Here is a 71,163-nt window from a genome sequence, read left to right on the forward strand (position 1 = left end):
TCTCTTCCCAGGGAAAATTCTGTATTCAGAACCCCGGGAAATTACTGCCATACTAACAGACTCCTAAAGAATATCACCGTTTCTTTTTGTAAATTTTTTCAGGAGTTCTAAAAATTCCTGTGCCATCTCTACTAACAACACTGCTCAGCACGAGTTCTAAAAATTCCTGTGCCATCTCTACTAACAACACTGCTCAGCACTCAACGTTTTCCACTGCCACAGCTCACAACTTTCCTGTGGAGGCGATAAGTATTGTCATCTCTGTTTGGCATGGGAAGAATAACAATGACAACAAGTAGATCCCATTTCCCCAAATGTTAAGTAAAGACTAATTTACTCAAGGCACAGATAGATCTTCTGTGCTTTACTAAGTGAAATCTGAAGACTAAATAATTTTCAGATCCCAGACCGAGTCACTGGCAGATTTGGGAACAAAATTCAGTCCTCCTGACTCCCTACAATAAACCATGGTTTTCCATGTTATGAGTTAACAATCATTAACTAAATGACAAAGGTTTTGCTATTCTTGGTGTAGTGCCCTTCTTTGCATTTCAGAGGAATTACTGGGCTCTTAAATTGGCTGTCAAATTTGCTGACTTGATACCTGGCTGGTTTTCAAAATATATATTAAAAGTCTTGCCTTTCCTGGCTATTTCTTCAATAAAACTTTTTTTTTTTAATAGAATAAATTTTGCGATCTCATTTATAAAATTAAAGTCAACAGAAAAAAAATTACAAATCTTATCAGTCACACTGTACCCACTACTAAGAAAATACATGCAAAGGCAGCAGGACCCAGCAGGAAGGGCACTGAACTAAGAAACCGATGCCAAAAATTCCCATTTCCTTAAAGAATGTCATGCTTTCAGCTTCTGGGAGCATTTTACTTCTAGGTCTTCCAGAACTCTGTAATCTCAGTTTCTCTCTCAGTCGGTTTCAAAATGTGTACATAATTATTACTTTGTGTCCTTATCTCCAGAAGGATTTTTAACGCCAATAAATTAAACTAATTACAGCTAGATTCCAAGGTCCTATCCATATGGAAGACTCTACAAGTGCACAGATTCTAAGCTCTAATTATCCTTTAAGTATTGCACACTGAATCACATGCCTTGATCCACCTCATGTAACAGAATTAACTTCCAGACAGACTCTGGGTTAGAGCAGCAATGACAAGATAATTGGCCTTTAAGTTAAATACACCCCATAGACTGCAGTTGTAGCTCATACTAGAAAGGCTGGATCACTTCTTATAATCAGCTGCTTATACAGTTTATTTTTTATCTTGGTCTTTATGCTTTTATTCCATTCCTTTATAGGTTTTTCACCTCCACAGGTGGCAGTGTGGACTCTCATGTCAGATCATACCAGAGGTGTGACTGTGGCAACAGTAACTATGCCGTCAACTTTCTTTTGTCCTGTTTAATCGACTGGTCATTTAGGGACCTACAAAAACCAGCTTGGCCAGAGGAACAGAGAAACTCGACAAACAAATATCTTCTATTCAAATATCAGATTCACAAAAGCTTTTTTTTTATTCCTAATTACGTGTAAAAAATCTGGAAGAAGCCTTCCAATTGGAATATCTTTACATGTCACAGACTTCTGTTATTAAACTGCACTCGTTGCTAAGGAAGAAGAGAGGAGATCAAAGGACTTCTAACAAGTAGAAACCCAAAGGTGAGGGAGTTTCAATTTCTTTCTCATTCTTTAAAGATTTATCTCTGAACTACAACAGTTGTTGTTCATAGTTCTGTGAAAAGAAAGAAACTACCTGAGCCTGCCTTGCTACTTCCTATTTACCTTCCCAATTCACTCTTGGATTAGCAGCATGATGGTGCAGTCAAGCACCCTGTTTGCAAACCCATATGCAATCCAAGTCCTGAGGACTAAAAAGGAAGAGCTGGTGGAAGGCATAAGGGACCCAGACCAGCTCCTGCACTCACAGACAATGGGATTTTTACTCCAGAAAAAGGTATTCCTAAGACTATAACAATTATTAACTATTTTTCTTTCTATCTTTCATCCTACCATTTGTCTAGATTTTGCTTTTTCAAGTCGAGATAACAAAAACCATCACATTTGCTCTTTATTAATTTCACTTACAAACTCACTCCAGCACAAAGAGGAAATGTTCAGAATAAAAAGGCTGCAACAGACTTTATTGACTTGAAATATTTGTATTGAGATGACAATACAAATATAAACAGAAACACTTTTTTGAGTGGACGGTAATGATAATCAACTCTTCCCTTCGGTATATGATTAAAAGCCCAGATACCACAAACACCAAAATATTTCTTGTGAAACGAAACACAGATTTAAGAATGAATGGGAACAAAACTGTGATTTTTTGGCATCCATAATACAACACCTTAACTTGACCCACACAACACCCTGTGCTGTCATCTCTAGATGAAGGAACAGACATGACCACATGCTTGAAGGACAAAGGGATGTATGGCCTGTGCAGGCCTCCAGAATCACAGAATTTATGTAGGGTGGAAAAGACCTCCAAGATCATTGAGTCCAACCTTTGATTACCATGTCAACCAGACCAGCACTCTGAATGCCACATCCAGTCGTCCCTTGAACACCTCCAGGGGCAGGGACTCCACCACCTCCCTGGGCAGCCTGTTCCAATGCCTGACCACCTTCTCCGTGAAGAATTTTCCCCTAATATACAATCTAAACCTTCCCTGGCACAACTTAAGGCCATTTTCTCTCATCCTATCCCTTGTTCCCTAGGAGCAGAGCCTCATCCCCCAGGTGGCTTCACCCTCCTGTCAGGGACTTGGAGAGAGCGAGAAGGTCCCCCCTGAGCCTCCTTTTCTCCATGCGGAGCCCCCCCCAGATGCTCCCGATGCTCCAGACCCTTCCCCAGCTCTGGACTCGCTCCAGCCCCTCCACGTCCTTCTCGCAGTGAGGTGCCCAGACCCACACCCAGCACTCGGGGTGCCCCTCACCAGGGTGGGCTCCGGTTCCAGGCTCCCGCTGTCGCATCCCGCGCTGCCCCTCAGCCCCTGCCTGACCGTCACCCCTTCACTCACAGCCCGGAGTGACCCTCAGAGCCCGGCCACGCTCCGTCAGTTCCCGGCCATGCCCCCTCACAGCCCGGCCTTGTCCCTCAGTTCTCGGCCATGCCCCCTCACACGCCGGCCATGTCCCCTCAGCTGGGCCATGTCCCCTCAGCCCGGCTATGTCCCCTCAGCTGGGTCATGTCCCCTCAGCCGGCCATGTCCCCTCAGCCCAGCTATGTCCCCTCACAGCCCGGCCATGTCCCTCAGCTAGGCCGTGTCCCCTCAGCGCATCCATGCCCCCTTACAGCCCGGTCCTGTCCCTCAGCTTCCCGCCCGCTCCAGCCGCCCCGCGCTCCGCCTACCCCAGCGCCATGTCCGGCTCCGCCCGGCCGCTCCTCATCGCTCCGTGCCCGCCCATCGCCGCCGTCGGGCCGCCCCTTCCCGCGATAGCGCCGTCCCGGTGTCATGGCGGCGGCGCGAGGAGCCCCGAGGTGGACATCGAGGGGACCCGGGGGCCCCCGCCGGGGTGAGTGGGGTCCCTTGCTGGGGCTCCGGGAGCGCTGGCCGTCGCCCTGCGCCGGCGGGGGTCGCGGGGTGGCGGCCGCTCCTGAGGGGGCGGCCCTGGCCGGGCGCTTCCCGCCGCTCCGGGGAGAGACCTTGGAGTGTCATGGAGTGCCTGTGGAGAGGGGGCAGCGCCGGTGTGGAGCATCGTCAGGCAGGGCAGAGGGAACGGGGCCGTGGGAGCACTGGTGTGAGGAGAACACGGAACTGCTGCCAACGGATCCCCCAGAGCTCGGAACAGCGCCCGGAGGCTGCTGGGAGAATCCTTAAAAATACACACGGAGAAGGTGCTTGGTTGTGTAACTGTGTTCGCGAACTGGCGGAGGCAGAGAGGGTCAGAGAGCTGAACGCCGGGAGGGAGGTGCAAAAAACAGTCATAGAATCATAGAACGTAAAGGGGTTGGAATGGACCTTAAAGATCATCCAGTTCTACTCCTGCCGTGGGCAGGGACACTTCCCACTAGACCAGGTTGCTCAAGGCTTTATCTAGGCTAGCTTTGAACACTGCCCGTAGTGGGGCATCCAAACCTTTTTTGGGCAAGCTGTGCCAGTGTCTCACCAACCTCACAGGAAAATATTTCTTCGTGATATCTAACGTAAATTTCCCCTCTTTCAGTCTGTACCCATTTCTCTCTGTGCTGTCACTACAGTTCCTGATGGAGAATCCCTCTCCAGCTTCCCTGTAGGCCTCTTCAGGTACTGTGAGACTGCTGTGAGGTGTCCACACAACCTTCTTTTCTCCAGGTCAAACAGCCCCAAGTTTCCCAGCCTATCTCCATAGGGCAGGTGCTCCAGTCTTCTCACCAACTTCACGGCCTCCTCCGGATTTGCTCCAACAGTTCCATATCCTCCTTATGTTGGGGACCCCAGAGCTGGATGCAGCACTCCAGGTGGGATCACAAGAGCAGAGCAGAGGGGCAGAATCACCTTCAACCTGCTGGCTGTGGTCCTTTGGATGCAGCCCAGGGTTGAGTTGGCTTTCTGGGCTTCAGCAAATTCATGGATAAGGGATGGTGAAGTGGGCAGAGACTGTAACACCTCAAATGGAGCACCTGCAGGTGCTGGAAGAGAACAAGAGGTTTGTAGCAGAGACTTGCTGTCCTAGAGCAGCACCTGCCACTGCTGCACACAGGCTGCTGGGCAAAGGGGATGTTGATCCCACCCTGTCCTTGGTGTGCTCCAAAAGAAGCAGGAATTGTGTAGGCTTCTGACTGTACATGGAGATTTATTCTTTATCCTGTAAAGAGATGTTTGAGATGCTGGCACAAAGCATTTCAGAATAGTAAATGAGTTTAAATTAGTAGCACTGCAGGGGATATAGGGCTAATTAGTCATTAGAACTGTCTGAATGCTCTGGAAGTAAAGATTTTTTTAAACAACTAATTACTTGCGTTACTAAGCAGATTTTATGCTGCATGAAAATGAAAGGAAGTTGATCAATGATGTTAATCAGTGACAGATCTCTAATAAGTAGTTATTTACAGAAAAGATCAAGCATAAACTGAATTAATTCTGTAAGAGTACTAGATTAGATAGTGGGAAGAAATTCTTCCCTGTGAGGGTGTTGAGGCCCTGGCACAGGTTGCCCGGAGAAGCTGTGGCTGCCCCATCCCTGGAAATGTCCAAGGCCAGGTTGGATGGGGCTTGGAGTAACCTGGTCTGGTGGAAGGTGTCCCTGCCAATGAGATAATCATTAAGGTCCCTTCCAACCCAAACCATTCCATGATACTAACAGCCCTGTACAATTAACCCTTGTGTAAGTATGAGCTTTCCTTGGCAGGAAAACAAGTTTGTCTTTACAAGAAGGTGGTTTTACCATATTGGGGGAAACATGTAGAAATGTTAAGTGGAGATAACAGAACTCAATGACACTTTTAATATTAAACTACAGTTGTCTTGCACAATGGAATCTCTTTCAGAGATCATGAAAACCCAGCATCAAGCCTGCTGCAGGATCACTATCTCGATTCATCTTGGAGAACTGGCAACAGTCTTGTAAGTATTTTTTAAATGAGTGGTGCTTTTAGGTTATCACAGCTGCTGTGTGCTCTTCCCTCCATGTACATGCTCTTTAGGTTTTTAACCAGGGCTTTTTCCTTACTTTTAGAAAGTGTTATATATTTATTCTGGGGAATTCAGATATTAAAACGCAGTTGTGTTGTTTGCAGCCCTGGACATTGGACAGCAGCATTAGTGAAGAAAACAGGGCTGTCATTGAGAAGATGTTGCTGGAAGAAGAGTATCCTTTTGCTGATTTGGTTTCATGTTTTCCTGTAGAAAAACAGAAAACTTCCTATTTCCAAAGGAACTGCACTAATCTTTTCCTGTTAAGATGACTGAAGCCCTGCCACCTTGTAGGTAGATTGAAGAAATACTGCTGCAGAAACTGCAGCGTTTGTTTCTACGACTGGGTAATTCTGAACCAGTATAATTTATATGATTTTTAGAATTCTCACATGTACAAATATCCCTGATGCTTTAAAAAGTTACTTAGCAATATTTCAGGTATTATTTATCTAATAAATCACTTTCTGAAAAAATATGGCTCAACCAAAAGGAAGTGGAGAAAAGATCTGTGAAAAGGTAAGATGTGCTTGGGAAAAATTAGATGAGAAGGAATGAAAAGTTCTCCTAAAGAAGGGTTTTTTACTGAGATATGCAACAGCATCACAATTGCTAATTTTTATTTTCACTCTGTTTTTTATTTGCAGCCCTCATAAGAAGACTGGAAAAGTCATGTACGTACATTTTAACGATTGAGTTGCATTTTTAAATGTGGTGTCTGATTTAAGTTCAGTTACTAGAAACTGTTTAAAAAAAAAAAAGAAGTTACAGTTCCTTAGTTCCTTTTGTTTGGCTGTGCAAAATTATGTAAGAGAACTTTCAACAGGAAGAAATGCTGTGTATGATAATAGCCTCATGGTAAAATAGGGGAGTGGGGTTTTTTTTTGTTGCCCAGTGGTCCTTATGAAAAAAAATTGTTAATTCTAGTTGGCTTTTTTGCCTGAACTTTTCTGTTTGCTGCTTTTATTTATTTCTGTACCGTTAGTCACTGATGAATATTGAGTTACCTTGAACCTTCCTTTGTGGTGGGGAAGCTGATTCTCAGTATTTTATTTATCATGTTTATAAACTCATGTTTAAAACAATACTTTGAGTTTTACCAAAGAAGGGGAGTAGTTCCCCTGTCAGAAGGTACTTGAGTTACTGGAGTTGGAGGATTAAATGTTTTTAGGAAAGCACCAACTTTTGCTTCCTGCTTTCCTAGGGTCCGGTCACCTGCAAAACCACCTGGCTGCTCCCTGAAGTGGACATTGGAGGAAAAAGAGCTGTTTGAACAAGGACTGGTGAGTTTGTTTATAGATGCAATATTTTTAATTGAATTAATTTATTTATTCTAAATAAGAGAATAGTTAATATGAATAAGCATGATATGGTTCTTCTAAGGCTTCTGCTTTTTTTTCTTCTAACATGTTAAAAGTAATTGCCATCTACCAAGAGTGTAATGATAACCCAAAATGGTTTTCTTTACCAGATTTTGTTCATGTGATGCTGATTACAATTTGAGAGCACAAAATACCTCAACTACTCAGCATTATGAGTTGCACAGTCACAATACTGTTCTTAACTATTGGAAGTGTGGTGTGTTTTTAAGGCAAATAAAGTGAAATCCTTTAACTACTGTTGTAAGGTCTTCAGAGATTATATGTAATATAATGTAATAGGGTTTGCTTGCCAAGCACAGTAGAATTCCTTGGGATAGCAGGCAGCATAATTTACAGAGTGCCTGAAGAGGGTGAAGAAGATGCTCTAGTTAAGGAGAATAACAATAGTTCTTACTGTTGGATGTCATTTTCTTTCTGGTAGGACATGAATAGTGAGGTTCTTTACCATAAGTTTGCTGTACTGTTTGTGCATTTGAGTGAACAATTGAGGTTTTAAACTCTCTTGGCATGTGAAGTGCAATGTCTGGAATGTCAGAGTTTGGGTGACTTCAGTGTGCTTTGTTGTGTCAGGTGAAATTTGGCCGCCGGTGGACGAAAATCGCCAAGTTGATCGGGAGTCGAACTGTCCTACAGGTCAAGAGCTATGCTCGGCAGTACTTCAGGAACAAGGTAAATGGAGGATCTCTGGAGCTGGCAAAAAGGCTGTTTGCCAAGTGTGGTGTTGCATGTACAGCTTGCTTTTAATCTGTCCTTTCAGGGCACTTGCTGGCAAAGCACATACTCTGTTTATTCCCATATTCAGAAAAGTGGAATATGCTTATTTGCAGATTTAAAATAATTCAGACCTGATTTCAAATTCCTAGAATAACCTGTATTTTTATTGCTGGTATAACTAAACAAAAAATGTAGTATAATTGTGGCCTCTTACACTGTTTGTCATTAGTATGAAAATTAGTTTCCACTACACAGCTGTCCTTGCTGTCTGTTGTAGTTTTAGCCTTAACCTCACTTGAGATTTCGGGGACATTTAGGGAAGAGATAACTATTCTCTAGGATTCTGTGACTGGAAATACATGTTAATTGACACTTGGGCTAAATTATACCTTTAATGCTGTGCCAAAGTCAGTTGCAGTGGATTAAACTATATTAAAAGGGTAAGATAAGGAAGAAACGCTTCAGAATATCTGCTGTTCAAATGAAATAGTTCTGATTATTTGGGAGGCAGATGGGATTGTTTTGTTTTTCTCTTCTTAAAGTATCTGATATTTTCCTAAGGCAAAAAATGGTGATTCTGAAAAAGAAGAGCAAAGTCAGCAAGGGAGCAGTGTTCCCATGGAAGATGGGATAAGGGTGGAAACTGGAAATTTGAGAGGCCGTGCAGACCCTAATCTGAATGCAGTGAAAATTGAAAAGCTGTCAGATGATGAAGAAGTAGACATAACTGATGACATGGATGAGCTACTCTCTCCTAGCTTCCAGCAAGAAACTGGAAAATGTGAATTATCTGTTATTCCAAAAAGTCCAGTTGAAGAAACAAAAGGAATGGAACACGGTTTGTCATCTGCTGGACACAGTTCTGCAATTGCTTTGCCTAAAGAAGATCCTCAGCAGACCAGGCAGGATACAGTGGATGCCTTGGTATTTCCTGCTGTGGCAGCAACGTGTTCCCAGCACCTGAATGGTGATAAATCTTTGAGTTTAGATTTCCAGCAGTACAATAATTATATTGAGAGAGCTGAACAAGGAGGAGCAGTAACATCTCTTGGTACTGGACAAGCGACTGCTCAGGAGCCCAGTGAGGAGCAAAGAAACCCGGCTGACAATGGATTGCTTTTTCCTTCCCCCTGCCAAGCGGATGAAGATCATCAAGAAGAAGCAGAGGAGCTGAAGCCCCCTGATCAAGAAGTGGAGGTTGACAGGAGCATCATTCTGGAGGAGGAAAAGCAGGCTATTCCCGAGTTCTTTGAAGGGCGCCAGGCCAAAACACCGGAGCGTTACTTGAAAATCAGGAATTATATTTTGGATCAATGGTAAGATGCATTGATTTCTTTTACTGAAATAAGTGATTAAGGTGTCCTGGTTTGTTGTAGTTAAAACACTACTTAGTACTAGCAGCTTCTGAAAAGAGTAAAATTATTGTATGGCAGCTTGCCAGTGAACAGCATTCATTATTAATGCTTCTTTTGCATCTTCCCATTTTTTTCCTGGCATTCTGGAAGCTAAGCAATGAACATACTTTGAAGCATTATGAAAATTAGTGTCCTGTATCAGAACAAGCTGCATGCATTTGAGTTATGTTATTTTCTTCCAACTTTTGCCATCCTATGTGTAAGAAGGGTTTTAATAAGTGGTTCCTTGAAATAAATAACTGGTGACATTAACTCTGTGATGAGGTCTGCAGCATTGGGGCACTGCCTTTACAGAAGGGCAGCAAGAAGTCTGTGCTGGAACAAATGATGCTGAGCAAAAGAATGCCTCTAAGTAAGTATCAATTTGGTGTAGTGCTTGCACACTTGAATATTTTTTATTCCATCTCTAAAGAGCTGGTGTAAGGAACCCCAGGGATTTGTGGCAGCAGGCTCAAGATACAGTTTGTCTTGTTTCCATTTTGGTTTGTGTGGTCACTCTGTTGCTTAGCTTGCTTTTAAGTAGAAATAATTACTGAGTTTAACTCAGACTCCACTCAGTTGTCTTGTGTACTGTCAGCTTGTTGTGGGTGAAAGAAAGACTAAAGTTCCATGTTCAGAGAAGTGTGGAACTGAAAAGGTTCAGTGTCAGTTTAAAAGGAAGCAATAAGTGCATAGAGAGTGAAAACAGGACCTCAGTTAAAGTCACACAATTCCTTCCTCCCCCCATGATTTGTTCTGCTGTCTGACAACGTGCTGGATTTGATTTTAGGGAGAGATGTAAACCCAAGTACCTGAACAAGACCTCGGTGCGTCCGGGCCTGAAGAACTGCGGTGACGTCAACTGCATTGGCCGGATCCACACCTACCTGGAACTCATAGGGGCCATTAACTTCGGCTGTGGTAGGGATATTTCTGTGGGGACCAAGAAATAGCCTCTTTTGGGGTAATGCCGAAGGACTACCTAATGTTAGGGTGCACTGCTCACCCAGGGGATACACAACTATCCTTGCTAGGAAGGACTTTCTGAGCAGATTGTCTCTCACAACCTTGGAAAATCTGGAGGAGTTTGTAACCTGCTTACAGGATTATGGATTTTTTGTTTTATACAAAACCTTTTTATTTTTTCTTTATTTTTTTTGCATTCCCTCATGTTTAACCATACATGAGCTGGTGGACTGGTTGTTTTGTTTTGTGCTTTTCTGTGTGTCTAGGGTTGGATTATTTTTTTTTTCCTGATAACCTACTGTATCTGAAATTCTACCCTCCTTCCTTATAAGACAAAATTCAAGTTATTGTTACTTTTCCCACACTGAATGATAACTGTTTCCTGAATAAACATCAGTGTCTTCATCCTCAGGGCTAGTTTTTAAACGATTCAAATGTTAAAATCAGGTGACATTTAAAGTGTATATACACGTGGAACTTGGTGTTGTTTTAGAGTCTCTGGATGGATTTTGGTCCAAAGCTGAACGACAGTCACCTGAGAGAGGACCAATGTCTTGCAAATACCTTTTGTCTGAAGTAAAGTTATGTAAAATAACAGAATTATAACCAACAAGAGATGTCTCTTTACTCTAGGGGTTTTTTTGTTGCCTTTTCCATGATGGCATTTGCCATTCCCACTCACCCCTGTCCTCCTGTCTGTGTAGCAGTGCTGAGTGTCTCCCACTCACCCCTGTCCTCCCTGTCTGTGTAGCAGTGCTGAGTGCCTCCGTGCTTTGCTGACGTGCAGTGTCTCCCTTGTGTCTCCTGCAGAGCAGGCCGTGTACAACCGGCCCCAGGCTGCCGACAGGACGCGCTCCCGGGAAGGCAAGGACACGGTGGAAGCCTATCACGATCCCGGGAAGGCAGGGACACGGTGGAAGCCTATCAGCTCGCACAGCGCCTGCAGTCCATGGTGCGGCCTGGGGGGGAGCCGGGGGGCAGCACGAATGGGGAGAGTCTGTCCAGCTTTCATAGTGAAGTGTTTTGCAGTGGGTGATTAAGTTGCTTGCATTTTAGCTGTTAAATAGAGTAGGATATGAGAGCCTTATGCACACAATTAAGTGCAGTAGTAACTACATGAATTACCAAGGGTTCCCAGAGTAAATTTTCGTATTCACTTGTAATACAGAGTTTTTAAGTACTTCACAGCAAAATACATCAGTTGATGAGAGGAAACACAAAATCAATCCCACTAAAAATATAATAAATTGAAATATAAAGAGCTGTAGCATCCACTGGATGTAAACATCCTTGTTTTATAGTTCTGTGCATTGTCTGAGCTAGAATTCAGGGCTGGATAACAGTGCCCTGTTGCTGTCAGGGGTGCTGAGCTTCCTCGGAACACCAACAGGCTTTACTGCCTTACAATGCGAAAACTCCACTGATGATATTTCGTGACAGTCTACAGAACTCCAGGGTGTTGGTAACATCCCTGTGGCAGTACCCTTTTGGACACTGTCCTTGGGGCTGCCCAGCTGAAGTAAATGCAGTTTTTGCAGGGTGAGAGCCCTGACTCTTGGTGATTTCTTGCCACAGCGCACAAGAAGGCGGCGAGTGCGAGACCCCTGGGGAAACTGGTGTGATGCCAAGGATTTGGAAGGACAGACATTCGAGGTGACCCTTCTGTGTTTTTAACTTTCCTTAGTTCTTGCTGATTGCTGGCAGGTGGTGTTGCATCAAACAGACAAGGGAACAGTTGTGTCATAGGGACTTAACCTCTCTGTGGAAGCAGTAATTTGAAAGTAATGCAGCAGCTGGTACATCTTTGTGCTGCTGATAATTAAAGTTGGTGTTTGCACAGGGGTTTTATGCCCCTAAAGCTCTTTGCCTTATCTTGTAGGAGATTTCATGATCCATTGCTTTTGAGTTAACTGCCTTAAAGCAAATGGTAAGGGATGGGAGAATACCATTTAAATGTTATTTTTTCAGTCCTGTATGGTTTCTTTGTGCTCATTATGCAGGTGATAATGAGTTCCTAATATTAATTCTGCTACTAGCAATATCCCCAGAAATTCTGTGGTTTATGAAGTGCTTTAAAAATTCATATGAGTTTAAATATTTTATGGGAGAATTGGAATGAAAATACTTGTCCATTCCTACAATTTCAGATTATGTGAAAAGGGAAGAACATCTATTTTTCTTGTATAGAAAACCTTCTTAATTTGCAACCTTTAGTAATTACCTGTAACAATTACTTCCATAATGCTATTTTTGATTAACTGAGATTAATAATTTGAACACTTCTTGCAAAATACGTATTTGGATGGAAAAAAAGGTTGAAAACACTCATCCCTAAAGAGGGGTTGTGATAAGTTCTGAGCATGGTTTGTACTGGCAGATTATCACACTTGGATTTACACCAGGTTTGTGATGTGATTTTACTGAATTTGATTGATTTCATATGAGAATTCTCTCATCAGACATCCTGTGGGCTTGGTCTCCGGTTGTCACTCCTTCCACACTGCCTGGTTCATGGCTATTGCCTCTGCCATCAGTAGTTCTGTAACACACAAATTATATCAAGAGGACAATGATATCAAGAATTGATTTTGGGCTGGTTTTGCAATCCCTGCTGAAGCAGCACTTCAGACATTAAGACATTTCATTTTTTGTTGAACCCTCTTAGCATCTCTCAGCTGAAGAATTAGCAAGAAGGAGAGAGGAAGAAAAACTGAAACCTGCAAAATCTTCCAAAGGTTCGAGACAACCCAAAAGGTATTACCAGATGTGCATCATGTTCAAACACAGCTCTGCCAGAGATGGAACAAATGTCTTGTGTCAGGCTGGAAAGGTGCAAAGCGTTAGCGCGTGTCACGGTCTGAAATAGCCTGGATGCGTTTCACATGTTGCCTGTTGCAATTCACGAGTGTGGGGAGTGATGTTTCTGTATTTGGTGGAAGTCATCCTAGTGTGGGATGAGAAAATCCAGTGAAGAACACAAGGTTATTCCTCCCCAGCTGAGGTGACAGTGGGAAAGTTGAAAAGTTTCCTGACTGTCCTACATCTTTAGAGAAATTTTCTTTCATTTTATAGTTCCTTTGATCCCTTTCAGCTGATACCCTGCTGTCTGTTCACGGAGGAGAAGCAGGTATGTACCTCTGAGGGAATTACCAAGAAGGCTTCATTACTTGGGTTACTTTTTTTATACTCATTATTATCTTTATCATTTCAGGAGCCTTTTAAGGTGAAAGTGTCTTCTGAAGCACTTCTAGTAATGGATTTGGTGAGGATTAAGTTTTGTCTTTCAAAAAGCTATGATGTCTGTGTTGTGGGTTTTTTTTTTTTTAAATGAAGTCTTCTCAGGAAGACTGAGAAATACAGAAATGTTTTCATTCACCTAGAAGTGAGAACCTAGTATTAAATAAAGCCCCTAAAGATGAATACTTTTTATCTTGTGCTTACTGTACAACTATTTACCTTCTAGAAAAATGAATTAGAGTTTTACTGCTTTACTGCTTACTACTCTCTGTCACACTTTAAATCTAATTTGCATAAAGCTACTTTCTGACAGTCTGTCCTTCTGAGATCTATGGCTTCATTTTCTACCAGTCTGGCAATTGATTTTGTTTTTACAAAGCAAAATGTGGGAATTTTTTTAGGAACAACACGTTGTACCAAAATTGTGCAGTTGTTCAGCAGTGCCCAGGCTGCATCTATGGATGTGTTACACCCTTGTACTACATCCCTGGTGTGTTTATAATAAGAAAATTTAATCTTTTCTGTTTGCTATAAATGGAAACAATGGGGTTTTGAGAGGTTTTAGTTGTTTTGAGTTTTCCTTCTAAATGTCACTGAGAAGTTACTGACTTGAGTGCAGGGCAAAACAAAGAGAAATTACACAACTTGGACTTCCATACTTGTTTAATCTCATTTCTTTCATACCTGTTTGATCTTCCAGCACTCTCATGTGTCTCTGGCAGAAGTGATAGGGCTGCTGGGTGGAAGGTACTCTGAAGCTGATAAAATTGTGGAAGTAAGTGTTTGTCTTTTTACATTTTCTCTAAAATATTACAACTGATATGATAATAGATATAATTTGAATAAATGTAACTGTTATTTCTGAAGGGCAACTAATTAAATACATGAAATCTAAGTTAATTACTGCAGTCTTGAAATGTTAGAGTTATGTTCAATTGTGAAGGAGAAAGATCTGGTAAATTATGAGGAAGATCTGGTAAATTATGAGGAAGATCTGGTAAATTATTCTTAAAATTCTGTTAATGAAGCCTTATGTAACTGATGGAGGTTTGTTACATTTATCCATCTGGAGGTTTCTTTACCAGGTGTGTGCAGCAGAGCCCTGCAACAGCCTCAGCACAGGCCTGCAGTGCGAGATGGATCCAGTGTCCCAGACACAGGCCTCGGAAACACTGGCTGCCAGAGGATTCCAGGTCATTGGATGGTACCATTCCCACCCAGCCTTCGATCCCAACCCCTCCATACGAGACATAGACACTCAAGCCAAATACCAGGTACAGCAAAAACATACAAAGAGCAAAAAAGACCCCCAGACCCAAAGCCTCCGTGGTATTTACAGTGGTAGTACATATTATTGCTCCAATTTTAAATCAGCCATAAATGACATAAATGCTGGGTTTTAGATTTCAGCATCCTCTTCTGAAAAAAGGTTGGATTTTTATATGTGAATTTTTTCTGTGGTTTTTTTTGGTTTTTTAGAGCTATTTCTCCCGGGGAGGTGCCATGTTCATCGGAATGATCATAAGCCCTTACAACCGGAATAATCCCCTGCCATATTCCCAGATCACCTGTCTGGTCATTAGTGATGAGATCAGTGCTGATGGTTCCTACCGTAAGTACATCTGGTTTATCCTTTTCCTTTTGGATACTGAGGGGAAAAATGTCTGCTTTTGAACTTGAGAAACAGGTATTTATGTATTTGTGTTGGTAAGGTGATGGTATTGTACAAACGGTATCATTTCTATTGGTAACGTGCTGGACAAACCCAGGAATTTCACTGAAAGAGTGATTCTGAAATTTGTCTCTGCTGTCATGACAAGAATATACAAATATAGATAGACAGAAGATTGTTCTTTTGCGTTAGTGTTTTTCACAATCTGTGGAAGAAGCGAAAGTTTTGGGACAAGAGTCACTGTTATTTACATGCAGAATCCTTACGAACAGCTGAGAAACTGTTTCACATGTACAGCATGGGCTTTACTGCATTGCAACATTCTGAACAGATCCTCTACCCGAGGAAACAGAGGTAAATAGCAAAGAATTGGCTGCTACAGTGGCCAAAAATCCTTAATTTTCGACTAATGTGCCATTCTGAAGGTCAAAGGATCAAATTTGCTAGGAAAGCTGAAAGGGTGTGCTGGCAGGAACCCCAACCTAAGGGGTTTGATTAAAAATGTCATTAGCATTTAATGAAAACGGGATCCTTTCCTTTCTTGAACAGTTAAGAACACACCATATAAAATTCATGGTATTTCCAGTGATGATCAGATCTTCTGCTCTTTCCCTGACATTCGTTTGAGGAAAATTCCCCTGATAACAGAAGATGGTTCTGGTAGCTGCCTGTTCTCTTTCCTCCTCCCTCCCTCTATTTATAAAGTTCTGATTTTTGCATCCCCACTCCAAGGTTTCCAGTTCTCTTGGCACAGCAGTAGCTGAGGCCATGTGAGCCAACAGTTCTCCCTGTTTTTTCCTGTGGAAGTAAGCAGGGGAGACCATCTGCCTGGAGACTCACTGCACAGTCCTGGGGGAAGTGGAGCAGTGGCCACATCTGTGCACTAATTCCTGTTTACCACACTGATTGTCCTGTGATTTTATCCTCATTTCCCACACATCCCGTCCTTGCTGAGGAATTAAATTACTGACAAACTTCATTGCCTTTAGAAGACTTTTTTGTAGTCACTCACTTTTTCTGTCTGAGAGGATTCCATATTTCTGTTTAGCTCCTGAAATCAAAGTTTTACTAAATGGCATCTCCTTGGGCTCTTTGGAAATGACTTACTGAAATTCACACTCTCTTTCTTTCTCCCTGATTTTCTATAACTGAATCGTTAACCTGCAAATAATTTTCTTGCTAAATTCCTCTTCCCCCACCTGCAATAAACCAGAAGATTTTCTTCCTTTCAGAGCCAAATTCCTCTGAAATAGCGAACAATACTCATCAGCAGCCCCTTCAGGCATAAAACCCAAACCTTTTTTTATTCACTTAATAATCACCTAAATCTTAGAGAGATTTGCCATTACAAAAGTGGTACTAAACACTCAATTCATTTTTCTCTTTCTCTGTTTTTTGTAGATTTCTTTGTCCTTCCTTATGGCCTGGGGAATTGGTGAGGGCAGGGAGGAAAACAGATTTGTTCCTACTCCCACCACAATTAAATTTGGAATCCAAAACACGTCATCCTTTTGCTTTAACCTCCTTAATGTTGTCAAGTAACAGAACCACAGGCTTCTGCAGTCAGTAATAAACAGGAACAGTTATGGGGAGGGAAGGGATTGCATCTAAAACTGAGAAGAGAAAGAAAACAGTGGAGTGCACTGGAAACACTGAATGATGATGTTCCATTGACTGCAGGCCTGCCCTACAAATTCGAAGTGCAGCAGATGCTGGAGGAACCTCAGTGGGAATTAGTATTTGAAAAAACAAGGTGGATAATTGAAAAGTACAGATTTTGCCACAGGTATGTGTTTACTGCTGCTACAAACGGCCAGTTAGGAATGGTTGTATGTTTGTTATTGTTTCAGTCAAGACCTGTGGCTCCTTTCTCCAGCATTCCTGTTTGTTTTTTTTCCAACAGCAGCGTCCCCATGGATAAAATTTTTCATAGGGATTCTGACCTGACTTGTTTGCAGAAAGTAAGTTTTCTTTTTAATGTTGAATGTTTTTTTTAAATGCAAATCTGTTTCATGTTAGCAGAGGTCACCTGAAGTTACATTTTTACAAATCAGAGATGGAAATTAATGGCAGTAAATTACTTCTGTGGCAAAACTTACACAGTGAAAATAAGGATCCTCCTTTGAGAGAGGTGGGAATGTGTTATGTGCAGACACCAAGTTTGACCCTCAGTTCGGAGAAGATTTAATGACAAATCACTTGTACACAATAATTGCCCACATTGAATTCTTTTGTTTCCTCTCATGACTTTGCTTATAAACAGTGCAAATCTAAAATTGAGTTGGTAAAACGCTCTGGAATTCAGCTGTTGTGTAGCTGGTTTTAAAAAATTGGATTTAAATCACCTGTGTTTTCCTGTGTCACCGTTCCTTTTAAAGTTGTATTGCACACTTGAACAATTTTTTAGTGTTAATTCTAAATAAAAATCCCTTTGTAATAAAAAATGAAAAAAATTTCAGGAAAAATTTCAGTTTTAACAAAATGTTCTTTTGTTTTGACCAGCTTTTGGAGTGCATGAGGAAGACTTTGGGCAAGGTAACAAACTGCCTCATTGCTGAAGAGTTCTTGACTCAGATAGAAAACTTATTCCTTTCCACATACAAGAGTGAGGAAAAGGGCAATGCTGAAGGAAGTGAGAAGGAATGTTCACACCAATTGCCACTGTGATGGCTTTGGCAAACCAAAGTGATGGAATTTGGATGTTATTTTTTGATTTCTCTCCTCCCTCCTCATTATGTCAACTCTTTCAGAACTGTTACCCACCTCAGTGGTGACTGTTACAGAATCCAGTGTCATCTTATCTTGGTGGTTTAAAGTACTTTGGAAGCTCTTTTTGTGTGTGACCCCAGTGCCCAAGGGAGGCTCAGGCTAACGAGGGACACAGCATTAATTGAGTGACTGCTCTGGGAAAAGGACACCTGTCAGGAATATTGTGCATCCATCTTCAAGGAGAGTTTGTCCTCTCTCAGGTCTTCCAGTTTGGGAATTTCTCTTAATGTTGTCTCCAGGTACCCATCTAACTCAGGATGAATTAATGCTTTAGAGGTTGTAAGTTTGAATGAATTCACAGAAGAGAAACTTAACTGAAATGAGATCTTTGTAGCTCCAACTCTCCTGGTATCGAGCCTGAAGTTTTATTCAGTTGTAGCAAAATACATCACCTGATTTCTTTGCTTTTATTACTGTTTTTCCCCATTCATCCTGATGGTCAAGTAGCTTTTTGGCACATTCTTTGCCATCTTGTTTCTGTATTGGGGAGGAAAAGCTGGCAAGTTTTCCTGACTTCTCAGTAGTGCCTGTGCTTGTTTCCAGTGGAAATGCAACCTTTCTGACCTTCCATTCTATGGGGAGGTTTTACCTTGTTCCCCAGATCCTTGCCATTTGTCCATTTGGAATTGCCACTGTTTCCTGTGGAAACACGAGCTCTGGGTTGATGGCAAACTGGGGGCAAGGAGAGGAAAAGTCTTTGTGTTTGTAAAGAAAAAAATCCCAACTTTTATATTCGGAGTCTTGTCTATAATGTACAGTTTAATAAGAAAACACTGGTTTATATCAGTTTCTCAGTTATGATTTCTTACAGGTGTATATTCAGATAAATCAGTCACAGATTGATCTTGATTGGAGAAGTTTCCTGATTGCAACTTGGAAATGTTTCGTGAGCTGTATCACTGTGACTCTTTATAGAAGAAATGTGTTTTAAATTTTACTTTCTAAAGAAACTTGACTTGTCTACAGGTATTTACACAGGTTTATCTTGGGTGAAGTTTCTCAGAGAGGTCTAAAATGTATTTGAAAACCTTAAACAAGACGTCAAGTTTATATCTAGAGGGGAGAGAGTGGGCTCAATTTTTATTTTAAGAAAAAATATGTGTGTGTATATATCTAGTTCTACATAACATGAATGGAACTTTAAGATTTTATATGTTTCAGCTTTTCATTTATATAGAATTTGAAAAGCTTTAAAATCATAGAGCTGCATCCCAAGGAGGGAAGCCCTTCACAGGAAGTTGATGTTACGGTTTTTACCATGAAATGTCAGACTCTTTCTGTCACTGAGGGGAAGGTGCAGAACCTGATCAAAGGAAAATGGGAGCTCTTGATACTCAGTGATTTTCCCACATTCAAGAGCCGTGGACTCAAAAGTACTGGTGGATGTTCTGTGCTCTCTTCTATGTCCAGATCTGCAGGTGCAGAGCTTTGGGTCCCACTGCTGTGTGTGATTTACCACTGGTGCACCCATCTGTGTCCAGTGTGTTGGCTCAGTCTGCACTTACTCTAAACTGTCCTCTTTGGGACTTCCTCACTCCCAATACTGCATGGATTTCTGTATTCCTAGTTAAACTACACTCTGAGTGGGAAGGCACTCCTGACAGCTCAGCTGTGGGTGCTGTGCAGTGCATGGTGTTGGGTTCAGTTTTCCATAGGTTCTCTAGGAGATCCCCCAGGATCAATGTACACGGACAGCTGTAATTTGTGCTGGTTGGTAGCAGGAGAATTTTGAACCCCTGTGTAGCATCAGTATGAAGTAGATCCTGTTCACTGTCCTCATAGGGTCTATTCCCAGCCCTTTAAGGATGGATTAGGATTACCCAAGCAGTGGTAACTGTGCTGGCTGCTTCTCTCTGTAGTGATTACAATGAATTAAAGTAACACAGTTGTATCAATTGGATTTAACAGAGATGTTATATAAGGAAGTTGTGAGTGACACACACTTTTGAAGTGGTTTGTCTCTGGGAAGAGGACATGGTGCAGGACCGAGCCTTTGGCATGCACAGAGACTGCAAATATTCTGAGTTTATGAGCAGGGTGGTGTGGAGAAAATACAATGCTGGTACCATTGGGATCCAGTCTTGCACACGGAATTGTATGGGAATTGGAAAGAGCACAGTTGTGATGCTGAGTAATGATTTTGTTGGCAGGAGCTGTGGTAAGAAAATAACTAATCTGCTTTTCAGCATTTAGTTGGTCTGAGTGGTTAATAAGGAGAGTTTGGAAGTTACAGGCTTCCCAGGAGGTAAAAATCTGTTTTACTGATGTGCCAGTTCTGCTACCAAACACATATCAGGCATGAAAATTCTTTATTACAAAGCTTTTTTTTCCCCATCCAGGCTTTGTTTCAGTGCACTTGTGAGGACTAATCCACTGTTCCTTTCTGTAGGTCCAGTGTTACACCCTGCCAAGGTGTTGCTCAGGAGATGAGGAATGGTTGAGCAGTGAGTAGAATGATACAGTTAAAACTGAAATTCGAGTTTAAAATAGGAAGAAATAAAATAAAAACAGGCAACCACAAAAAAACCCAAACAACCCCCCAAGATGTCACTTGTGCAAATATCCTTGAAGGGCATTTGTTGGCTGAATTATGTTTTGCTCTCTCAGTTTCCAGCAGTGCTGCTTCACAGGGCACAGATCTTGTGTACAAAGGGGAGGGAACATCTCTATTTTTATGTTTTTAAAATAAGTAATTTTCCAAGAACAATTCAGATGAGGAAAATGAACAAACCCCAAAACCAAACAGAAAGTTAACACTGTTGCCATTGATGTTAAGCACTGTTTTTCCTTTGCTTGCTTCTCTGCTATTCCTGACTGATGATAGAGAAGAGTCTGCTAATAAAGACTGTGTATGCAACGCCCTGAAAGATGTGTCCGTGTTTGTGATGGCTCCTTGCCTCCTGAGCACCAGCTCTGGAATTGCTTTATTCCTAGTCGGTGGCAATAACCAAGTGAGTGAACGACGTCCGGTTCCACCAGAGGGAGCTTTGTCACAGCTCATACAGGAAAGGTTTGGAGCTCAGAGCAAAGCTGTTCTGTCCAGTGCATGTAAACTGCTGGCCAGCGAGGACATCCCGGGGCAGGAGCTGTACCCGGAGGTGGAGTTGTCCCCTTCAGTTGTTCTTACACACCCTCTGCTTTAGTCTCCTTCAGAAATGATCCAGTGGTGCTCATGGCAGGGATGTGGGGATGGAGGCCAGTATTTTCCACACGCGTTTCAGAGAGTCCTGGCTGTAGGATGGATCACTGGGTACACAGTATAAGGGATTTGTTTGCATGGACAACCCCAGTGATCCTGGACATGCCCACAGATGCCTTTCACCAGCCGTGTTCCTACCCCAGATCTGATCCAAGTGTGTTGGTTCCAGCTCCATGAGCCAGGCTGATTCTGCTCTGCTGGAGAAACTGGCTCTGCTGTGCAGTGCTGAGCCCTGAGACGGGGTGTGGAGGGAGAAGAGACACCGTGGAGGTGGACAGTGCACCCCAAAAGTGTGGTGTGGCACAGCTGTGCACCCCAACATCTGCACAGGACTGTGCTCTGCACCCCTGAGGAGGTGAGAGATGGGGGGGGACTTTATCCTCACAGAGCCAGCACATGGGAAGGAGCTGGTGGTTTAACATCTCATAATCATGTTTGATGCTGGACAAAGTATTTAATGGCCCAGATTAAAGCATTGGGGTTGTTTAATTGGAAACGTCTTGCTGTTTTACACAGACCTAGTGCCCTATTTTTATGAGATTTAGAAATGTGCTGAGAAATTGTTTCCATGGAAGCAGAGATCACTAAAGAAATAATGCACATTTCCTACAGGATTATTCCCTTTGCAGCCTGCTGTTCTAAATAATTAACTCTTTTACTGCTATTACAGCTTAGCATGGACTAAAAGAAATAATACTTTTTAGTGTCATAGAAGCATTACATATCTATATAAATATATAGATATTTATATATAGGTATATAGATATTTCTAAAAACTCTTGTCTTTAAACCTGTTCCTTCCTTATTTACAGAGGAGAAAATTCACCTCAGTAAAAAAAACGTCAGTGGAAAAGTGCACTTTTATTCTGAAAAATATTTCACATTTGACATTTGAATAATGTGAAATAAAATAAAGATATGATGATACAGATGACCATTAAATGGATTTTGACTTAGAAGGAGGGATGTGAAATTAAAAAAATAAAAGGCAGATTATTGTAATGTAGGTAAATGAATGACTTAAAAATAGGAAAAGAGTTACTAAACTATTATAGCTACTATAGTTACTAAACTATTATCATCAATATGACAAACTGACTTAACCTGATAATTTTAATAATTTTAGCTATAGATCTCAGTTATTTTTTAAGAAAGGTAACTACTGTTATTTTTATGTGAAGGAATATCCAGGTTGTGTCCTTCTCCGGTGGCAGAGGGGATTTTCATTGTATTTACACCTGGAGCTCTGATTTTACACCTGTTCTGAGTTATAAACACTCTCTGGCAGGCAGGGCCCTTCCCAGGGTTCAGGCAGACCCAATCCATGAGTCCAAGGAGCCCAGCAGGCCTGGACTGGAAGTGGAGCAGCCTCAGGTCACCAGTCCATAGGTGGAAGGAGCTGCCTGCAGGTGGGTGTGAGAGCAGTGCACACACTGCTCTGTGGTCCCAAAATAATGATTTATAAAGAGGCTGACAGGGCCTGACAAATCAGATGAATGGGACTCAATGCAAACCGGAAAATGTGTTTCCACTGCTGCCAAAACACATGGAAATGGTAATTCAGGCTTTGTAGATCATTAAGACACTTGGGAGTTGCTGGAGTGTGTTGTGAAAGGCATTACTCAAAGTTCAGGCTGAAAATTTCTTAGAAAAGAGAAACAACTTTGTAAGGGTAACACAAGCAGGGAAATCAGCATCCCTACTGCTGCCTTGGGATGAGCATGTGCCAGAGGAAAGGGGGGAGAGAAGCTTTCTGTGCTGGAAGATGAGGCTGCGCCCCCGTGCCCTCCAAGCAGGAGAGCAGCCATCAACCTCCTGAATTGGCAGCTGCTCCAGGCAGCAAACATCAAACTCCAAAAGGCTTTAGTTTATAAATCTGTGGAAGTAGAAAGTCCATAAGTGGTAAGAGTTTAGACAGTAGAAGGATAGGGATGCTCTGTGATGAAAGATGCAGGAAAAACCACGACAGAAGTGGAGCAGTAGGATTTCTTCCAACAGAAATGGGAGAACCTCCTTAGACATCCATTTATATGTAGTCCATACAAAGTCTAAAGAAGGAAAAGGGGAAGCTGCTTGTCTTTAATCCATAACAGAAGACCAAAGTAGGAGCTTGTCTTTTGTCTGTTCCCTGTCGTTTGCTCATCAAGGAGGAGGGAGAGGAGGCAGCTGGAGGCAGGTGCCGCTCCCTGAGAAATAGGATTTGGAGCTTTTTTCCTTTCCACAGGAATTTATACAGTGACTGTTCTCAATTATTCTAGTTTAGTAAGAATGAATTTTTTGGTATAAGTGAATTTGGGAGTCAGTTACCTAAATATTTTAAATCAGTCCTACTTTAGAGGGTAAGAAAACTGTTGCAGTTGTCTATTTAATATAACACAGAATGCTTTCACTCCTGCTGCAGGCCTGGCTCAGCTTGCTTAAATACTTAAATACTCTGTGGGGTTCTTACTGAAATTCAAATAATTGCCTCGGCATATTTGGGTTATATTGCTGCTTTTCTGTTGGTAGACTTCTTTAAAAATTTGCTTTGCTTTTTGTTATTGGTAGGTTTTTTTAAGTTTCTGGAACTTTTTTAATCAACAAATAATTTCATAAATATTACTAAATAACCAAATAAGGTTGTGATAAGACACTCCACAGCACCAGAGGTTTTTATACAGAGTCATTTGTTAGGAAACATCCCAGGTGTTGTGTTGCTTCCAAGAGCAGAGATCCCAAGTTCCCGAGTTTGTATTCAGGCAGCACAGTGAGCTATTCCCACTTGTGCTCTTTAATAAGGGTCTGACACTCCTAGTCAGCAAAGATCCCTTGATCCCAATGCAAGTGTAAGTTAACCTTGGTGTTCTGCCCACATTCCAACTCTGGTAATAGCTTTCTGTCTACCTAAATTCCCTGGGCAATTTTAATGGGAGGAGATATTTTTCAGTGTTGTACAGCTTCACAGAAACGCTACACAATGCTCCAGGACAAACTGAAAAAGAGCTTTATTCCAACAGAGCTGTGGGGGGAATTTAAGAGCAGAGAGTAATTACTGAAGTTGGAACTTGGCCAAGGCACTACAACCGGACCCCTTTGCTACCTACTCATCTGCTGCATTCCTCATTCGGGAGGTCATATCCATGAGGAAAGACTTTTTAAAGAAAACAATGCTGGTTGTTAAATGTTGATACACTGGCTGTTCCATTCTCTGTGCTGGGTATGGATGTCTAAATCCCATCTCTCCAACCTGCTTCTGTGCCCACTCCACCCGGACACTGCAGCTGGGTCTGCTCTTCTCTTCCCTGCATTAGTTTCAGTGTTACAAGTTTGGAATTCTAGTAATAATCAGGGAATGTGCTACTACAATTGAATGGCAAACCATTAAGTATGCAGCCCTGGTTCTACTGAATGAATAGGACATCAAGGAAAAAGGGAAAGGTTTTGATTCTGTTCCTGCTGGGTAATATTTTTTGGCTCAGCATAAACTCTTTCCATTTCCTCACTCTTGTTCACTTACCTGTTGAAAACTTCGAGCTTTGGATACACAGAATGGGGCTGATGCATCCCATTTCCCCAAAATAAGCTTTTTATGCAATTGCAGCAGCAGTATTAATACATTCTCAAAGTTTTGGAGCAGGGTCTATAATTTATCAGGTGCCTTATGACAACACATCCCAGCTGGTTGGTTGTCAGTCAGGAATATTCACTTGTACTCATAGAAGATGAAGTGAGAATTTTCCCATGTCATAAGAAAATACAGAACTTAGCCTGACTCCACAAAGTTTTGCAATCAGCCATTTATAAAACAGATTAAATTAAAAATCTAGAGCTGAGCAGCCCTCAGTGCTGAAGAAATGTGGGATGAGAATAAAAAGTTTTGGAGTGCATTGCTTAACCATTTCTTAACTTATGCAGAGCTGATCAAAGCCACGTGTTTGAGAGGCTGGAGCTGTCCTTCCATCAGGGATCATGGGATGTGCAGGGGATCTACTGTGGCTTTCAACAGTCTTTTAAAATCACTGCATCTTTCTCTTTTCTGTCATGAGAAAAGAAATATTAATTTTAAAAGTGAATGATGAGATTTTATATTAGAATATAAACATGTAGGCATAATTTTCATTAGGAGAGGCAAAAGTGACTGATTGTTGAAAACATCATAACAGGTAACAGTGTCTGCATCTTTTTTTGGGTCCTGCTTTTCTCTTTAGAAGCTGAGATTGAGAAGAGAGGCTGTTGTGGTGCCATTCATGTTCTTATTAATCATGAAAGGACTGCCCCATGCAAGCCATGTGTTGTGGTCAGGTATTTCCTTGCTAGTCCTGAGCCTGCTGCTCGGGGACTGGCAATGCACCAGGGTCATTTAATAGGAGGGGGAAGGTGTCTGCAATTAATCATAGAATGGGAAGATTAATTGCAGCACTGAGCTCAGAGAACCTCTCCTTGGACTAGATCATTCTCTTGACTAAGGCTTTGTAAAGCTACTGTAGGATCTGGACTTGAATAAACCAAACAGACCCGTTGCTCCTGCTGAGCACTCACTTCTCTCCTCCTTGTCATGCCACCTCCCACGTGACATCTCTTTTGCTCATGGTAGATGTTGTACTTTACTGTAACAGTCCATCATGTTCAGCCTGTTTGAATTTCTGACCTCTCTTGATGTTCTCATTGAAAAGGAGACAATGAACACCTTGGGAGCTTTCAATTTGAAAAATCAAAAAGTTTTTTATTATTCAAATGTAGAGATTTTTAACTCTGAAATTTCTAGTTCTCCTTTTCCTGATTACATCATCATCATGTTCTAATTGCATGTTTTCTCACTGTATTTAAGTGATCAGGCTCTGTTCCCTTTGCAGTGGGTTCTGTGAGTGGTAGGAGAGGGTGCCCTTGTGCTATTACCTCCCTGGGTTATTTAATGGAGGATATGCTTGCTGTAACCATGCTAGAGCTGGCTGTTGCCTAAATTATGTTCTGCAATTCCAACTGCTGAAGGGCTGCCTTGAAAAGCTCAAATTAAACATAGGTAGAGAAAAAAAATCCTGTTTCTGTGCTACAGCTCTGAGGAGGCCAGTGCTGCCCTTCCTGTACAGCCCTGCTGCCCTTGTGCAACTGCACAAAGGGACTTCTGGCCTTCGCTTTTAACTCAAACTTCTTTAACCACTCCAGATCTGAGGACAGTGCCAGAAGCAATGCCAGCACTACAGCAAGGAAATGAAAGATAAGGATTAAAACCCTCTTAAACTCTGTTCTCTCTACTCCCCCTGGTAAATATATTCCTGCTTGTATATCCAGATATGTATTCTCAGATTCTTTGACACAAAATCCCTGCGTTAGTTTGTGACTGGTGTGAGTTGACAACTGTCTGCTCCACACCCACATTTAAAAGCACACCCATTACTCTGGGTTGGAGCAGGGAAGCCCCAGGGGAAGCTTTGTGGCAGCAGATCCTCCACTACTCTCACCAGCCTGCAGCTTCCAGCTCTTATCAGTGGTAAAATAGCCAAACCTGCCACTGTTTTGGAACAACAAAGAATCCTCTTCTTGTCTCATCTTCCCCCGCTTAAAGATAATCTCTTAGGGATGTTTAGACTGGAATTATGGCCAGATTAGGTTGATGATGGGAATTGTAATGCCTTCCTTGTAAACACTCCCGAGGCCACTCTTGTTTGGATGGTAAAACACTGCATGTCTGTGATGTTACTGACAACTGGAGACAAGATCCCCCCAATAGTCCTTAAAATGTTTAAACCTTGGAGGATCACCTTAGAGAAAGCCAAACCAATTTCTATTGCTTGCATATCAAAGCCAGTTTTTCAGAGAACAGTTAAAGAAATCACAGATTGGCCCTTCCTCCACTTCTCCTTAATTGGGCCAGTTAATGCCATTAAACAGATGTCTTCCTCGTGCAGGTATAATTATCCTTTCCAAAGCATTTTCACTGATTTGCCTCAAGCTTTTAAGCACTGCAATTACTCTCTCTTTTTTTTTTTTAATGCTAAAATTAATCTTAAGCCATTACAATTGCTATCAAAGCAGGAAAAATCAACTTCCTGAACTTTTACAATTATTACTCAGCAGTTCTAACAAAATTCCTTGTACCAGGCCCTATCTAGTTAAAATTTCATCCATGCCAGGCAGCCTGACAAGATCCACATCTCATTTTCCTGATGATCCCTAGTTAGTCCCCGAGGGATAACACTCCAGCCCTACTCCAGTACCAATCAAGCACCACAGAACAATTAGGGAGAGTTTGTATTATCTAAATGAAAATGTGAATTGCTAATTTTCCACTGAGGTTTTTCCATATGGGCCCAACGGTACTGGTGGCACCCAACCAGTCCGGTCTGTTGGGTTTTCTTTTTCCCCTCCCATCTTCACGTGCTCTTTTGCTGTTGTTGGAAATAAGATGCTTTATAACTGTCTCAATTCTGAAGGACTTAAGCAAAATCTCTCAAGTATAGACAGTTAATTCATGCTCCCTTTTTTTCTGTCACTCCAGATACATTTGGCATTTTAGACAGCAAGTAGAAGAATTCTGTGTTATTTACTATTTTCACTGATGTTTTATGCAGGTCAGCTGCTTTAAAAGCAGTTTACAAATTATTTGCAGAATAAGAAGCGAGGAGAATAAAAATTAAGTGACAGATTCTCAGAATTTCTGCCAGTTTTGCAACTATTAAGCATCCAAGCTTTTCCTGAGTCTTGCATTAAAATGTTGTGAAACAGCAAGCAAAGAAAAGAGCACTCCTTATTTACAACCTCTTCACACATGTTTTGAAATTAAATTTGGTACTGAATTTTATAACAAGTTTTAGACAGTTTTGCAGTAAACTTCTGGTTGGGTCAGTAACTTCATCTTCTGGATTTTAAATCTACTTTTTTTTTTTTAACATCAACAACATAGATAACGAGCAGAAATAGTTATTACCTGTTCAATTCTTAAATAGGAATTGGTGTCTTAGTGGGGAAGGGGAGGGCAAGGGACAGTTAGTACACAATACAACAGGGGGATCAAGACAGGAACTTCTAGTGAACAATATTTGGAAAAATCTTGGCATTTATAAGAAGTGTTGCCTGGGTGAGGTCCTGAGATTTCAAATGGCCAAACAGGTTAAGTGGCATTAACTCCAATTTCTGACTTGCAGAAGATGATGGAGTGCATTGTTTCTGCCAAGGTTTTAGCTCAGTACCTGTGAGCAGAAATGAATTACACTGAAACTTGAATGACAAAGGCATCAATTAATACTTAGTTTTTCCTTGGATTTTTATAGAATTCAAATATTTTATTATTTTATATTAAGTTTTTTCATTTGCAGTTGAAAACGATATATTTTAACTGACATCTTTTCATAGTGATGAACAAAACTGGTAGCAGGGAGACTTCAGTACCTAATATCCAAATATACAGAAAAATAGCCTTTATTTTTAATTTAAACTAGTTTTCATTGCTTTTATTTGTTTGACATTTGCTTGTCTGAATAATTTCATATATAAACAAAATCTCATTCAGTTCAGCACAACTACTTACATAGAGAGATAAAGAAATACTAATGGACACAACTACACAGGAAAATTGTACCTGGTAAAGTGTTAATTGTTTAACTGTACTCAGGAAATCATTTATGACCTCTAAGTAGGTCTTATGAAGTCTTAAGGATTGAAAACTTGCTTTCTGGTCTTCTTCAGAAATGGGAACCAGAGTCTTTTTTTCTAGGAGAGATGAGGTTTGTAAGTAAAATCTCAGCTACAAAACAAATCTTAACCTACTCTCTTTATCACAGAATACTCTATTTTATTTTCTCAGGGGAAAAAAATGGTTATATGCATATAAATTCATTAAAATTCAAGAGAAGCCACGGTATAAATTACTAGTTAGAATGGTTTTTTTTCACAACATGTCTATTTAGAGAAAAACACTTTATAACTCCCCAGTTGCTCAACTGTTTACCAGATTTTCATCTAAGATATATTTAGTGTTGGTATTTGATAGAGATATCCAATAATTACCTGTGCTGTATTTGCTGCTTGTCTCTTTGAAGTTTTAATTGTAAGCAATGCCACTTTAGAAAAGCAGAATGCAGAACACAACTTTTATCCCCATCCTTGCAGACTCAAAACATCCATTGTGTTTAACAGGAATTCAGGCGAGTCAGGAATGCAGAAATAGCTCTTGTACCCTCTATGCAGACAGTTAAACAATGCAGTTGGAGAAACAAGTAATAGGAAAAAGAAATATGCCCAGAAATAATACATAACAATATGTTTTCAGCAGATTTGATATAAAGTGGAGACTCTAAGGTGGAAAAATTACATTTGCTCCACAGAAGAAATGGTAGAAAGCCCTAATGCTTGGCTTAGGAACTGAGAATTCTAGATAAAGAAGACAAGAAGAGCAAGCAAATACAAAGTCTAATAAGGATATTAATGAGGGTTTCCATCTCAGTTCTTTATTTCTTGACAGCTGGGACACACACAAGCCTTAGGTTAGACAAAATGCTTTTCTGCTGCTACAGCTCAGCTGTTTTTGTGATTGGAGCTGACAGTCACAAAAATGAATGCCGTGTTATTGACTGACAGATTTTACTCTTCATGCCTCTTATGACAATGGAGGCTGGGCAGGTCTTAAAGGAATTGTGTCTGATGAAAACAGATTTTCTACTTACTATTTAATGAAGTTTCTTTCTGGCCTGGACTCCAGTATCTGTTCACTACATATTTTCATAGGCAGTGCTTAAGAACTGTCACAGCAGAGGGTTCTGCAGATAAAAAGGGATGGACTAATGAGTCTCAGCAAACACTGAACAATACTTCACTGTGTTCACAGAGAGGACGTGACTGTGAAAGGCAAAGATTTGTGTTTCTTTACTTTTCACAACCACAGGGCCTCTGTTTACATGCAAAGCACTAAGACTTGTGTGTAGCCTGGGCTGCCCTGCCATTACCATACATCCCAGTACATCACTCTGGCTCCGGATGCTTAACCAGTCAGGACTCAGGGCTGGGAGGTTGTTGCCCTCAAAATCGGATTCGTAACCAGGTGTGCAACAAGCCAATAATGACACTCTAGAGAGAGATGCCGATTATTTATCTCAGAGCTGCACAAGGCTGGGTGCTCAGTGGTGTTCCATGAATCAAGCACGGCCACTGGACTTTTCACGCTATTATTTACAGGCAGAAATTCAGAGTTACTAACTTTCCAAGCACAGCCCCTGTATTATGATTGATTAGGAATTTCCATACAAGTTACATAACCCCAGTGATCTTCTACATATGCTCAGGAGAAGGGTCTTGACCTGGGCAGGGGTCTTTTTGACCTGTAGGCGTGATTTTTAGTACTATAATGAGCACAGTTCAGCTGTAGGATACATGAACTGTATTTTGCCAAGTTAGCAATGTGTGCATAGATATACATCATCATCTTTGATTTACTGCATCCTTGTAGCTTGTTAGTTCCTGGATGTCCTTAACTAGGGGATGCTGGCTGCTGCCTGTTCCGCTGATTCAGGCTCGAAAGCACACGAAGATCCTACATCAAAGAACACCCTGATTTATGGCAATTTTGATATACTAAATTTTTTGCAGCAAGGTGACACCGCAACACCGCGGGCAAAGCCAGGGTTAAGGCGCTCAGCAGAGCGGGCTCCGCGCCTCACGAGGGGCAGCCCTGCTGCCCGCGCCACACAAAATGGCGGCCGCCCCTGAAGGAAGCGGCGGCGGCGGCCCCGCCTGAAGGAAGGGACGCGGAGCCCGTCTCGCTTCCCGCCCTCCGTCCCGGTATCGACATCGTCTCCGCCGTCCGCCCCCTCCTCCTCCGCCTCCCGCGGTGGTGAGTAGGGGAGCCCGGTGCAGGAGGTCCTTCCCGGTCCCCGGGACGTGCAGCTAAGAGCCGGCCAAAGGTCCCCCCATCCCGCCCGCCATTAGGCCGGCGGGCGCCTCCGAGTGACGCGTCTCCTTCTCCCCCCTCCCCTCTCACGTCAGCCCCTGTCACGATAGTCGCGGTTCCTCTCGGGGGGTCAGGGAGGGAGCCAAGGCCGCGGTCGGAGCCGGGGGGGGTGAAAATGAGCGAGAGGGTGGCTGGGGCTTGTCCGTCCCAAGGCATTCCCATGTCCATGCCCGTGAGTCAGAGGATCCCGGCTGGCAGACACTCGGTTTCGCTGTGTTGAGTCATTTTGTTACTAGGCCCGGAGCAAAGTAGCAGTAACATGCTCATAGATCCTGGTTTTCCTCACGGATAGGAATGACACCCGAGGGCAGCAGGGAAAGGTGACACGTGTCTTCCCCAAGGGTCACCTGCGGTCACTCTGGACTGGTGGTACTAAAAGTGAAAGAGAAAAATAAATCGCACCTTGTTTTATTTTCAGTGATACTCGACAGGGATTTCCTTCACTGTCAGAAGGATTGGTATCTTGAAACTGCAACCGGGTGCACTTGTGACTGTGACCACTTTGTGCAATGCAGCTGTTGGCAAACAAATACACAGTATCTGTTCAGGAGCAATGAAATAATGATTCATAGTTTCGTGTTCAGGGGGGTTTCTTAATGCCTTTCTGCTACTTTTTTTCTTTGTTTCAGGGTAACCAGCCAAAGAAGTTATGAATATCATCTGTGGTCTAAAGCTGCCGGGCAGAAACTGTGTTTTCTCTCATTTGGCGTCTTTGAGCAAGCAGGGGAAGTGCAATAACCTCTCTAGGTCTTACACAGGATGGTGCCGAACTCACATCAACAGATTTAGATGCCAAAGGCTGGATTTGAGTGGAAATACTAGAAACTGTTTTTTGACTGGAAACCCTGTCTGCCACAGAAACTTCATCAGTAAAGGACTGAAGTGTGTTTTGAATGTGCCAAATACAGGAGTATACAGGAATGCACAGCACAGTTCGGGAAGGTTTTGCGTTCAGTCCTCTCGGCCACAGGGGGAGAAGACCACATCCCTCCAGATCTGTTCCATAGGGGAACTCCCACATCACTGTTCTGCTTGGAACGTTCACATCATCAGGTCTCTTCGCACATCACCAGCATTTCAGGCTGCGCCAGTTCCTCTTTTCTGGATCATTGTTAAGCCAGCTCAGAAATTACTTGCCATCATTCTTGGCAGGTAAAATACTGTTACTTCGCTCTCAGTGCAAGACCCCATCATGCAAAGTGTGAGTTTGTGGAGGATGGCAGGTGTGTTTGTGGTATTGTTTGACTGACAGTTTGCTCAACAAGAAGGTTTTTTTCCATTTTCAGAGGTGTTGGGTGCATCTTTTGCTCTTTTCCTTCTCATTTACATGTGGTAGAGGAAGGTGAACCAACACACTGAGGGGCATTCCTTCTTCTCATGTTCGAGGGAAGAAATGGAGTGGAGTAGAAGCCAATTATAATATAACCTTCCATAAGCTGCTACATGAGATGAAACTATAACAGAGAATACAGCAAGGGCAGACACTAACAAATTTCTTTTTAACTATGTCCTAAGTTAACACTATTTGTATCTTACAGGAGCATAAGAAATTGGTGGAAGGCACTTCCTCCTAATAAACGGGAACTGTTTAAAGAAAGTGCAAGAAAAAATAAATGGAAGATCCTCCTGGGTGTCAGTAGCTTAGGAGTTGTATTTATCATGTTTTATTTTACTCACTTGGAGGAGACACCCATCACTGGGCGTGCTCGACTGCTGGTGTTTGGGAAGGAGCATTTTAGGGAACTGTCACAGATGGAATATGAAATGGTAAGATTTTAAAGAAAAAAAATTAAAATACTCTAGAACTGTTAATGCTTTTTTTTTTAAGTGATGAGATAACCCTATTAACGAGATGGGCAAACAAACCTTGTGGTGTCCTTGATAAGTCTTGAAGTTCACACTCAAAACCCTGCTGAGCCCCCCCATCTGTTACCCTCTCCTCTTGTTCCCATCCTTTTTAAGAGTTCCCTTTCCATCAGGGGCACATTAAAGGCCACATGACATGCATGTAACAAACATTTCTGTGTTACTGTGATTGAAGAGGATTTTGTAAAAGAAATACGGAAATCTGGTAGGATCTTAGAAGAACAGGTGTATGCTGAGATTTGTCTCAGTTTCTGAGCTGATTGCAGCATTCTTTGGCACTTGTCCTCTCTTTGAAGCTGTCACTTTGTAAGGCAGTACTCTCTACCTGCATTCTGTTCTTTTTTGTGTGTGTGTATTTGATTAGCTTGTTATTCTTTAACTGGCTTCTTTTAAACTGCCTATTTAAACTGTCCAGAACTAGTTTCTGTAGCTTTGAGTTCTGTGTCTTCTTGTTCTAAAGTCAGTGAAACTTGATAAACCATATCCAAATGTCACTATAGTCCCTCCTCTCAGATATGAGTTAAGAACAGAACAAGTACAAGGATATTTTCAAAATACATAATTTGTATAAATTTGCCCACCTTACAAATTACAACAGGACTATTCAGATAGACAAAAATTACAAATTCAGATGGAAATTCAAGAGGGGATACCAAGGTTGTCTGAATTGTGATGCCAAGCTTAACTGTGTTTAGGAAAATTCGAGATACAGGAGGCTATAGCACCAAGTTTATACTATCTTATTTTTGATCTGTGATCAGTTTACTTTCTTTCAAGTTTATTATTCTTTTGCTTGTGGGTCTCAAAGCCTGAACTCTAAGGTATTGACGTTGGCTATATGAAAGAAAAATGTATCGAAACTTAGTTTTATCTAAGTTGTGTGTAGCCACTAAATTAGTTTACTAATTAGTCATTCACTGTGTGTTTGTTCTGCATGGCAATCAGTGAATTTTTTTTTTCAGTGGATGGAGGAGTTCAAAAATCAAATGTTGCCTGAGACAGATGCAAGATACCAGGTTGTGGAGAGAGTTGTTGGGCATTTGTCTGAAAGCAATAAGGACATCCCAGAGGTCTCAGCACTCAAGTGGGTGATTCACGTGGTGGATGAACCAGGTGTAAATGCTTTTGTGCTTCCAGTAAGTTGAACACAATGCAAACATTATTAATAATATTGAAACAGCATTTTATTTATGTGTCTTCCACTTAATTTTTATTCACTTTTTGTTTACAGAATGGGCAAGTGTTTGTTTTCACTGGATTGCTCGATGCAGTTTCTGATATTCATCAGCTGTCATTTATTTTGGGACATGAAATAGCTCATGCTGTGCTGGAACATGCAGTAAGTTTTTAAAGAAAGTCATCTGATATTCTTAAATTATTCTAATTACTTTAATTTTGATCATATTATACCAACCAAGTTTTCAATGTGACTCTAATTAATGAAAAATGGAATTTGAAATGTCTGGTCCACTACAGTAGATCCTTATTATTGGTATAATACTTAATAACTGTCAGAAGGCCTCTACTGGTCCCTGTTAGCACAAAGTCTGCCAGTGTTTTTTTTTCACAGCTGCACAGGTAGATTATGGTTCACTTTTAACAGTCATATAGAACTTGGTCTGCAGATGCCTCTCTTATAGCTCAGATATAAAGAACTGGAGGTACTCAGCAACTCAGTTTGTTACTCCTATACTTGTTAATACCTTCAGAAGTGGATATACTTAAAAAATTATCCTAAAACCCATAGTATTTTTATTATAGTTACACACTGGTTTAGAATGTCAAACTCTGGAATGCCTGGAGCTTGATTCTTGTGATTTTGGGTGAGCAACAGTTCACAATGTTGTTTCTTGGGCCCAGTTGAGCCAACTACCCCTTTGAACTTCTAAAAAATGCATTTCTCATAGTAAAAAGAACTTACCTTGTTTATGTGGAACCCGTGTCACCCAGCTGGCATAAAGAGAACTATTGCATGATCCCACTTGTAAGTGCTCAGATCAATTTGTTCCATGTCAAATAGAGCTCTGGAAAACAGAATAATTTCAATTTATTTCTTCAGGATCTCTCAGATTCTGAAATGAAAGCAGTGCAGCAGGAAACAAAAGATAAATACATTATGTCTACTGTCCCCTATTCTCATTAGGGATCCTGTCTCAGTGATGTCTGTCTCTTCTCAAATTAATGTAAAGAACAGTCTTTGAGGTCTCTTTATAGATTTTTCATTCCAACTGAGGTGTTTCTTGGACTTTTTACTGAAGAACTCTCTGTATGTCATCCCCATCTTACCTCCAGCTTTGTGTCTCTCAAATAGGGTGATGGCCAGATGTGTTTGCTCCAGCTGTATTCCACAGCTGCTGTGGGTTCCAGACTGAAAGTACCTTGTATCCAACTGGATTTTTTTATTTGTTCAAGCAGGGAATCTTGTGCCCTGTTCCTGTGGCTGCATAGAAAAAAACCAAATCTGTGATTTTTAAAGTGTTTCCAAATTCTGTTGTGTTCTAAAGAAATGTCAGACTGTAAGGAATGAAAATGGGACAATCTCTGTTTGCAGGCAGAGAAAGCCAGCCTGGTGCACATCCTGGATTTTCTCTCCCTCATCTTTCTCACCATGATTTGGGCCATCTGTCCTCGGGATAGTTTGGCAGTTGTTGGCCAGTGGATTCAGAGCAAGTTGCAGGAGGTAAGATTGGCATTTTGTATTATCCTCCCTGACTTCCTTGGAAAGACATTTTTAATCTTAATTTTAACGATAAGTTTGAATCTTTCACTACAGTAAATAGTATGTTTGGGGAAAAAGGCAAGAGGAGAAATATAAGCAAAAATTAATATTTGAGTATGTTATTGAAGGAAATACATTTTTAAAAATCTGATTCTGCTGTGGTTGGTGCTGATTTTCATTTGTCATCATGAAGAACTTTAGATCTCCCTACATGACTTGGTTGAGCTGCACAGGCTCCAGGTACCAGCTGCCAATTAAGGCAGATGATTATCTTTTAGAAATGTAACTTGCCCCTTAAAGTTATGTATGTTAAAATGCCATGTTTTTCTTTTACCTAGTTGTTAAATTGTTCCTATAGCAAATAAAATATATGGAATTGTTTAGATGTATTGTTAGTGGTAAGAATGGTTTCCAAGATTAAAAATTTGAGAATCTAAACACTCCTTAAGAGTGTTTAAATCATACTATAGTAAAGCTTACTGAAATAATCTTTTCAGCCAGCATATATTCCAACAGAGTAAAATTTAGAGGCTCTGTGGTGCCAATTTTCTTCCACAGTCTAATTTTCTCTCTGCCTTTGGACAGTTACTGAGTCATTTATTTTTTATAAAAGTGTGTTTTTTAAAAATAAATTTTGCTTAGATCATAAAACTTGAATCTGAATTTAAGTGAAAGAACTCTTTGATTACTTGGACTTGATACTTTTCCTGAGATTTCCCTCAGTTCCTCAAAAACATGAAATTAAACAGAATCAATCTGTTTTGGTAGTTCTTATGCTAATGAGGAGATATGTGGATTCTGAGCATAAATTATCTCTAAGGAGCTGGGATATTTCGTACAAGTAGCTGAGAAACCAATACATTGATGAACACTGGCCAGCATTTTGAAGAGCTGAATTTGGCAAAGAACGAGTGTGAATCAATCCTGAGACTGCTCATAATTCAGACAGCAAGATTCCACTCCCTGTCAGCATCTCTTCTCCTGTCCTAGGCTAACTGCATGGATATTTGGGAATCATGGACTGGAGTTGTGCTTTAGGTTGCAAATGGAATCGGGGTTTAAGCTCATAGTCCTGGTGTGCTGTAAGAAACATGTCTCATGCTGTACAGCAATGTCCTGGGTTAAAAGGCTGCTCAAACTCACCTTCATTAATATTGAAGTGATTGATACCTGCAGACCTTTCACCCCAGATGAAAAAGATGCTGAATGGAAAATTTCATTTCTTTCAGTCACCCGGGAGTGCAGCATCTGTTTGTTTTCTCCATTCGACATTTGCCTCTTGTGCTTCCATGAAAGTGAACCTTTCTGCAAACTTTCTCAGGATACTTCTTGTCCTCTTCTTCCATAACTGTATTTTGCTTTTTGAAGCCTTAGCCTCCTACTCTGTGAAAGGGTTATTTAAGCCACATTGCAGTACTTGCTTCCCTCTGTATATTTGTTTTTCTCTTATGTCCTAGAGGCTTAACTTTTTGACCTACTGACTATTGTGTATTTTTTATTATTGACTCTAAGTAGTTCTTAGTGATTCTTTGTAGGTCTTTGGGCATGTGAGCTCCAGCTCTGCCTTTTCCCCAGAGGCTGGTGGGTTTACTTTCCTTAATAAATTGTTAAGTTTCCTTATGCTGTTCATCTATGGTTGTTCTTTTGTCATATATTTCTGAACTGAAGCATGTTGGCTTTGTTATACAGTAGCAGTTATTTTAGATGGGAACTAAAGCTAGGAATTATTCTTGGAATAGCTCAAAGCATAGCTTTGAGTTTTGCTCATGTCCTGCACATAGATATGTATAGCTGCAGTACTCCACACTCCTTTCCTTGTCCACCTCACAGATTTGTATTCCACACAGCTCTGGTAACTGATTTGAAAACTCAAATCCCTCTTATTATGTCCAATTTCAGACAAGGATTTGAGATCAGAGTTTGTGGTTCTAATTTTTCATTCCAGCACATTCACAGTAGGTTTTTTAAACCATTTCATTTTTTCAGTAGCAGATGAATAGTAAGTACTGTGTGTGAGATGACTCTGGACTCTTTTTTATGTAACCCATTTAATTTCCTTGTCCAAAAAAATATTTAATAATTAAACAAATAGTTTATTTGGCTAAGTGGGAAATGCTTCAGGAATACATGACAGACCAGCCAGGGGCATCTTTGCTGTTTAGTGAACATATGTGCACCAGCAGCCCTGGATTTTTGAGGCAGTAGAGGTATGTGTTCCCCTTCCAGGAATGACTTTATCATCAGAGGATTTAAAAAATATATTTATAATTGCAATATTTAAGGTTTGTATGGAAACCAAGAATTTAGAAAGTGACCTCATATAAGTGCTTATTTATCAACCAGAGTATTTGGCTTAAAAAAAAACTTTAGAGGATCAGCTTTGGTTGGCTTCTATTTTTGACCTAGTAAAGAAAAACTATCACTGCTACTTTGGAAAGAAGCAAAAAGTTGCAGTTACCTTTCTGTACTCAAGGGATTGCTCCCCTTCTTTGGTGCTTCTCTTTTCAAACTGGTTTGTGTTGTTTGGGTTTTGGTGGGTTTTTTTCCCCCTGAAACTTATAAGGATTTCTGCATGGAAAGACTAGTGGCTACATTCCACACTGTGCACTGTTTGCCATGCAGAATAGATGATACCAGGCTTAAAGGCAGTCAGCAGAAAAGTTTAGGGAACCACTGGAATTTTTACCTACAGTTGCTACAACAAAAATCTTGGTGTCAATAAAAGAGTGAAGTGAAAAAATTCTAGTGTAAAGTTGGTATTGAGCCTTCAGTTGCTGTGAAGTGGGACTGGCTGATGAGAGTGGCCATGAAAATAAGTGTAATTTGAATTGATTTCCACTAAATACAGGATCAATGAGTTACATAGAATGGAATTAAAGATTACATTAAGAAAATTAATACTGATCACGTACAATGTGAACAAGATAGATAAACCCCTTTTCTTATGGGAAGGTTAGAAAGGCAGTTACAATGCTCCAGCTTTGTGCACATTCAAACCCAAAAATAGAGCTTTGATGTGCTTCTTTCCAGTTCATGTTTGACAGACCCTACAGCAGAACACTGGAGGCTGAGGCTGATAAAGTGGGACTTCAGTTTGCAGCAAAGGTAACTGGAAATGGTTGGTTTTCTTAACAGTGTTTTCAGTTTCTGTTTAAATTGAAGGGAGTTTCACACTTCATACAGAGGTAAGCTGTGAATTTTTGAAGACCTGTAGATTTATGAAGTGGTGGGAAATAAAACAATTTTTAGGGAAAGACAAATTGCAGGTCAAATTGCCTAATTGCAGGTCATAAAATGGGAGTTTGTAAAGTTGCACATTAACTGCACAGTGTATTTTCTGTGTAGTTTATTACTATTAGAAGAAAAACCCACATATTTGTAACAAGGAGAATGCTAAACCATAAGTTGGTTTTAATTGTGTGTAAAGATTTAAACATTTAGCCTAAATGCAGCCATAGGAACAGTGTAACTTGGCTAAAGTAAGACAAAAATTTGGCCAGAAGCTACTCAACATTTTTCTCAGAATTTTTTTTTCAGTTACTTTTTTTCACCTCCCTCTGGATTTTAATTTGATAGTAAAGAAACTAAACAAACTTTTTGGTTTCTAGCAAAGTGCAGTATAGAGCAAGGTGTCAGATAACAGTGTGAGCAGCACCATCTAGTGTTAATATTTCATAAGGAAAACTTCCTTTTCTTAATAATTATTTATGTTTCTTCAAGGAAGAGTTTTAAAATTAACTTTGATTTTGAGATTGAAACTGCATTTTTAATTTAAAGTCATTTAAGGGAGTAATACAATCTATAAAAAACCCATAATTGCTGTGTTTGTGCTCAGGGTTTTGTGATACCAAAGATTTAGGGCCATACCAGAAAGAAATAAGCACAGCATTTCTCTACTTGTGCAGGTAATCTTTTTTTTAATAATAATTTTAAGAAATAAATTCAAAGAATAAAGCACCACTACTGTATTTTGGGGTGGGGGGGAAGAAGTAATTTTCTTACCTTCTGACAACTTGTAGTCTTTTATTTTCTTAACAAATAGAAGTCAGTGTAAGAAATCATCTTATTTTTTTCTCCTTCACTTAAATGCAAAAATAAAGGAGTCTGTTAGTGATACACAAAAGCTATTCTAAAAGTTACTGTTCCATGACTTTCTGTGGTTAAATATATACTTCTGTGGAGAGAGTAAGAATTCTGCAGAATTACTGTTTTAATCTGTTATGGGTTACAGAGATCACCCCTGAAAAAAGCATGTAATCACTTACAGAAATGCCTTTGCAGCTCATTTTTAGAGCTATTTAAGGATGAATTATTATCACTTACTATTTTTGACTCTAAACTTCTTCCTGTAAATTTGCCTATATCTGTGGAGATGATTAATTTCTTCTGCTGCTGTACTTTATGTAGCAAATGTAACTTAGAATTCACAGCTGAGGGTTTTTTTGAAGAAATTTCATAATTCAGTATCTATTAGAGTGTGTATTTATTAGCTTAAAAATTCAGTGGTGCCCACATTTGCTCTCTGTTTTCAGGCCTGTGTGGATGTCAGAGCGAGCAGCGTGTTCTGGCAGCAGATGGAACTGGCAGAAACCATCCAAGGGCAGCCCAAGATCCCAGAGTGGCTTTCCACACACCCTTCCCATGAGAACAGAGCAGAGCATTTGGACCGCCTGATCCCACAGGTGAGCAGAGCTGATCCCACAGCTGAGCAGAGCTGCAGGGAGCGTCCTTCCCTCTTAGGAAGGTTTGATATTGGTTCTGGAGCTACTTTGGGATTGATTCACAATCTACACTTTTATCTTTCTCTTCATCCTCCCACAAATTCTCTGCTACAAAGCTCCCAACCTTAAAGGTTTTTTTAAATGAGGAAAATTACGATAGCACAGATAAAATGTAATTACATTCCAGGTTTGTTTTTTTTTTTTTCTGATTTCTGATCAAAGTATAGTCTTTGCTTTTGAATGGCCTTCTCCTATAGATGTGTCAGTGTCAGGATCTCAGCCACTCTTTCCTCTTTTTTTTTCCACTTTGGAAGCCAATTTTTAAGTTGGATCCCTAAACTGTGGTGAGTTCTCTTGCTTTTGTAGCTTTGCCTAGGCTGTCAAATAGAGAGTGCTCCATCCTGCCCCCTCACTGCTGTGACACTGAACACACCTCGAGTAGCTGAGCTTCAGAAGGATGTCAGATCCCCAGGAGAAGATTTCCTGAGAGCACATTAGGGAGCAAATTTTACTTCACTCCAAGAAACTTGAACTAATTCACACAATTGCCCATCAATCTGCAGCCTTTTCCCTGTGCTTTCTTTTGGATTTCCTCTCAGAGGAATGCCAAGTGGAAAGCTACTATCTTAGTTTGATGTGCTACTTGCTGATAGCTTAAGGACAGAGAACTTTTGAGGTTTAGTAATCTTAGTTTGCTTACTATTTCTTTAAATGTGGGTGTTTTAACTACAGAAAAATAAAATGGATTTTTTTGCCTAGTTTTTTTCGTTTTGAAATAGAATGTTAAAGCACCTCAAAAGCACCTCAAAATGACACTGTTTTTCAGCAGCTAAACTATGTTTGGAAATACTCTTTTTTTATACCAACTAGTGATTTCTTCTTTTTTTTTTTTTTTTTTAAAATTCTCAATCACCTAAAGCCTTTCTCAGTTCCAAACTGTAAAGACAGTTGAAGATGTATTGGCAGAGAGAGCACTAAAATGTTGAGGTGTTTGCTGACTTCAAAGGAGAAAGAAAGGTTTTCACAAATCCTTTGATGAGGATGAATACAGTAAATATTCTAAATGGTGGCAAATCAAAGTCAGCATTAGGGGTAGGAGGCTGGAGACTGGCTAGACTGAATATTTTAAATTAATATACACAAAGTCTGTACTTTGCAAAAGCAGGTTATGACTTTTTTAGATGGATTTTTAACACATTAGAGCAGCTGAATGGAAAATGATACTTGTGGAGCCTTAGTTTTAGGTAGATTGAACATTAAGGGTTCAGGATTGCTTATTTTCATATAGTTGCTGACTGGCTTATAAAGAGGTAACGAAATAAATTAGTTCTTGTGTTCTACACCTGGCCTGTTAAATAGCTGAGCAACTGTGTACAACTGTTATTTCTGCCTTATCTCTAATAGTTTAGCAAGTGGAGCAACTTCATCTTTTTATAGGTACTCTCTCTTCCAAGAGCAAGGGAGGCTGGGAAGTTTTCTTCCAAAAGATAATTGAGGGGGATATGTTTTTGTGTGCCTTTTACCTTAAACATTCTTTGGAGTAGGATGAGAAAAAAGACTTCCTGTCTTTAACAAGTTGACTAAGTAAGTGAAGTTGGCACTACAAATGTGGAATAAAGATGAAAGGAAGTGTGTAGAGGTGTTGTTGGAGGCTTCTTGTCTGAGACATTGACTCCCTTCCTCTGGGAGCTGCTGCCTGGAGGCTGCACCTCAGGCATTTAAAGGGAATCCCAGGGCATTATTGTTCAATATCAGCATCTTTTTGTTCAGTTGTTCACATACTTAAAGCTTTTAGAACAGTATTTTTACCATATGTTAATAGCCATTAGATGTTCAGAGCCCAGGGAGAGAAGCCAGATTTCAAAAAAGGCTTTTTAATCTCTAGTATCATTCTGTGAAGAAACTGGTACTTCTTAAGACTCAGTATCAGATCCATGGTGAGCACTGTTGTGTTCATGTGCTGCTGGTTTTGAAGCTGAACTGGTTTTGGGGACAATACAATATCTACTATTAGACCAGCTACTGTAGCTGGGACAAATTGGGACAAGTTTTTGGACTTCTCAGGCCACACTGATCTTTCTCTACAGACTTTAAGCAAGTTCACAATAAAATGTGACCATATAAAGTGGGAGTTTTTCTTCAGGTAAGGAAATGTCACATCTCAGTGAGTTGACTGAACAGTCCCAGGAAATGTAAATTAAAGCAGGAGCATCACAGGGATTCTCTTTATATGTAATTAGAAGACAGGGAACAAAGCAAATGACCACTGAAGAACTTGCATCTGGTTTTGTGAGCAAGTTGGAACCTACAGCCAAGCTGAGGCATCGGTAAATAGTGAGCTATGAGCAGTTACAGAGTCCTGGAAATGAAATAAAGCAAATGAAAAAGATTTACCAAGTTTTTAAAGCAGTTCCCCCTCAGGGAGAGCTTTGGATTTTAAACTGGGAAAACAGAGTATACTCTTAAATAGGAAACTGAAATCTCTCAGAATTCCTGCCTGGAAGGTGGTGAGATACTCGATGAAGGCCTGTGCATTTGATTTTCAGAAAGAGAAATCTTAAAATGATTTTGTAATAGTGGGGAGGGTGCTTAGTGTTGCTCTGGAGAGAAAAATCACAGAATTGTAGTGCCAGAGAGAAGTTCCTGGATAACAGCACACTGAATAAAGCAGAAGGTTATCTACTGAGCCTTTCCTGTGACACAAAAATTCATCTTGACATGACATTTGATTTTTTTTGGCATCGTGTTGTTGGCTCAGATTCCATTTTTGATTCCCTGTAACTCACATTTCCCACTCTTCCTTGTAGAAATGCCATAGTGAGATCATTTAGAGACTAATATTAAGTTGGGATACATCAACTCCACTGCTTGTCTTGTTTGCTAGGTCAATTAACTTGTCAAAGAAAATGTAATTAATTTACTCTGGCAACACCTGTTCTTGTCAAATCCACCCTGGCTGTTTGTTACTTCTATTATTTTTTTGTGTAGCTTTTGATTATTGCTCAATCTGCTGCCTTGTGGATATGGAAGATACATTTATTTTGCCTTCTTTTCAAAATTGGGTTGGTATATTTGCCCTTTGCTTGTGATATGGAGATTACTTCAGATAGTTCTAGTAGTAGAATATGTTAATTAAGCCCTATCAATGTGAAAACAAGAATAAAAACCACTGACCTGCATTTCTATCCTCCCCATAAAATTGTTAAATATTTTGTCACAATTTTTCCTTTCTGTGCCAATGGCAGTGAAAGATTGGAAGTATTAGCATTATATATAAGCTGCCTTTCTTCTCTATCAAGTAAAGTCTATCAATTCTTTTAATCATCTTTTACTGCTCTTTCATTAATACTGTGAGGGCTCAAGATGCAGCAGGTAGCCTGGTGTCTGTGACAGTGTGAAGGATTAATGCTGGGAACTAAAAATTCCTTATTTCTGTATTTGTCTCCTGGCAGGCTTTACATGAAAGTGAGGATGAGGCACATACCCCTAATTCTTATGCTTTCCCAGCTCCCAGCATGTTGCAGGAGGTGACTGTATTGTATTGATAAGAAAAACAGCTTCACCTGAGATACTTCACAAGCAATAGTTTGGATATTTGATCTGGGATCTCCTGAACCAGTGAGCAGGCAGGGGGTCTCTGTTGTGAGCAGCAGTGCTGTGCTCTTGAGGTTAACCTGGAAAGAACAGCATTAAAATCCCCTCTCTTCCCAGGTGAATCTTCATCCTCACTCCATCTAGTTAACCTTGGCTCATCCTGCCTCATTTACTGAGAAAGCTCTTCAGTAAAAACAGTCAATAAAACATGTTCTTATTATAATATCAATATGCATGTGCTTCACTGGCAATGCTTTTACCTGGTTACCCAGACTGTCAAAACCCAATCTACTTGAGCAATATTAAATTACCAGATTTGAAGTTACCAGTGATTTTGGAAATGCAGACACCTGACCACGTTGGGCTGGTTTATCTTTCGGGAGAAATGATGTTTTAAGCTCCTCAGCCTGTAATTGGCATTTTAATGATGTAAAAATGTTAACTCTGAAGTGCTGTTTTTTGCCTTTGCTGTCGTGACTTTACTATTTTAGTTAAGTGAAGCCATGGAAATAGGCCAGGCACTGTATAGCCAGGAAAACAGAGATACAAAATTGCCAAATTAGCTTAAAAAAGGATTAGTTTGTCCTTCCAGGATGCAGCCTAAATCTTTGTATTTCCATTTGCCTTGAATAACACTGCTTGACATTAATGCAGTCTTGCAGCTCCTTATGTTGTAGGAGAGAACAAGAGAAAACTCTTGGTTTGTCATAAATGTCAGTTTAGAAATTAATTGGTCACTGAAGCAGAAGAGTGTTCACAGTATAGTTACATTTGGTGACTATGTAGAAGATCATGCTGTAGAAAAACAAGCTGTGAAAGCTTTATTCATATTTTTTAAAAGTTAGACAAGAGCAATATTTCATGCCTAATCCAGACTTGTGTATCCAGTAATTTAAATGTTACATTTCACCAAGAAATGGCTGGAGAGACTCTTCCTACATTCCTGGAATGTGTCTTTTTCCAAAACCAGTTGTAAATTTAAAATATATTTGGTTCTAGGCATTTACAGCAAACTCTATCAGTTTACTGTAGTAAAGTTAGGGAGAAATAGGTTTTGAAACCTCTTTATCCAAAGAAATGAGTTAAGAAGCTCTGCTCTTCTATTTTAAAATCTGCTGTAGCGAGATGTTTCCAGTGTCTCCTGTGGAAGAATAGCAGAGTGTTTCAAAATGATGGGCAAATGCTTATGCATACCTGTGCTGGAATATTTGATTTGTTACTTCAGCCAAAGCTAATGATTATAAAACAGATTAAAAATTTCTGCTCTGTTCAAAGTACAATTCTAAGAGTGCTGGGAAAACTGTTACTTTCTTCCTCCTCTTTAATCCATCTGGAAGGAATGACTTGACCCTCACTTTCTGCTGACAGTCCTGAGTCCTGGCCAGGATGCACCTGGATACAACTCAGGCCAGGTCTGACCATTACTTTTCAAGAATCCATGCTTATAAAGTGAAGTGGAATAAAATGTACATTTGAATTTGTTTTCCCATGAAAGGATTAAAACCAGAGCAGGATGTAAATCTGCCCATGGTTTTATGCTGTTAATTGAGGCCAAGATAAAGGTCTGTGTACAACCCCTGCATCAGTTAGTTATGTGCCACACACACCAGGAGCTGCCTGTTTGTGTGGTCTAATTAATGCATGTTCAGGTTTATTACAATGAACACCAACTTCAGCATCCTTTAAACCAACTGACTTTTTACAAGTTGATACCAGTTTCTCCACAGTGCCTTTGAGCCATGAGATTCATCCATTGTCACACCTTCATTCCCCACAGCACAGGATGATCTGGGGGGAATGTGCCTGTGCTAATGAATTTTGTCTCTCTGGGGAATTCTTTGCCTCCCTCGTGCCTCTGCTTTCTTATCTGTAAAATGGAAGCAATGGCACTTACTCAGTGAGCTTAAAGTTTGGTCTCTTAGTACTAATCTTTTTATTCAGGTAAATTTTTACATTCCAGAGACATTATTTTCTCCTAATACTTGGAAGCTGTGTATCCAAATAGTTCTTAGAGATGAGATCACTTGTGTAGCTGGACCTTAACTATACTGATGAACTGTCTCTGTGCCAAACACTTAAATGTCCATTATGTTATTGGAGATTTTTCCCTCCTTTTTTGAGTCAGGCAGCTATATATAGTTACATCAATAATAGAACATACCTGATGAAGTAAATAATTCAGAGACCTTTTTTTCCTGATGCAGTCATTTTCATTTACATGGAAATATAAATATAAAAATTTTAAGCTGAGAAGCAATAATAGCTATGGGCTAGATACACCCTCACTTAATTAGGTGGATTTCCTGCTGGGATTCTTCTTCTTTTGGAAGCATTTTAGAATATGGATTGATTCAACATTTTTCTTCAAAGTAACCTGAAAGGGTTACACAAAGTTCAATTTACCTGTGAATGTAAATTAAAAGGTAAAAGGTACTGATGTGCACAAGTATCACACAAAACAGTTAGAGAGCTTCCTATCTATTTATGCTGTGCCTTTTACAGTATCCATCCTTGGAGACCCTGTGAGAAAATCATTTCATTCTTCATTCTTCATTTCCCCCATTGTTTTACCACATTACTGCATTTCTTCACAGGAGCTCTTGGTTTCTGTTGGAAAGTTGTTCAGTAACAACTCAGGCTCAGCATTACACTCACTAAGCTTTATGTGCAAATGCAAACCTTGTGGAAAGCCAAGTCACTGACTGAAACCTTTTTTGTTTTTCCTGTTTAAATGAGCTTGATTTGTTTTCCTATGTGTTCACAGGCTCTTAAAATAAGAGAGAGCTGCAATTGCCCATCTCTTTCTGGACCAGATCCTCGCCTTATTTTCAAACTTAACATGCAACATCTCCTGGAATCGTCTAAAGATCGAGAAGCCCCAAATTCTACAAAGCAAGATCCCTCAAAGCCAAAACCAGACTTTGCTCACACTCAAAAAGTGGAAGATATGCCTGTAACTTTTGCAGTTAAACCTACAAACTAATGACAATGATTTTCCCTTTTTATGGAACTGGTGGTCCCTGAAGGTCTGTCTTATAACATAAATTTGTCTTTGAACCATAAAGGAGATGTAGCCACTCAGATTCTCCATCCTTTTTATGTGATTCCCTCACTCAAAGCAATAAGGAACCATGCCCACACAAGAAGAGCAGTGTGTTGGAGCAGAAAGTTTCTTATTCATTAAGAGTTACTAAAATAAATCACTTCTCAGGGGAAAGATAATCTCATACAATCCAGTGACACAGTGTAATTTTCAGCTTTATCAGGCTCACCTTGATCAGAGGACAGATGAGCCAGAAGCGTCCCTAAAGCAGAGGGAAAAGTACAATTTTCATCACTTAAGTTGTCTGGTTTATCTTGCCATAATTTGGGTTAGATCTACTCAGCTTCATTTGAGAAATAATGAAGAGAGCTCACTGCCTGCTCCACATACAGGCTGTTTAAAAATATTAAGCTGAGAAGTGATAATAGCTGTGGGCTAGATACACCCCCACTTAATTAGGTGGATTTACTGCTGGGATTTTTCTTCTTTCTGAGGCATTTTAGAATGTGGATTGATTCAACATTTTTCTTCAAAGTAACCTGAAAGGATTGCATGAAGTTCAGTTTAAAAAAAAAAGGAGTTAAATAATTTTCAGGAGAGTCTTTCTTTTGAAAGAAGCACTGAAAGAACCACAGTTTGTAGCACTAGGATGCTTTGCCAGGATGGCTGTTGTCTTTTTTCAAATGATCAGGGTGCCTCATCAAAGAGCAGTTTTGCTGCAACAACATTTAATTTGGATATATCCATTTGGATAGAAACAATTGCTGGTGTGGAATATATTATGTAGTAAGACAAATATAAGATTTTTTGACTGCACAGCTTTTGCAGCTGTGTCTTGTAAAAGGTGACTTCTCTTCAGGAAGCTGGCATCTAATGCTGAGCATCCCTCCCTCCCATTCCCCCTGAAGCCCCACTTTTTATGCCCTGGAGGCCAATATGCAGTGTAGGTAAAGCTCTGCCTTTCAGGATGGACCACTGTGACCCAGTGTGGTCATCTCTGTTTGAGTTGGTTGATTTGTCCTTGCTTTGCAGTTGGTGAAAATACTAAAATGTCCGTCTTGCAGGAAGCTGTAGAAAGAGGTGACAGTGAATGAAAATAAAAAAGGGAAATCCTGTTCCTCCAGTTCTTAAGATCTGTTGTTTACTTGGATTGAAACTTGTTACTTGCTTGGATCAAAACAAAAATCTCATTCATATATGATAGGGTCTTACATGAAGGAAACATTAAAAATATTTTCCGGTATATCCTATTTTGAAACATTCTTTTTCTATATGGAGAAGGGAAGACTTTATCATATTTCTTCAATTAAATTAGAATGCAAGCTTTTAAAAAGGAACACCACCCCCCCCCCCCCCCGTTCAGTGCTATCAGTGAATATAGTTGGGAGAACAGATTGTGAAAGAAGTAATTCTTTCTCTGACTTCAGTCCATGAAGCTGGGTCCTCTGAGAAACACCAGCAACTCCCTTATCTCTATTCAGAGGTAAGTTGATGTCTCTGTAATGTTGATGATTCTAGGGCTGATTGTATAGGTTTAGATTGGCTGCATATTGCTTACAAGCTGGTTTTAAATCTCTGCTCAGCCCTGCTGGCAGGAGGCAGAAGGTCCAGCCTGACCATTATTCATCCATCCATTCTTATTCTTCATGACAGGACTTTTTGTAGCAGACGTTCAGTGATGTGTTGCAGCATTTGGACATTGTCACCTGAAGGTAAACAGAAAAATACACCATTTAGATTTCCCTGTGGACCTCAGAGTTTATCCTGCAGCACCAAAACCCCAACGCTGCTGCCTCTCTCTCGCTCCAGTGTCAGAGCTTGTTTTGTTATCCAGGGCTCCTGCTTGACATGCAACTGGATGCTTGTGTCTGTTAGGAATGAGGAGAACATACTAGAGTTTTACAGCGTTCAAGATGAAGTGTGAAACTACACAAATTTAATATTTCTCCTCTCTGCTTTAAGTGACTGAAGTACAGCAGTGGAATGCTCGAGATACAGAGAGATTTTAAAAACTTTGGAAGTAGATAGTTTTGTAACCATGATCATGGTGATGTGAGAGAAAAGGTTCCAAGGGAAGGGTAATTGCTTATACTAGACTGACAAAAGGATTATGTACTTTTTCGAGTTATAGTGGTCTAATAAAACATATTTCTCTCCTTACAAACACACACACAGGAGTTAGGCCTCTAAACTAGAACCCTGTAGTTTTAAATACAGTTTAAATGGTTTTAAATGTATAATTTTAAATCCAGTATGTGATGTTGAAAATTTCAGGTTTTACTTTACATTCTGAATTTTCCTTAATACTTTTCTCAAGTGCTTTTGAAGGGTTTATTCTTCCTGCTTCTCTCATGTCCAACACAGAAAATGCCTTAAATTCATCTGCCTCTTGGAGGACACTTTGTTTAAAATTCTTACTGAATATTTTATTGCATCTGCCTATATTACTAAAGTATTTTCTTTCTTGAACAGAGAAACTACAAAAATATTGCTTTCCAAAGGTTTGGGAAGTCATAGTAAAAATTGCACTTTTAAGTGATCATTTTCTGTGTGCATATGTAATTATGTAATATGTTAATATATAAGCTATAATCTATTATCAGATTATTAATCATAAAAATTATACTTTCAAAATATATCCCTTAGGAAAATGCTCTGGTTGCAAGCTTCTGATGATCTGTAGAAACTTTTAATTACGATTGTGTAACTTAGGATGTCACTGGAAAAGTAGATCTAGAAGTGTTGTTGAAGGAACTCAGTACTTGAAAGTCACATGTCATAGAAGAGGGAGAATAGTGGCTAAAGTGGAAAAAGGTAAGAAAGACCAGTAAAAACACATCTGCATTTCCAGCTCCAGTACTTGGTGCTGTACTTTGCAGCTTCCTGCTGAAAGAGTAAATATATGGTACAAATTCCACTCAACCTCTTGATTGCTGTTGAGAGTGTTGAGAGATTTTGTAAGCCAGGAATGTGCATTCAAGGCAGTCCTGCAATAAAAATGGCTCCTTATAACTTTTGGGTTGTCATGTTTACTCTTTTCTTTCTTTATTTTTTTTTTTTTTTAAACTTGAAATACCTGAGTGCCAGGAAAGCAAAGCAAACAGCTGTTAGAATGCTCTTTGTTCTTGAATTCTGTTTGTAGTCACTAAGAGAGAACAATCCTGCAAGCTTGATGCTTTTTTCATATATTATGAAGACTGCCACAGCTTTTCTTTCAGTCTAGTGTTTGTATCTCAATACCCCTGGTTGAAAAACTATTTTCAATGTATTAGCCTGTGTAAGCTGTTTTACAGCCATCCACATTCTCTCTGCTGAAAATCCTTGTTGTTTTCCAGGTCTTGGGAGTATTTGACGGGGGAGCAGGATGATCACAAAGTGTGGTTGGTGGTAGAGGCGGCAGCAGAAGACTTTCCTGTCACAGTATAGCATGTTTCCTTTGGGTTCTCAATCCATATTGCAGAGTGTGGGTTAAACACCTCCAGGAAGGACTGATATTTAAAACTTGTATTTCTAGATCCCTTGAAGCACCTCATAAATACTATTTTTTCCATAATACCTTTGTAGGTGATCCTTGTAACAGCTGGAGATACTGAGGCTCAGTGAGATTTTAGTTCTAGCAAAGCTCAGCAGAAGTCAGTGAAAAAATCTTGTGAAAAAATTGTTCCTTAGCTTACTTACACTGTCATGTCTGTGTGTGTCTAACAGAGTCCTCACAGCAAATTGAACTGATGGGCTTTCAGTGATTGCTACAATTTGTCTCCTTTCTATGTGTATCTGCAGAGGTTGGATGTACCTCTTTGCTACTAAGATACAGTTTTTTGTTCTTGATGTGGTTATTTCTTAACTACTTTCTCTTAGGTACAAACCCGTTGTGGTTTGCTCGCTGCCCATCATCATTAAGGAGCTGATGCCTCAGTCTGTTGATGTGGTGGTTATTTGATCTCTAAAAAAAGTTTAGTGGTTATTTAATCTCTAAAAAAAGTTTAGTCTCCAATTCGTGGTTCCACTGCAAAACCAGGGTTTGCTGGGTATTTGTGGTCTCGTCAGCTGAAGAGAAAGCCAACAAAAGTTGGCTGCTGTTCTTCCTTTCCCGTGCCCCAGCCCCACCTTCTCCTTGTGCTGCAGGCTGAAGCAGCAAGGGCTGCTGAGAGAGGGATCAGGATAAGCAGGATGGGCTCTGAACTGAGCCGAGGACGAGATGGGCTGGAATGTTGTGCCTGTGATAACTTTATTGCTGGGGTTGACAATTGTTGGCAGGTCTGTAAAGAGAACTGACTGAGTGTCTCTGGTGTCGCTGCTGCTGCCTACACATATTGCAGCCATCCAGTAAATGTGCTGTTTGATCTCCTGGAGCCTGGGGCTATGTGCCAAACACAGGCCTAGCAGATATTCCTGGCTCTGCTGTTCTGGCTGTGCTGGTTCAAGGCTGCTGCTCCTGGTATGAGCCGGGGGCTCTTGCCCTGATTTATGAACGGATGCAGGGAATTGTTATCTCCAGCACATAAATTCATTATAACTATTAAACTGAGGTGAAATTGAACCTGTTGACCTGGAAGTGAATGGCTCCATAACATTTCATTAATCCTTTGAGTTGTTTAATTCCTGCTAATTTGATATTTCAGATACGATCTCCTCCACAGATATAATGGCTTAATTAGTATACATTACATGATGTCTCATCACACTGCAGCGTGTACAGTATTTATCCACTAAAAAGTAATTCAGTAGAACTCAATTATAATACATTGACTAGAGCATAAAAGTTGAAAAGGATATGTGCAGTAGTTATTATATTTTAAGCATAAACATTTTTCAAGCAGCCTTCTGTTTGTTGATATTGATCACCTTCTAAAAATGATGCTCCTAAACCTTTTGTTACAGTTTACTATAATATTTCCATTTAAAATGGGATTCTGACAATATTGGATTAATTAACAACCATGACCAACATTTGGTAGGACAACAGTTGACAGAAATCTGATGTGTAACTTAGTCACCTGTATAATATCCTTAATACAGTCTTTCATATTGTTGGAGATCAGCAAAACAGATGTGAAAATGGAGTTGGAAGAACAACTTTCTATTTTCTATGGTTGTCTTCTATATCTTAATTTGATAAAACCACTGTTGACTGACAGCACTCTTTGGTGATATCTGCCAAAGAAATTTATTTTGTAGCATTCAGCCTACAAATCATTTTACTGGAGTCACCTGTTTCAGAGCACACAGTTTCACAAGGCAGTTCAGAACAGTGGTGCAAGTTAGGACTGCAGGGAATAGGCAAAGAGAAAGGTAATAGGTCTTTGGAACCTGGTCATTTTGCTGCTGCCTTCCTGTGGGAAGTCAGTGGAGGCACAGATGTGAAGAAACTCTGATAGTTCATCAGTTCATTTAGCAAGTGGAAATAAAAATTTTACTTGTGGCATGTGCTGTATGATCTGACCAGTGAACTTTTTCCTTCAGCTTTCAGTCTCATGTGGATTTTCATGGGAAAAATAGCTGTTAGAACTGTACTGGGACATTTTGTAGACAGCCTTGTGGCCATTCAGTCTTTTGTTTGTAGGGTCAGGTACAAAGACTTTTTCAAACAAGTTCCATCAAAATGGTACAGCCCGTTCTCACGAGATGTCATGGCCACTGCTCTCCAGTTTTTCTTAGGTTCTTATCATGCCTTCCCTACACAATCCAGTGTAGAAAATTCTCCAGGTGCCACAGAAATTGGGTGAGCAAACCAGCAATTCAGCATCAAGTCAGTGAGAAAAAAGGGTGTGACATGATCCATGCATAAGCAACAGAAACTACTGAAGACTTGATAATAGGGAGCTCTGAAGTTCTTGTGCCAGTTTCATTGCAGGTTCTTCACAGCCTCAAATACCACTTTAGATCTGTTCAAATTGTGGTTGAGATCAACCCAGGAGGCCACAAAAGATGCAAAAATCTGCTTGAAAAGTCGTACCTCTCAACTCCTTTGCTACCTCTTTTCTAGAATTGCATTTGGATATTTGACTCAAGTGTCAAATAAAATATTTCCCCCAAAATGTTAAAGGATGTTTTTTCATTTGGATATTGAAGTTGGTTTTGTTTTGTCAGGTCAGTATGTACAGGATAGTACCCAAATTTAGATGACTCCTGCCCCAACCCAGCCGTTTCCCCTCCAATGACTCTGCAATCTAAGACTTGAGTTAATTAAATTTATCTCTTTTTCCTTTCTACCAACATTGATCTATGTTGTATATTTCGACTCTGGAGAATCAGAGCTCCTTACTCCTTCCTGGGATACGTTGTCAGATTTATTCCATACATATCTGGAAAAAGTAATGAAGGAGTAAATGGTGCGGGGAAAACGCAGTGTGACTTTTCAGTCACCAGGTGGCAGCTGGGCTGCCCGAGCCGGGCCTCAAACCCATGGATTCTACACCTGCCTTTTCAGTCCGGATTCAGTAAATTATCCAGGCGATTTTCCCTCTCGGTGTTAACGTCAGTGAGTCCTCCCCGAAGTAAACTCGAAACATCATCCCCGTGAGCCAGCGAATCTCTTGGGGTTCTGCTGAAGGCTCTCAGTTCTTTATCCAGATATCAGACAGCAGCTTTCTGTGAAGTTGTCTGACAAACCTTACTTTCCTTTAGCAGAAATGATCAGAAAGGAGTGACTGAGTGAAAAACTGTACATGGAAAAATTGACTATGTACCCTTGGATTTATACTTGAAGTAGCCAGTTTTGAGCCCCTGTTGCAAGTCTGGTCTGCTTTCCTCCAACTGCAGTGTAACAAATGAAGACAGAACATTTTATTTTGGTGCTGATAACATCCTTCTCTCTGTCTAATGATTAAAGCAGGAGCTGTGCTCTGAGGAGATAAAAGATACGTTTCCACCAGTGTTTCTGATATCTTGGGCCTGGATTTTTTTCTTCCTCCACAGCCTCTCAACCAGAGTGAGGCTTCTCCATGAGGGAGAGAGGGCCAGGAGCTGAGGTGACCACAGTACTGACTGGTCACCTCACAGCAGGGTGAGCAGCACAGGATTGGTGGTGGGATTGGATCCCATTGACAGTCCAGTATCATCAGACAAATTCCAGGAGACAGATCTGGTTGAGAGCAGGAGGCCCAGCCAGTGTGTCAGGATCAGCGGGGACAAGGCTCCAGCAAAGCTCACCAAGGCCTGGGGCTGAGCTGAAATGGAGCCCTGGCTGGTGGGTACCTGTGCAGAGGCCCTGCCAAGGCTGGCCAGGGCATTAAGGCCTGCTGGTGAATTTGGGCACCATGACAGCCATGCTGGGATAGGAGAGCCTGTTCCACCGTATAATGTGAGAGTGGACTAATGGTGGAGTTCCCAACTAAGGAATGGAGACTCCAGATTTCAGTTTCCTGTGCCATCTCACAATGGGCACATAGATTTTTAGTATAGAAGTTTCTCTTCTGTAAAACATGAGAGAATAAGTTCAAGGATGTATCGGGATGGAGATGTATCTGAGGTGAGGAGAAAATGAACTTATTAGGATAGACTGTTCTTATTTTCTTCTCTACAGCTCCATTTTTAGAGTACGAGGAATAATGAAAAGGGGAAGAGATCAGCCAGCCCTGCTTGTTCGGGAGGGCATGAAATGGGACAACTGATTTGGTTTTGTGGTCTCAGTGCTTGGTGTTCTCTCTCTCCCCCCATTCCATGTGAGGTATTTCATGAATTAAAAGGTGAAGGGCAGTAATTGAGGTTGGTATTTGGAGGAGCTGAACATGTGTCTGTTGGATTTCAGTGACTGCCAGGTATATGAACAGCAAATTCTGAGCCTGGAGAAGGTTTCTATGTCTTCCTTAAGCACTTTAACAAAATGGCAGATGATCCTCCAAGTGCTGAGAACCTCAGTTGGCTGTGTCTGGTGGGGTTTTGCTCCCTCCTTTGCTGTATCCTCAGCTGTATCACCTTCTCATTACTTTGATCATACAGATGGGGCTGGACTGGTCTGTGTTTCACCATTTTTCATCCCAAAAGCTAGAATGAAACAAAACCCTTGAGAAGCAACAGGGTCTAATTTTCACTGTCTCAATGAGGCCTCTCTTCTGTTCACATTGAAACCCCTGGCAAAAGTCCCAGTAGTTAGGTCTGGATTTCTCCCTCCTTAAAACAATATTCTTCCTTTTGTGGTTTATCCTCTGCTTGTCAGAATCAGCTGATTATGAGCTCCTGCACAGATGACATTTTATCTGCAGTCAGCAGGAAGGAGGCATGAATTAGGGCTTAGGAAAAAAATATTCAATAATTAGCCACAGAGGAAGGAAAACATCCAAAAAAAGTACACAGAAGGAATTGACTTATTTCATTTGACTGGGCTGGAAAGTTCAGCTGTAATGATAGTGGTTAAATTAATTATGTTGATTTGGTAGCAAGGAAGCTAGCTGGTCCCCAAATGATGTGTATTATTTTTGAACTTAGATGAAGTAGCTGCACAGTGCTGTGGATGTGTGTCAGAATCACAGCTGTCAGGTATTCCTCACTTGCACACCCATTTAGGATGTGATGCAGGATGGCACAATTTGGTCACACACTAACCCTTGAGCCTGAGCTTGGATAAGTCTGTGGAAGACTTTAGTGCTTTCTCTGCCTTTATTATTGTGAATAATGATGGACACAGTTTTGGATGATGTGGTGGGTTGTGACCTCTGGCACATTTCTGTATTCCAGCTGAAGTGTGTCCTGGGGCTGTACTGAGGCTGATGCCCTGTGTTCAGTAGTGGCTGCTGGTGGTGCTGCTGGTCCTGCATCATCTTCTACTCCCACGCCTCTTACAGCTCCTTTCTGCCTTGGCTGCAGCTTCAGTGACTGGAGGTGTTTGTGGGCATAGCTAACACAACATAGATCACACTTGTCCCTGTGTGGAATCAGAGAACTTCTCGTGGTTGTCTCCGGGTGTAGAATTTAAATGTGTCCCAGTTTCAATTCTCTGTGGCTGTTTGGTCTCTTTTGTCAAACTACTTTTATAATAACTTACTTCTGACATGCTGACCTCTCTTATTTTTGTTGTCAGCATTGCAGGAGTGAGGATCCACTGAAAAGACTTTTCCATGTGGCTGTGGAAGCCACTGAGACCTATGGACTTCTTGATTTTCTCTGAGAGCAGGTCCCAATTTATTAGGCTGTCCCTGGAGTAATCTCCATCTCTTAGCTTTGGACTTTGGGTTTTATCATTTTAAAGTTTGACAGTGCCTGTGGGACACACGTGTCCAGAGGCATCACGTCGTGGAGGATGTTTCTTAATGGCTGTCGTGGGCTGATCCATCCAGGACTGGAAGGAGGACCCTGAATTTGATGGGGATAAAATGAGCACAGCATTGGCAAAGAGAAATGTTCAGAAGGTTCTCGTGTGCTGATATCTGAGACACAGAGCAGTCTCCTGAGCAATAACAGATCTGGGGGCTTTACACATTTCCTTCTGTTGCCACTGATGTGGGGTTAGGCTGGAACTCACTGCCAGCAGCAGTCAGGCCTGGCTGTGAAGGGGTGTGGGTGCTGATGGTCAGAGGGGTCATACCAAGGTACCATAATGAAACCATAGTTATTTTTAGAGGATAAAACCCCTCTAAACATTTATAGCAGTTTTACTTCATTTTAGTCCACTAATATATTTTTACCACGTACAACATTGCCTGTGTACAGACCCTTTGCTATAATGGTTTACAAGTTTTCATGTCTAAAAAAAAATGTTCTTTGCAGTCATTTGGACTTGGTGTCATTTTTATAGACTGTGTACACAATTTTCCCTCCTGGAACAAAACACACATGTGCAATCCTGTCCAGTCCACAGCTCTTCCTCTTTAACACTACACAGAGCTGCTTTGTGACCTGTCTTCCTCTAAGGCTTTCCCACCTAACCTTTTTTCTTATTTCCTGATTTTCTAGGTTAAACTTGGTTGCTTGTGAAAAATGCAGGGATAAATCCAGATAGCTTTCTGCCTCTGTTTCCAAATAATAAGAAAAGCTTTGACAGCTGAGAGCCCAGGTGAGCTGAGGTGGCTTAACCCACGCTGTGGGGCAGTGGCTGCAGGTAATGCCTGGCATCTTGAACTCTTCCTGCAGAGACTTTCACCCCGGGTGCTGATACATCAGTGACTCTTAATGTGCCATCCATTAGCCTGTTCCACTGTAACAGCATAATGAGTTGCAGGAGTCCAGCCTGGAGGTCAGGGATGAAAGGCTTGTGTTGAAGCTGCTTAGTGAACTTGATTCCCCCATCTTTAGAAGGTCAGAAAGCTCCTCCACCAAGAGGATGACCTTTGCCAGGTCACAGAGACTGATGGGCAGGTTGGCCTGTGCCAATCCGAATTCTGAGACAAATCTTGGAAGCAGAGAGAAGTGAATCCATGTTTTCAGTGAGACACAGCTACTCTGTATCTTTGTTGATTTCCTAGCATAGGAAATTCTACATATTTTAAAATAATACTGAATAATATGGAGTAGAACATTCTTAGGCTAGTGCTGATGGGTTTGGACTGCAGTACCTCCTTGGACTCAGTGAGGTCATGTTTCTACATCTACTCCAGCCCATCAGCCTGATCCAGTGAATAGGGAATAGGAAAAATGCAACAAAGAAACTGTCCATACTGAGACAATTTAATTAGAGTTTTTTTGCTTCTACAAAAATGACCTACACAGAGAATACAAAAATAAAAATCAATGCCAAAATCCTTGGCAAAATACAGCTTGTACAGGCTTCCTGAGGCTTCAGAGCTTCTGGTGCAAAGGTTCCTCATAAAGCTGTGTATGATTTGTAGAAAGGGAAGAGTAAAAAAGAAATAAAGAGAGTCTATATCTGTAGCTGTCATTCTCACAGGAGGGCTTCAAAGACCCCAAACTAGTCACCTAGGAAGCTTAAAATCTTGCAGAACTCTCTCCTTTAGTATAAACATTTTTAAAAAAAACTAGTGTTGTGATTAATTTTTCAGTAAAAGGTGTGGATTTGCACACTGTTTGTGGAACATGAAGGTGATGTGTCTGAGGTCGATCCAAGTGGGAGGTTTGAGCTTTTTGCTCTTTCAAAGCCAATTAGATTTTGGCCAAAGCTTTGTGGAAGAAGCAGAACCACTTTCTCCACCCCTCCTCTTCTCATTTCATAGGTGCCACGTGGTTGGGGCTTTGTTCCCTCTACTTGCTTTGATTTACACTGTCACATAGACAAATCAAAGCCTTCCCTTTATTTATTGCAGCCAGCAAGAGTGTGCTATAGACTTAATTCAGGATATGGACTCAAATCCTTCCCTGGAGCAGAGCGTAGTACTCTGTCATTTGCAAACACTTGGAAGCACAGTCCTTCAGAGCTCCTGTAAACAAGAATAAATTCAAGGAAAATTTTGAATTACATGTGTAGTTTGAATGAATACATTGGAATGAGAGTAGCAAGACAAATCTATCCATCATGGGCATTTAGTGCAGAGCCTGTATTTGCTTTTCTTTGCTATTCCCATGGATTCGATCAACATCGCAGGTCTGTCATTCGCTAAATACATGGGCTCTGCTCCCCGGGACAGCAGCTCATCAGTTACCCAGGGAGCAGCCTGTCACAGGGCCTGCACACACCATTTGTATCTGTCACACACCCAGAGATCAGAATCTTCCAGAGTCCCACTCATCCATGGCTTGGGAATGGGCTTTATATACCTGAGAGCTGCCGTGCTGGGTCTGAAACCTGCAGGTGGAGTTGGAAGGTCTGGGTTTCTCAAAGTTAGATTGTAGGCACCAGCCTGCAGCTGTAAATTTTTATAAATAATTTTTCATTGATGTCCAAGAATGCTGGCAGTCACTTCAACTCACTGGTTTTGGAATTCCCTCTCCTGAGTCACAGTCTGCTGTGTTTCTTTAGGAGGGCTGCAGGAAAGGCTTAGAAATCACAATACAAACTTGGATGTTGTCTAGACAAGCCCTGGCACACGTGCTAAGAAAGCTGCACTGAATCCCTGCCCCACCACCAGATGTTTTGTCAGGCTCTTTCAGATGCCAAACAACTGTGTGACTTACAGAGTGCAATTTTTTACTGTTCATAGTTTTGTTTTGTTTTTTTCTTCATATTCCCGCTTTCTGGAAAGATAAGAATGTACATCTTTCCATGAGTCTCTTTATGCCTTCGGTTGTGTTTTTTTCTAATCCTTAGTAAATTCCTTAAATATGGTCAGGATGATAATTTGCAGCTGTAACTGGTTTGGATCTTAAAGGGTTTGTTCTTTTTTTCCCTCACAGCTTGGTACTTACAGCTCCTGCTGTGTTTCCATGTGCTTTTCTTCTTAGTTCTCTGCAGGGAGTCAAGGGGTTTCATAATGATGATGCTGGACAGCAAACACAGTGTTAACATTATTTTACTCTCCTGTATCTTAAAAAATTCTCTAACATATATCATGTCTTTGATCCCTTATCTGGACTAATTGAGTTCTGTTTTGTTTTGTGTCTTTTTAAGATTATTGTTTTTGTTAAATGAGTAGCTGATACATTTAACTTCAACAGAGCAGGAATTGTGTAGTGCCTGCATGTATTTCTAAGCCAAGATTTCCCAGGGATTTTGTAGTAAAGCCAGTTGCCATGAACTCAGTGCTCTTTGAGGACATGCTGAAGTACTCCTGGTTATTTGGATTACAGATGCCCTGAATCTTGTTGACATTATAGGCTTTGTGAACTATAATATTTCTTTGGGAGCATTTGTATTCTTTCACTGCAGTGCTGTGTGTCAATAAAAGAACTGGGGTGACCTAGGAAATTTTAGTTGTGTCTGTCCATCCATCCCTTTTGTCACTAGCAGGTAGAGGGGAAATTTTAGTCCCCCTTCTTGTTCCTGGGAGACTGCTAAGGTCAGGTTCTTCAAAAAATATAATAAAATCTTCCTGTGTCCTGTAGACCTGTTGCTCATTAATTCATTTAAGGTTTGTGCCATCTGGGAAATTGGTACCTACTTGCATTTTTGTTGTTGTTTCATACCTGAAAACACTGAGCTATGGGTGCACTGCAGTGGGAGGATGACCTTACCTCCAGGCCTACCTGCTTATGTCCTTTTTCCAGCTGGAGGTTTTGCCTAAGCAGATGCCTGGTGGACTGTCCAGAACACCTCCTGCAGCTTGGCTGCCAAAAAGCCACGTTTTTCTGCTATTCCTTAGCTGTTCTTAGCCCAGCTCAGCCTGTGCATCAGTGCTGTCACTCTAAACAGCACGTGAACATGCATTTTTGCATTAGGAATCCCAGCACTCCCAGTAGAGATCCAGATGAAATGTGTTTCCAGGGGAGACCCTGTCACAGCCCAGCAGATCTCACTAATGCAAGACTGTTCCTGGTAATCAGACTGATAGTTCTTATTCTCAGTTTTGTGCCATTACCCCTTGATAGCTCCCCTAAGGACTAAAACTTGCTTTTTGCTCTTTGCACACCCCTTAGATACTTAATGATGACACTGCATTTTCACTTCCCTCTCCCTGCCCTGAATCCAGCCATGATTCACACTGAATCCCAACACACCCATATCATTTATGTTTTTACATTTTAGTTTCCAATGAGTTTGTAAACATCTTTCTTTGACTAGGCCAGGATACTCATAGTTGTGTAGATTCTGTATCACTGAGTTGTTTCCCACTTCCAGAGTGTCTTTGCTTTTCACAGCTTAGGTCAAACCCTGCCTGAACACCAACACACTTGGCTGCATGTTAATTTTAGTTAATAGCTATTCAGTAAAACAATGCATCCAGCTCAAGATATATGGCACAAATTAAGCTGAATGTCCAAACAAATTCAGCAGCAGACCCCGGCCTCGGTGGGCTCTTTAAGTCCAGTGTAACATCCATTTACATTGTTTTATTTCTCTCTCAAACTGTAACTTGCTCCCTGTGGGGTTACACTGAGTTAGTTCCATTTTCACATTGTACTGGCACCACCATAGTCTTGCATTTAAATAGTCTCATTTCATTTTGATATCATGATGTCCCTCCACAGAGGCCCGTTGGGGCTGCCTGGAGGATTCCTGCACTATGAGCAGCACTCCCCAGGCAGGGCAGGGGCTGACACAGGGCTGTGCTGCACAGCAAGCTCAGCTCCCATCTCTCAGCCCACTCTTTTCTCTGGACTGATCAGGCAGTGGATTTTTCTATCCTTGGTGCCCAGTTCCCTCTCACTGGCAGAAAGTGTATGTGGATAGGAAATATGGTCTCTGGGAAAGGTGATGGTGTTGGGCATCAGCTGGGAAAGGACACAGGCAGGGCTGGTTCTCAGGTCAGCACTGGCTGTTGTGTCTAGTCATGGTTAGAGCTACCTGCTGCAAAATCCCATTTTGCAGGGAAGGGTCAATCCATCCCCAGGGTTCCATGGGATATGAGTGTCTCTGCCCTACCACCTGGCTGTACTTGAGCCAAGAACAGCTAGACATGAGTGAGCAGATGCCCAGAGTCCTCTGAGAAATGTACACACAGCTCCTGCAGTGCCCCACATGCCCTGAATGCCTCAGAAACGCAGAGCACTTCCAGCTGTAAATGTCAACATCCCAATGGCAATCCCTGTGCATCTGTCTGCAGTCAGCATTCCATAAACAACTCGCAAATTATTCCTGCCACAGGGAAATTTGTGCCAGACCACCCTCTCCCAGCTCAGCCTGAGCCACTTAGGGAAAGAAGGATCCAAGTTTCTGCTGTCAACAGCCTGTCTCTGAGGCCAGGGCACAGCTCTGGGACTCTGCCCCACAGTCTCAGCTCCAACAGTGTCTTCATGGCAGCAGCAGAGCTGGTACTTTAGGTCAAGGGGTTTTTTATTTATAGAGTTGCCATTAAATCAGTCTAACACAGTCATGCAGTATTTATGGGAAGATTAGATACATGGTTGCTTCCAAGGCAAATAAAGAGATTTTTGCTTCTTGATGGAACATTCACTCGGAAAGCAAACCCTGGCTTTAATGTGTGTTTCTTTCTCTACTGCTATAAGTTTTCCAGGGACAAATTCAATCAGGCTCTTAGACTCTAAAGGTGAAGTCTTTGTGGTTAGTGTTTTAATTATTTTGTTTTTAAAAAAACGAGTTCTGCAGCTTTTGAGCTTGAGGGTCGGTGGTTTGGTTTCAATTCTCTCTGAAAGCAGTGAGACTACTTGGTGTGAACCTACAAAAGCAATTCTGTGAAGTTGCTGCATTTAGGCATCTCTAGGATGATGCAAGAATAAACCCATTTGTTAGAGCTACCTCTGGGATCCAGTGCCTATGTACATTTGTCAAAGGACACAATATTGAATGCTTCATTTTCCAAACACTAGGCCAAGATAAATTATAGCTGGATGTTGAGCCTTCCTGATATAAATCAGTGGCATATCAATAATAACATTCAGCTTTTCAAGTAAATGTGCTGGGATCCTTATGGGAAATAGTAGGTTGCATTTCATGGACTTGTGCAAGGAGTATTGTCAGTGGAGCCTGCTTTTTATTCTGGCCATAGACTAATGGGAAAGTAAGTGTAAAAAGACACAAACTAAAAGGGATTGGGATGATGCTTTGGAACAAGTGTTTCTGACTGATGAGGCACTGAGGGCATTTGGAAGCCCATGCAGAATGGATGCAAGTGCTTTAAGGCCAGAGATGAGGAAATGAGTGCTTTTAAAAGGTCACATGAGACTTGGAAGTTAAACTGAATGGGGAAGGAAGACCAACAATGTATGGGACTGAATATTTGTTGCACTAGTCTTTGAGTTGGGAGGCCGAGGGCCAAATCTGCTTCTAAATCTTAAATAACAACTAGTTTGGTCATTTGACTCCAAACTTCAGTTTTCACATCAGGCCCAAGTGCAGTTCTGAAATCTGTTTGTTGTGATTGACATTTTATATTGATTTTAAAATACTTTCGCTCACTTACAAGGCCCTCAAGTAACACTTTCATGAACTGTCTTTCAAGGCTGACTTTTCACTTTTGCTTTCCAAAGAGTATCTGCTATTTTACTGTGACATTCATATTCATCACAACCTGGAAACAGTTAAGGCTTGAGCTTTCTGCCCTATGGCTTTAAAAACATCATTCTCCTTAACAATAGAATATTGAATCTGCTTTTTTCCACTTAGGATTTAAGAGAAATTCTACAGTGATTGATATTCTCGCAGGACTTCAAACCTCAATACACAATTAGCAGGTATTTAGCTGTGAGAGCCAGGAATCCTTGTTTATCCCTGACTCAGACAGCCAGGATGCAGAGAAGAGTGGGATCCTCTTACCCTCTGTGTACTCTACACACATCAGCAGCAGGTGCACAGTTCCTCCACTGGCTTCTGCTGCTTTGTACAGTGGGACACTGTACAAAGATGTGATAAACATGCTAAGAGGGAGAAATAAAGGGAAGGAAAGAGGTTGTAACCCAGAAGGCAGAGGAAGCAAGGATTAAAAAAGGAGAATTTCAGCAAAGACTGAAAAGGTGTGACAGATGAACATGTGTGCTGCACTGCACAGACCATCCAGTAACACAAATAACAAAACCTCCTGAGCCCCTGTGCTGGGTTCTCCTTTGGAGACTATCAAGGAAATAGATTTGCTTTCCCAACCTTTCACCCCAGAGAGTGGAAGAATAAATAGTTCAGAGGCCTGGGACTATACTCAAGAGTCCTGGGTTCATTTCATTGCTTTGTCACAGGCTTCCTGTACGACCCAGGCAAAACAGTTCCTGGAGTTGTGCTCCAGTCCAGCAGCAATGAGGGATCCAATTGCTTCTTTACCTCCAAAGGATGGCAAAACACAGGTGTTAGAACTGCAGGGCTGATCGATGTGGACAAGGACCACGGGGTGTTTGGTGGGATCATGATACTAATCCCTAGTTGCTTGTAACTTCATGTTCATGCCAATCAAAACAAGCGAGGGTAAGAATATTTTGGAAGGAAGAAGCTGGGACATTTAATCTTGAAATGCTGTCATTGTCACTACAGGAACCTCTTCTCTTAACTCATACTTGGAGAGGGGTTTTTTCCTCCCCATCTGCTCCACACAGATATCCACACTGGACTCGCTGATTCCTAAACCCTGTGTTTCACTGTAAATTAATATTTTACCGTGTAATGTGAATTAATGCTGGCCCTCAGTGATTCTACTTTTAAATATACTCTCCAGGGTTTGGTGGCTTATGGGATTATAGAGTTAAATTCAACAAGTAAAGAAAAGGAGATTGAGAAATCATACTTTTACTACTACTGAGAAATGTTTATACAACTGTGTGTTTCTGCGTCTTTTACAGTAAACATTCTTTTATTCATGCTTATTATAATGTATTTCTGGGTGATAATTCATACAATGCAAAGCATCTCCCTTCTCTTTTGTATTTAATTATATTTATATTATTTGTTTACTGATGGCAAATACTTTCATAGATGAAAGTAGATAAAAGGAATAGATGAATCAATCACAGAAGACAGGAAAAAAACATGTATTAGCAACAATCTGCTGGTTTTTAAAAACTGGGGCAAGCAGGAATGTGATACTTTCTGGTTACACTTACTACTGTTACTGTACCAGAATACAGCAAACAGAATTTATCTTTGCCTCCAAAGCTTTCTGTGAAGAACAGACGTATTAAAATAGTTTGACCTCTTAAATCTAATGGTGGGGGAAAGAATTTCCTTTGATTTTTCCTTTAATTTCTCCTTCCCCCCAGTATTACTGTTATTGATTGGTCCTTACTGGTGTACAATAACTTTCTTAAAGTAGAAACAGATTACAAACTCAAACCCAAGAGCATTCAGGCCAAATTCTGCTTTCACTTACACCAATATAAATGGAAAGGCACTTGGATAGATCACAGATTTGTGCTGGTGTAAGTGAAAGCAGAATTTTGCCCTTAGTCTTTAACAACCCATTAGGGGTAAATAGCTTTTTAGCTAATGAAAATGTAGCATTTTTGTTAACAGCTTCATAATGATATACACAAGTGCTACATTGCCTCTTGATAATTGGAATATTTACTTGCCTTTTTTTCCCCTTTGGTAAAACATGGACCCTGTTGTAGTTGTTCATAGGAGAATAATTAAGCCATAAAATGCAGACACCCAAAACAAAATGTAACTATAAGCAACTAAGCTCTGCTCAAAACTGGCTGAAAACAGAACTGTGAAAAATATGATAGTGTTGTGTTCCCCAGGACTAAATGGGGACATGTGTTTTTACACGATTCTTGAAAAACTCTTCTTCCACCCTCAACTAGAATTTTGTTCAGTGACAGAAAATGTGTAGTGGACCTTGAAAAGGGAACAACCACGTCAAGAGTGTGAATGTCAAGTTCTGACTTTTCCTGAACACTCATTTCTTTTGCTTCTGATTCAGCCTTGACAGGTCCTACAGAGAAACAACCTTTCATTTCCCTCATAGAATAAGAAATTTTTCGGGATTGGCCTCAAACACCTCCTGTTTGGCTCAGCAGCTCCAAATCCCTGTGCCATGAGGTTTCTAAGTGGCAATACCAGCACAGGAAGCAGTGTGTTTTATTTGCTTGGCTCTGGAGTTGAAGTTTTCCATTTTCCCTAAACCAAACCCTCTTGACTTAGTTTCAGCCAGTGTCTTACCAGAAAACACGTCCACTTAAACATACCTCATTAATACCTTCATTAATGCTTTATTAGGGCACAAACATACCTCTTTTTTTGCTTTGAAGTTCTTTGCTTTGGGGATTAATTCCTGCTCTGTGTTTGGAGAGTTTAGTCAAAAATTTTACCTGAAAACACTTGTTGCTTCTGTACTATAAATCACAATTTGATAATGTTTTGGAGAAAACATAACTAATATGTTTCTGTGGAGAAAAAGAATTTCTGTTGATTTGATTTATTGGCTATTCTGATTAACTTCTGTATGGTTGTGCAGGTTTATCTGAGCTCCAGTATCCACAGCAGAGTCAAACCCTGTGTTTGGCCTTTAGACCAAATACAACCCATAGACCATGACGGTGTGGAACACCTCTTCCAGGTATTTAAGGAATGTAGGATTTAAATGAAATACATACATTTGGCTGTATATCCATAGGACTGGGTGAGTGTCTTACATTAACTACACTAAAAGCAGTTTTTAAGCAACTATTTAACACTCCCCTCTGGCAGTAGAACTGATGTTCAGGCACTGAGGATGCCTTGCACTTGTTTCCATGGGGTTTTGATCTTTGTGAGTTTGTCTTTCCCTTTGTTGCTGCATTATTAGGGATGGAGACAGATAACTCAAAAAGCAGTGTTGTGCATTGCTCAAAATCTGCTTATTAGGTTCAAGTCAAACATTTCTGCTTTTTACTGTATTTACAAAAGCAGCAGTAATAAATATTGACAAAGCTAAATAGTCTCTGGGAAGGAGCAGCATTGAATTGCTATGCAAACATGCTTTAAAAATTACCTACAGACAATACTGCTGTATTAAAATAATAATCCAAATGAGAGTACTTGCTTGAATACTACTTGTTTTGCTTCCCTTCCCATCCAGGAATAATGATGGATCTTGTGCTAGTTTTGAATGAAAATATCAATTGGGGAGTGGATTTACATAATAAAATTAATAGAGCATGGAAAGCTTTCAGCATTGCTTTCTGATTCTTCTCTGTGTGTCACAGAAGTTATATTTAAAAAGACAGATGATTTCAAGTTTGTTTGGGGAAACAAATCCTCTGGGCTGTGTGTATGAGATCTTTACATGTGACAGCTGGCCCAGCTCACAGAACACTCAGGTTCCTCTTCTGTTCCTATAAAGAAAATCTGTAATTGTGCAGAGTGCCACATGTGGGGCAGAATGTCATCATTTGTGCATGTTTTCATATTTATTGGCCTGCTTGTCTCCATGTAGAGATGCCCTCCTCAGTTATGCTGTCTGAAGTGCACTCACCAAAGAGGAGATGGACTCAGACAGCTACTATCCAGTCCAACCCCACATTTTATTTCTTTGTGCTTACAACTGGAAAATTTTGCAGGAAAGTCACTCCCTATTTTTACACCATAATTAACCACTGGTTAATAATTTCATAGTTATCTGTGTCTGGGCTTTCTGTTACAGTAGAGTGACAGGAGAGAAGGATCGGGGGAAAAGGGGAAGGAGAAGAGTGGTTTCAACATCCAAGTTGCTGTTTTGTCACACATAAACCCCTTCATTTATGCTCCCTTGAATCTTGGCCTTCCTGCTGGAGAAAGCTCTAAAGGTGATGTCTGGTCCTGCAGCCAAAATCTGTCTGTGATGCTGCCTTTTTTGGATTGGTGTTGAGCTGCTGTCCATGACCTGCTTCTGCCTCTGCAGGTGGGGATATAAGGTGAGCTTTCTGCACCCTTTGAGACTGAGCCTCTCAGGTTGGCAGTCAGTTCACTGGCTGCTTTGTGAACTCTGTTTATGGCTTCTAAAAATTCAGTTTGAGCTAAGACCAAAGAGGAATTTACTTATTTTGAGGTAGGGACAAGTTTCCAATTAGCTACTAATGGAAACTTCATGGTGCCCTAAGGGTGATGAATAAATGAAGGTGCAAGTTAAAAAATAAATGTTTCAGGGTCGGTAGAAGAGGGAAAAAGTAGTTTCCCAGATCTCACTTTTTTGTCATAAATCACAGGCAATTTTTGGTTGGCTTTCATTGTTTCCAATCATGTCAACAAGGACCTACTTAATACTCAAATCTGTTTTGTTATTTTTACATATAAATTCCATTTCATAACAGCAATAATACTTTCTAGGCAGCTCATTTGAGGATGATTGCTCTACTTCATAGGTAGTAAAACTCACTGTGTCTCATTATACAGCTCAAGGTGTGTGAAGCAGACAATTGCCTATAAACATGCTGCCTGATGGGTGTTAATGCTGCATTATATTTACTGTTTTCTTTTCATGGCTTCAGGTGGCATGACAAACCTTTTCCCCAGGAATGAAATTTGGAAAATCTTTCACTTTTTCTTGGCAGAACATCCCTCCTAGTCTGGCAGTTAATGTGCCTCAGATATTCTTTAAAAATTGAAGGGAATATCCTCATCTTCACACTTTGGCTGGAGGTTTTACAGGGTAAGAAAAACGTCTGATTTGTTGTTTCTGTGAGCGAGAGTGTCTTTGCAGAACTGTAAAATTTATGCCAAAGCGTTTTAACTTGTGTGTTTAAATTAGGCACCAAACTCTGCTCAATTTCCCAAATAATGTCCCAGTTTATATCAGCACTTAAGTACGTGCTGAAGTGTTTTCTTAAAAAGACAAAGTGCAGTTGTTCAGAAATGAGATGATTATTGAAGTTCTTTAGATCAGCCCCCCAGAGATGCTCATTTTTAAAACAGTCCCCTGCTCATGTGGCTGGATTTGGAATTAGATGTCTGCATAAAGACATTTTGGCCTTTGTGTTTTCAGTGCTTACCAGTGACAGTTTTAATTATTATAATTATTAATACAAACCCCTCAAATACTTCACTGCTTCTTCCCACTCTGCAGCCATCCTCAAGAGGTTCAGTGTGTTTGTACTTATTTGGAAATGGAAGAGTTACCCCAGTAGCTGAAAATCAAAACCCTCATATATTTTATTCCTCTTTAGAGGGTCCACCTGGTTCTGTCTGGCTATTGTGACCATAAAATTAGTAATAAGAATACAAATATTGCTGGCCAGCTCTTTTGACCTTTTGTAACACAGAACATTTAACAAAGATTTAAGCAAACTGAGGCAGACTGTTACGTGTGAGGTTCATATAATGACAGACTTCCAGTGGTTCTGACATTTTGTGGTTGGAGTCTTCCAACCAGGATGCAGGTACTGTCACACAGAACAGGGTGTAACCCTGAGATACCCTCTGAGCAGGAATGTCAGGCTTTTACAGCACTTGTACTTTTGTATCTCACATTTTGTAGCAGTAGTATGACAATTGGTTTTAATGGAGTGTTGTGTTCCTTGGGCAAATGGGGCTAGGAAAGATGTCCCAGTCCCTGAGCCCTGCCTGTTGCTGACTTTGGCAAGCACGTGCTACAATCCCATTCACAAACAGTTATGTTGTCTCGCCTCCACTGGAGTTATTCCAGAATCTTGGTCTTCTCATTATTAGAAACCACCCACCAAACTTCCTCATTCTGCTGGGGCTGATTTATACCTATAGTTTTGTGGCTGCCCTTTCATTTCATTCTTGCTGTTAATACCCTTTTGCTTCATGCTTCTTCCTTCAGGTATTTTGTCTTCCTGAGGTATTTAGGAAAAGCATTTCTATCCCTTTCACTGTTTTATGAAGCACTTTTGGATCCATCCCTTTAACAAGTCTCTCCAACCTGTCTCCCTCTCTCCTGAGCTCTGATCTATAGGTACCTGAGCCACCTCTTATCCCTTCTTTTCATCTGATCCTTTCCAGCAGAACTTTTCTCTGAGACGAATCATATAATCTAAACCTCATCTGGTCACTTTCTACTGAAGCTTAAATAATTGAAATATCAATAACATAGCATTTAAAATCTATTCTGCTTAATCTCCCAGAGTGGTGTGTTGGCAGATTGTGAATGTCACACTACTGATGAGCAAAGGACTTGGATAACTATGAGCTTCTAATCAAGAAATTAATCTAAAATTGTATATCTGCGTAAGAACTGCTGGCACAGGAGGCTGAAGTGCTCACTAAAAGCAGTTGGGCCTAAAGTGATTACTAAAGTAATTCAGGGCATCTGAGACTCTACAGACTGGAGGTGTCTGCAGTGATTCAGCCCTCCTAAGTCTGTTTGATCCTTCCCTGCTGCAGTGCTCCCCAACAGAGGCAGTGTTGTGCTCTAGTTTGTGCTCTCTGAGCTGCAGGGAGACCCAGGAATTGGCTCACTGGCTGAAAATTGTCCCTTTGGATTGGGCTGTCAATGTGCTCTCACATGTACATGGTCTTGATGAATCTTCAAGGGAACAAGTCTTGAAGCCACGGATTTCACACTCTCAGAATTAGTCTCAGTGTATCTGCAGCTTTAGATGGACACCACTGTCTCAGTTGCACTTGGAATATATTATCAGGACTTGAAACTGTAAAACTCTTAGATTCCACTCAGACACTCAGTAATGCTATTCCAGGATTTTACAGTTTATCCTAGTGATTTGAATAATGAGCAGGATAACAGTTTATTCTAACCATTTGAACTGCACATCAGCGTGGTAACTGGGAATTTTTAATAATGCTGTGAGCTTACACATTGCATTTCAAAGAGACTTACAGACAGTGGGTAATTAATAACCTGATGCCACTGATCTGTCTATAAACTTGCGTTCCTCTCACACATCTTCGATCTTGTAAGTGCAATTGTGATGGCTGAGATCTAAAGCTTTGCAGATCTTGGGTGTCTCTGTGGGTAAATAGAAGAGTTTGGCTGTGATCCTATGAGAGCTTGAGCAGGACACCCAAGCTTCCAGTCATTATTCTTTCTCTGGCCACTAAAATGTTCCTTAGTAGTTTAGTTTTTGTATTAGTTTAGTAGTTTATTTATTTCCTGCAGACTGCAGAGGGGCAGGCTCCTGCTAGAGGAACCTACAAACCCCTTCACAGGATGGTGAAGTTCCTACTTGGCGACTGAGTGTCCAAAGGCCCAAATACAGATGATGAACCTTCCTTCTGTGCAAGTGGTTTTCAGCACAGACCTTTTGGTATCCTGAAGAGTGTCCTGAAACCAGGCTGCTGCCTTTTCCTGCCTTTTCTGCAGCAGGACATGCCTAGGGCAGAGGTGAGTCTGTTCCAGAGCAGAGGATTCTCTCAGTTGTTCCTGCTCCAGGGCTGGGTCACACAGACCTGCTGAGAAGTGGGAGCGTGATACTGGGCTGAGGGGTGTCCATTATGTGATATAAGTTTACTACAGTCTAGTACAGACTAAATTTTGGGGTCCGCAGTAAGGAGAGGCACTGCCAGTGCCTGAGGCAGAAGGACACAAACGGATGTTGGTAGAAAAGTACCTTATTCCAGTGTCAGGATCTTTCCAGGATTTGTCAGTGAGGTGAGAATAGGCTCAGTCATAGAATATAGTCAGTCACCATAGAATCCCAGAATGGTTTGAGTTGGAAGGGACCTTAAAGACCATCTTGTTCCAACCATCTGCCATGGGCAGGGATACCTTCCATCAGACCAGGTTACTCCAAACCCCATCCAACCCTTCCAGGGATGGGGCATCCACAGCTTCTCTGGGCAACCTGTGCCAGGGCCTCACCAGCCTCATGGGGAAGAATTTTTCCCCTATATCTGATCTAACCCTGCCTTCTGTCAGTTTAAACATTTGAATGAAGAATCTCTCCTAACACTCAGGAGTTACTGGCATCAACAGTTTGAAGTCAAAGGATCAGAGATTCAGGCCTAGTATTTAAATAGGTTATTATTTTCTCAGTTGTGTCAGGATTTCCATATCAGAGGTTAAATCCTGCCAGTTTAGCTC

The 71,163-nt window shown here is 40.8% G+C and overlaps 2 protein-coding genes across 5 annotated transcripts; both read left to right on the top strand.

Moving 5' to 3' along the window:
* The first annotated feature begins 4,353 nt into the window (after positions 1–4,353).
* MYSM1 (Myb like, SWIRM and MPN domains 1) lies at positions 4,354–20,646 on the top strand. 2 transcript variants are annotated; one of them, XM_029959794.1, is made up of 22 exons: positions 4,624–4,659; positions 5,501–5,576; positions 5,750–5,820; positions 6,087–6,164; positions 6,293–6,319; positions 6,850–6,928; positions 7,598–7,696; positions 8,303–9,057; positions 9,926–10,056; positions 10,912–10,965; positions 11,004–11,053; positions 11,677–11,754; positions 12,767–12,855; positions 13,174–13,228; positions 13,313–13,363; positions 14,039–14,113; positions 14,424–14,612; positions 14,818–14,950; positions 16,691–16,796; positions 16,914–16,971; positions 17,513–17,545; positions 18,591–20,646. In XM_029959794.1, exons 1-22 carry the CDS (start codon positions 4,625–4,627, stop codon positions 18,708–18,710), a joined length of 2,442 nt encoding a protein of 813 aa, XP_029815654.1. In that variant the 5' UTR covers position 4,624; the 3' UTR covers positions 18,711–20,646. The 2 variants fall into 2 exon arrangements, with proteins under 2 accessions (XP_029815655.1, XP_029815654.1); XM_029959795.1 differs by lacking the exon at positions 4,624–4,659 and adding an exon at positions 4,354–4,471 and having other exon boundaries at positions 17,513–18,703.
* Positions 20,647–30,641: 9,995 nt separating this feature from the next.
* On the top strand, positions 30,642–47,971 carry OMA1 (OMA1 zinc metallopeptidase). 3 transcript variants are annotated; one of them, XM_008925175.3, is made up of 9 exons: positions 30,642–30,780; positions 31,527–32,049; positions 32,436–32,664; positions 33,726–33,899; positions 33,995–34,102; positions 35,315–35,443; positions 38,513–38,587; positions 40,015–40,164; positions 46,562–47,971. In XM_008925175.3, the coding sequence occupies exons 2-9, from the start codon at positions 31,547–31,549 to the stop codon at positions 46,778–46,780; spliced, it is 1,587 nt and encodes a 528-aa protein (XP_008923423.2). In that variant the 5' UTR covers positions 30,642–30,780; positions 31,527–31,546; the 3' UTR covers positions 46,781–47,971. The 3 variants fall into 3 exon arrangements, with proteins under 3 accessions (XP_008923423.2, XP_017927800.1, XP_017927799.1); XM_018072311.2 differs by lacking the exon at positions 30,642–30,780 and adding an exon at positions 31,003–31,069; XM_018072310.2 differs by lacking the exon at positions 30,642–30,780 and adding an exon at positions 31,052–31,217.
* The last annotated feature ends 23,192 nt before the right edge of the window (positions 47,972–71,163 follow it).

Source organism: Manacus vitellinus, unplaced genomic scaffold (assembly GCF_001715985.3).
Source record: "Manacus vitellinus isolate BGI_N305 unplaced genomic scaffold, ASM171598v3 scaffold_21_pilon, whole genome shotgun sequence".
In the NCBI taxonomy this organism is placed as follows: domain Eukaryota; kingdom Metazoa; phylum Chordata; class Aves; order Passeriformes; family Pipridae; genus Manacus; species Manacus vitellinus.

Bases quoted from the DNA above. Each gene is read 5' to 3' on its own strand.
- MYSM1 (XM_029959794.1), top strand. From the start codon at position 4,625: ATGGAGCACCTGCAGGTGCTGGAAGAGAACAAGAG. The intron at 5,577-5,749 runs GTAAGTATTTTT...TGTTGTTTGCAG, and splicing joins GGAGAACTGGCAACAGTCTT to CCCTGGACATTGGACAGCAG. The intron at 12,856-13,173 runs GTATTACCAGAT...TTCATTTTATAG, and splicing joins GGTTCGAGACAACCCAAAAG to TTCCTTTGATCCCTTTCAGC.
- OMA1 (XM_008925175.3), top strand. From the start codon at position 31,547: ATGAATATCATCTGTGGTCTAAAGCTGCCGGGCAGAAACTGTGTTTTC. The intron at 32,665-33,725 runs GTAAGATTTTAA...TTTTTTTTTCAG, and splicing joins CACAGATGGAATATGAAATG to TGGATGGAGGAGTTCAAAAA. The intron at 35,444-38,512 runs GTAAGATTGGCA...GCTTCTTTCCAG, and splicing joins TTCAGAGCAAGTTGCAGGAG to TTCATGTTTGACAGACCCTA.